The 69663-nt window shown below is 42.7% G+C and overlaps 1 long non-coding RNA gene across 7 annotated transcripts; it reads left to right on the top strand.

Annotated features, from left to right (window-relative positions):
• The first annotated feature begins 34558 nt into the window (after positions 1-34558).
• Positions 34559-59284, top strand: LOC134151262 (uncharacterized). Of its 7 annotated transcripts, none has more exons than XR_009960811.1 (6): positions 38491-38626; positions 44211-44364; positions 52306-52386; positions 53790-53931; positions 54892-54938; positions 58723-59284. It is a non-coding gene; the product is annotated as an uncharacterized LOC134151262 (long non-coding RNA). The 7 variants fall into 7 exon arrangements; XR_009960808.1 differs by lacking the exon at positions 38491-38626 and adding an exon at positions 39202-39271; XR_009960818.1 differs by lacking the exons at positions 38491-38626; positions 44211-44364 and adding an exon at positions 34559-34593.
• The last annotated feature ends 10379 nt before the right edge of the window (positions 59285-69663 follow it).

Raw genomic sequence — 69663 nt, 5'->3', positions numbered from 1 at the left:
GCTCCATACAAAACTAATTTTGCTGTGACTGGGTGTGAGCACTGTAGAACTGTGGACTCAGCAGATAATTTTATGTGAGAGCTTGCACATAAGCAAGTTACGGTGAGAAAAACTGTGTATTACTATAGCCCATTGAACATTTTTGAGCAAGGCCCTTTAAACTACTTTGCATTTATCGTGGAGCTGCCACTGGGAAACAGCTATGCTACAGGTTCACAGCCTGGCTTATCACTTGGAAATGTATTTATATAGCATACCTCCAGATCATTTCTTTGTCAGGAAACCATCCTATTCAGGAGAGCATGGAAGAGTGCACTTTGTTTAACTGTATACTGCAATCCTCTAGGAAAGTATGGGACCTGAGGATGTTTTATTAAGTAATATGTGCTTAAACTTTCCTTATTCAGAGTCCAAAGTCAATGTAACATGCTCCATATACACATATGTTGCCTCTGCTGTGTTACTAGTGAAATATATGACCCTTGGAATGGCTCCAGATTCAGATGCAGTATCTTCCAGTGAAATAATTGTGAAGGATCCAGAGACCTTTCTCTTGCTGCAGATTTCTCTTCTACTCTTTTTGCTATCCCTCTCCTCCATTTTGGCCATGTGCAAAAACTTACATTTGAATCTTTATTCTACTTCTGATATAATCAGAAAGATGATCTGTGATGGATAACAGAGCAGACTTACTCCAAATGGCAGCACCTCTCTAGGGAGTTCCAAACCGATCATGTCTGAGTCATCTCTTCATTGCTTTGCAGGAGCATAAGTGTCCCAGGAGGCAGGCACCTTTTCTAACCAGCCCCAAAACTTGGAAACTGCCTATGGGAAGCATGTCCTTTAGCCTTGTCAGCCAGGCTGGGTAAGTGCTAATGTGCCTTTTGCTTTTTTTCTTTTTTGTAGCAGAGCCTCGTTTGATGGGACTAGAAACAGGGTTGAGCTCTTTGCCAAGAGCAGAGTGCAGTGATGACCTTAGATGTCCACACTCGCAGTATGTGCAGATCCATATGAATCTGAGCAGCTGAGAGCTGCTGATCTAGATCAGCACCTCACCTCCAGCTGCAGCAGGAGCAGATGCCCAGTGGAGGAGGATACAGAGACAGCACAAAAAAAGACCTTTCCCTGGCACCGCTTTCCTCTAGGTCTTCGGTGACAGTGGAAAACACAAGTCACGAAAGTCTAAAGAGAGAGGAAATGGGAGAATAAAGACATAGTGTTCCCAAGGGCATCAGCGTTCAGACTTGAACTACATGATCTCACACACATTTTTCAGCTAACTTAATAATGTACGTTTTTCCCCGCCTTGCATCCTCAGACACGTAGTCAACATCTGGGAGCACCGTACACTGCTCTCTGTGCCTGAGAGGCATTCTGGAAGTCATTTTAGCAGGAAGTACCACATTGTTGTGTATACAATGCTCTCCTCACATAACCCTTACCCCTTCATAACACCGTTCTTTAGAAAGAAGTACTCAAGTAACCCACGCAAAATCAGGGGCAAGAGGAGATGTGAAGTAGGAGGAGGGTACTACAGTGGGTAGGGGGCAATCTTCACCTGCCTACCTTTGATGTATGTGGAGCTTTGAGGTGTCTGCTGACATTATTCCTACATATGCCTGATCTCAGTTAGCAGATAGGGTGGCACTTCCATGCTGTGCTCTGATTAAGAAATAGGTTGGGTGGAAAACTTGGGTAGGGAAAATAGTGAACACAAGAAAACTGGAGCGATAACTCTCCTGTAGCAATCGTGGCACTGTAGACATATTCTGATCAGGGACAACCTGAAAAGCTACAGTTCTGCATTTTTGGCTCCAGTGTTTTCAGGGAACTATTAATAATTTTGTGTATCATTCTGATTCTGAATAAAAACAAGAGAGATCAGAATTTCTTTCAGAAGAGATAGGATGTTTTTCTGTCACCTTGGAGTAGAGTGGTATTTGGGAGTGGGGGGAACTGTGATATGAAAAGTCCTGTTAGGGGGTTGAAAAAAGGAAGAATTGTGTACATACATGAATTTTCTTTCAGAGTAATGCTCTCAGCACTGAAGTTGACAGCAGCTTCATTCATGGAGCAAAGCTGAGGCTACACGGGGCTTGTTTCCTTAACACTTTACACCACTGCTCCAACCCAAATAGTTCCACTGATGTTGCCAGTGCTGGGAGTCACAAACTTATGTTTCCAGTGACTCACTGGTATGTTAACCAATATGCCAAATTCTGCTCAGACCAATCAAGTAAACATAGTAGTTCAAAGGCTGGTGGCCAGCGGTTTGAAACAGCTTTGGGAGAGCTGCAAATTAGTCTGCCTGGCTGACAGCAGAGCATGATTTGGGCAGCTTTGTGAGTTTGGCTTACTTCAGCTAGAATTTGTGCTGGGAGAATCTGAAAAATCTGTCTCTCTCTCTGAAATGACTTGACCCTTCCTTTTACTTGAAAAAGTCAGCTGCAGGTCTTACACATTCAATCTTTGCAAAAGAGAGTGTCAATAAAGTAGCAGAGAGGACGTGCTAAGGCCGGCCTTTCGTTATTGGTTCCTTGTCATGAGATCCATATTGACTGGCTATTTCATTGGCTATCAGTTCTTAGAAATGCTGCATTTAATCCACATTAACAAGGATTTACTTTCTGTCTTGCCCAGTGGTAGTGGAGGAAAGCGATTATTCCAGTCTATTTAGCTTTTGTGAGGCCACAAGTGGAGTACCATGTTCAGTTTTGACCTCCCAGTGCAAGAGAGCTGTTGACATTGATACCCTAGAGAGAGTATAACAGAGGGCTGTTGAGATGGTCAGGGGCTGAAGTGCTCAGTGTGCAGGGAGAAGCCGAGTTTGCTCAACTTGTAGACAAGAAGGCTAAGGTGGAGCCAGCTGTTGTCTTCATCAGGGAGCAGGGCTGTAGTAGGAGGTTATAGAGAAGGTGGAGCCAGATCCACCCTCGGAGGGCCCAAAAAAGATTGAGAGGCAATGGGCACAAGGTACAGCAAGGGAAATTCCTATAGGACCTGAGGAAAGGTCTTCCTCATGAGGAAGATCAGATACTGGAACAGGAGCTCAGAGGTGGTGTGGTTTCTCCATGCTTGGAGATACTCAGAACACAACAGGGCCCTGGGCAGCCTGGTCTAACTTTGAAGTTAGCCCTGCGCTGAGCACGGGGTTGTACTAGAGACCTCCAAGGAGAAATCCCTTCTAACCTGAATTACACTGTGATTCCCTCCTGCTGCAGGCAGTATATGCTGTATTACTTTAAGGTGCTTCTTCCTGGCGCTGCAGGCATTATTAGTGCCTTGGAGTCATTTAGGAGAAATGAGACAGTATTCTTTTACCATGCCACATTGCAACCATGAAATGCAGAGACATTGCAGTGCTTTGAACTAAAATCTTAGATGCAGTACTGCTATTCAAAAGAATAGCATTAACCAGCTTTATGGATTTTATTTTAGCACCCAAGCTCTGTGCTGAAGTAAGAGAAAGACATTTGATTTTTTTTCTATCATTTGGCAAACACAGGGATGCTAGAGCTGCAATGAGAATAGCAAAGGATCAGAATTGATCAGCAGCAGGTACAACTAGGCCATGTTTCTACAAAGCTGTAGTACATGAAAGTGGTGTCATCTGGTTTTAGTGCACTAGCATTTCTCTCTTGCTGAAGTTCCTCCAGCTACAAAGGTCTGACTCATGGATGACTTTTTTTGTTTTTTCCTTACTCTGAGGGCAGAAAAGGCATAGAAGGGTGTTATCTCACAGCATTTCATCCTTCTGGTGCATGAGAATAATTCCATCTCCTATGACTCAGGACAGTAGCCAGATGCAAAACATTGCATTTAATGCTGGTGAAGGGAGCTGAATGTGTAGCGCTTGACTCCTGAAGTCCTTTGGACACAAAATAGGTATGGCAGCAGCGGTGGCAGCAGCAGCAGCAGCAATATTCTGTCTGTGTCCAAGTTAATGCAATCCCATCATGGCATCTCACAGTGAGAAGAAAGTATTTTTTCATGTTGGTGCTGTGCATCAGTGAGGTCTCACATTTTGAACATATTTTCCGTATTTTATTACACATTGTCTCAGAGTGATGCTGGAAGCTCTGATAAAGCAGAGGAGCTTGAATGAGTCAGGGAGGCTATATGATCTGGGAACTCCAAACTGAACTCAGTCGCTGATTACTTTTCCATGCCATCTTTGCAGCGTGACATTTTTTCATATAACTTCCTGCATTGTCAGTTTTCATAGCGGTATGAGGACTTGGGGTGCCTTGTTCTGTTTTTGCAGGGAGGGTATAGAAACCTTGCTAATGTGGGGAAAGATGAAGCTGCTAGAAAGCTGTGCTTCACAAGGGACAGAGATATATCTTTGTCATTTTTTTTAGCTCAGACCTATTACCTTCTACCAGAATAATACATATGGTGAAGGCTGGAGTCCATTTATCAAAGCTTCCTGCTCTTTATGGTACTCTTTCCCACTGCCTTTCATTAAATGTTTTCAAGCTACTTTGGTTAAGTCCAGTTGCCTTCCTGAAAAGTGGGAAAACTTTTTATTATGTTACATGGTAAATCCAGTGATCTGCCTAATGTCAGGCAGTACCTCAGGGCTAGAAATGATTTAAAACCCCAGAATCTAGACTTTTAGCATTGTATTCTAACCATGGGAAAACACACCTTTTCCAAACACATCCTTCCGCTGTCCCAGCAGAGACTGTTTCAGCTTCCACTTTGCATAACTCTTTCTTTTTAAAAGAGGTACTATTGCTTTAGATCTTGTGATATTTGAGGATATTGCAGAGCTGTTTCCCCTTTAGAAATAGCTGTAGAAAACTCTGGTATGATACCAACCAAAATATTGCTGTGGAGAAAGAAAGTGCTATCCACAATGCTCTTTTTCCAATGTAATCACAAGCCTTTTGTACTACTTTTGTGATAGGTTTCTGCCTAAATGTATAATATTCAGTCACAGGTTTAGTATCAGAAACAAACAGGAAATGCAAAACTTGAGACATAGATCAGAGTGTCTGAGGAAATGAGAAGACAGCTGGACTTGCAAGCATTAGTGAAGAACAAGAGAATCTGATTTTCCTCATCTAGGAAACAGACTAGAGGCCAGGATAAATTTTTCCATCTGCAACTTCAAAATATAACAAAATATTTTAAAAACATAGTTTTCAAGTAAGCAGTAAACAGCTGTTTCATTGATTGATCATCATTCCTAGATCAGACTGCCCCAGAAAATTGGGCATAAGGGTGACGTTCACAAATATTTGCTCACACAGAGCTTTGAAAGGAGGGCACAGGGGAAAGACGGACAGAGGAAAAGAGCTAGATTGTGTCAGAAGAGACCTCCTTATCCCCTGCAGGATTTGGGTAGGCATCCTAGAATGTCTGCACAGAATATTCTGCAGTTCAGCTAAGAAACACAGGAGACTATTGCCATTTAGTACTGGCTTCTGTAGACTTCTCCCCAGAAATACGTTCAAATAGATTTTATAGGGGATATCTGACCCCTGTTCCGATAGAGCCATTCCTCAGATCTCGGTGTGAGGAATGAGGTAACTTGACTCTTGTATACATATAGTAGGAAGTCCTGAGCAGTTTATGAGCAGAAAATGATGCATTATTTGTTCAAATCCAGTGGTAGTGAAGAAGCTAGATGATTCCTGCTCCTTCACCTCCTGTGTGGTTTAATCACAGTAATATGGGCTTTTGATATACAGTGCTATAACTGGTCTTCCCATCCCCTAGCCATCGGACTGTAAAAGTTACCCTGTTCTTGTAACTCTTACCATTTGTGCTAATAAATTATTTCCTAGAGCTGCTGCAGTTTACAGAGCTGCTGCAATTACAGGGACTCTTCCTGGATCATTACAATGAAGAAATCCAATTTGACAAGTGTTTGTAGCTATAGTTTCAGATGTCAGGACAGGGTACAGTATTTTTCCAAGTACATGTCACTGCTAAAAGCTGTGTTTTTTCATAATATTCTTTCTTAGAGAGGCCTTTTCTTACTGTTGTTGCTGTTGTTACTGTTTATTTTAGCATGTATGCCTAAAATCTATTACAAATCTCTAGCCAAAGTCCCATATTAAGCTGAGTCAGAGAGGGTGCTTTGTCTGAAGGTGAAGATGCCAAAAGAAAAGAAAAAAAAAGCCTTGAGCCTTCAGGAAATGGTGGCATTGATTCAGGGGAGAGCCAGATGCTTCAGTCTGAGTCAGTGCTAAGCCTCTTCACAGAATTAGCAGACAGTATTTTACTAGGACCTTTAATAGATTAACTGAGTAGCTGAATCCCCCTTTTCATCAAAGATCTCCACATCTTTTTTAATGTGAATGGTAACTTTATATCTATTCTTTGGGCTAAATTCAAGCTTGTCTCTCTCTGCTATCTAAAAGTTGATGATTCCAACTTTACATATCTGGAGAGCTTTCTTGGAAGAGCAACGATTTCCAGATCTTTGGAGCTCTAAAGCTTATATGACTTCTTCAGAAGAAGATCTGTTTTCCAATAGGCTTGTTGTATATTTAAATACAATTAGTACTAAACCTAAGCATAAGGAGTTTTTATTATATCTATGAAAATTAGCTTCTCTCCCTTCCAACTTGTTCAAATTTGGTCTCAAAACATATGTGGCATCAGCTAGTTTTTGAAGCATTGAGAAAGTCTAGAGAAAAAGCAGTCAAAGTATCTTTTGAGGCATTCTTCACATTTTGAGATTAAATGTAAAAGAAGCACAAGTCCATTTTCTTCATTTTTCTAAGTCTCGCACAAAGCCTGTTTGCCTTTATAGCTCAGTTACCTTTTCTTGCAACTTAATCCACGAGAAACTTTTTAAAGAAGGCCATGGCAGCCAGCTGTAGCATTTTCAAAATCTGTAGACTATTGTCCTGGGGTTTAATATGGGCCACAATTTTCCAGACATCCAACTGAAGTTGTCCAACTGAAGAGAATTAAAAGGTCAGTTATCTGTGATTCTTAGCGTGGAAACAAGCCTTCATGGATGGTGGGCAAATTTCTCCTCCCAGAATTCAAGTATCCTTTGATAATTTTCATATGGCTTTCTCTAGCACGTACCATGACCTACACATCCTAATCTCTCTGTGAAATGCTGGGGGAATCTGAACTAATCTCTCTTAATAACTCTGTGTAGACCTGTGGGGTAAGGCTGAGGTCAGGGCTGGATTGATCTTTGATGTTAGAGTGGCAGGAGTTATAATTCCCTCACTGGTCATGAGACTGAGACTGAGTCCAAACCAGATTTCTCTGTGCTAGATATTGGGGGGGTGGGGGGGGAGAGAAGAAGGGGCTGAAAATGTGGCTTCATTCATGAGTATCTCGGTTGTACAACCATGCAAAGGGCTGTGTCTCTGTGCAATCTTTCATGCCAATGCAAAATCAGTGCTGGGTGGGAACACTTGTAACTCGTAGTGTTTAATACCATTAATTGCCATTAATACTTCTATGCAACCTTTTGTGCGTGGAAATAAAATCTAATAGTTCAGAATGATCCTGTTTTAACAGTCACTAAAGCTAGGTGCTACCCTCCAGCCTATGTTATGAGGGAAATGAAAAGAGATGCTTAACTGGTCCCTTTTGGCCATATACTTGGTGAATTTTGATAGCTGAAGTGACAGCAAATCCATTCAAATCCAGCTCCAGGCCCAACTGCCATTTACATTCTAGCCACTAGAATGATTTCTTTTTTCCTTAAATTTTCTGCCTTTCTGATAGTGCAGGTGGGAGCGGGGGGAGTCAGGGGGAGGGAAATCTGAAGAAGAGGCTTCTACATTCTGGCACTATAATTTATTGCAGACTGACCTTGTGAATTTTTAGCCCAGCTGAGCCATCCACTGCTCCTCATGTGACTCTAACCCTACATTATATTGTAATTAGCAACTGCCAGCTGCTGAGATGGTGAGTGGAAATGAAAACCTCCTAGCGTCTTTCTGGCAGCTTAAAATCAACCCTGTTGTTGCAGACAGACTCTTCCCTAGGTCGAAACAGCTGCCTGGCATGTCCTTCTGCCAAAGCAGCTCCCCAGCTCACTGCCTTCCCTGCCACCTTGTCCGTATGAGCCCAGAGGAGCTGCCCATGTCTTTTGCAGCAGACCCTCTCACATACATTTCTTCCTTTCACAGCATCCATAAATCTTTCTGATCCTGAAACCTAGTATCCATCGTGGTGATGCTGCTTGCAGCAATGAAAGATGACTCCTGCAGGTTGCCGTTAGCCCAAAGAGCTGTCTTCTAGCCTTACTCTAGTTATAGATTTTATATCATAAAATTGTACATCTCCTTTTCATACCATAAGACCCCAGATCTGTTAAGGTACTGAGGCCTTTACTTTCTATAGATGTCAATGATGGTTTAGTAGCTAAATCTCTTTGATTTAACCTTTAACAACTCTCAGAGAGCCTTGCAAGCTCTCTACTGTGCAAGTAGGAACCTTTTCAATCAAAATGTAAATGTGAGGAGATACTTGCACCAACAGCTTTATGCCTTTTTTTTTTTTTTTAACCCAGGATTTGTTTGTTTCTTAGCTTCCCTCTATTGTCACTCCAGGTTTGGCTTCTGCTTTGTATATTTACTAGTCAAGCTTGAAACCTTTCTACCCCTATATTGGCAACTCCCTCAGAAATGAAACTTGGCATCTGCTTATTGCCCTGCAACAAGCCCACCAAGCATTTTAGGCCACACAATAAGGAAGATTTTAATTCTGTTTGGGAATTTAGATATCTCTGTACCTTTGTACCCAGTGCTGTATCAAAGGAAGGGAGAGAAGGAAGAAAAATGTTCCCTACCAGAGCTTTGCCTCGCTCATGTCCCGTAGCTCTATGCTGTATGTTGATTTACCTCAGTCATGTGTTTGGGCCCAAATCATTCCTAAGGAGAAATCGCATGCACCAAGTGCAGTTATGCAGCACAGGCCTTTCCCAGAACTCCTCTATCACCCAGCTGGCCCAGCAACAGCAGTGGAGAAAGGAGTTACAGGAGCAACATATGCTGGCAGATTGCTTTGCCTTTGTAATGTGGCAGGGAAGAACTGTGGGGTCAACTGCTTTGGGCATGGTAAAGGGGTGTCTGGGCTGCTGGGCTGGCCATGCCACTTCTGATATTGGCATGCTGTATGCCCTGGGCAAGCATAAAATATGAGTACTTTGACCTTGAGCCTGATGGCCCTTGAGCATTCAGGCACTTCTGCAATGCCATTAAGAAGTTGAGACCAGAAATATCAATGCTTAGTCTGAAAGATGACTCAAATTCTGGTCTGTATTCAGAGTTCCAGTGTTCAGCTATCCCTGAAAGTCTGGCTGTGATTTGTACTGGATGCTATTTTGCTTTGTATACAGGCCTAGTCCTGGTTTCCGCAGATCCAACAGAAAGCCTACCAAAGCTGGCAGATGGTCTTCCACTGAGTTGAACTGGCCCCTTAATTGGAAAGCTGAGCAGACATTTGGTGAATGAAGAAGGCAGGAATTAGTTGGTCACATTGAGTTGAGACAGAAATTCATTCTCCGGTGCCCCATGGGAGAATGACATAAGAAAGCTAAGAACATTGGAAAGTTACAGCCTCTCTAGAGGTTAAGTAGAGCATGTTTGAGCCAGGGATCATGGATTCACCTTCCAGTCTGGTTAACCCTTAACCATTGTCAAAAGACTGTAAGATAGGCCCAGAAATTTTATTGGCGTGTGAATTTTCAGCCTGAGACTCAGAAGATGCAGACTCAGTCTCCAAGCTGAGGTCATTCTTTGTGTGTGAATGGAGAAAGGTGTCTTGAGGATTCTCCTGGAATTTTTCTGGAATATTTTCCTGAGTGCATCAAAAAATCATAAAGATTGGACTTATAGAGACTCACTTCCCAGTTCTGCGGTTCTTGAGTTAGATGCTTCCTCTCCAAGCAGAACTGAGGCAATATTTCAGTTGGGTTTGGGAAACAATGAGGGTATGTGAAGAACTACCTGAGCTAACTAAAGCTAATAGCAGTGGATATGCAATAACATGGACTTCAGTTTGGGCTATAAAGAACCCCCGGCCTGTTTACAAGGCAGCTGATTCATGCCACTGTCTAAAACTCAGCATCTTCACCGCTGTGGACACCTCAGGCAGGTGGGTTAAAGCTAGGTCAGGTCTGCCTCCTCATGCTATAAGTTCCTCACCTTTGCCAAGGGATTATAGACATGCTCCAAGCGTGACTGGCAACTGCTGTTGTCATGGCCCTCATTATGTGGCATTTACAAATCTTGCTTCATTATCTCGTGAGCAGGGGATGGCTGGAGGTCACTCCTGCTGCCACTCTGTTTGGCTAATGATGAGCAGTTCCTGCTCATCTGCTGTGCAAAGGTGACAGCACAGTGACAGTGCAGAGAAAGATTGCCTTCCCCAGGGAAATTTGTGGGGTTTCAATTGAAAACTTGGAATATGGAGTATGCAACAATCTTTGACACCCAGTCTCTGTGCTCATTTTATCTGTCCAAACAATTAGAGCACAGTCAGATAACAAAGATACTCCACTATTCCTGCAGTTTAAATGGGTGATGAACTGGTTCAGTGCGTGGTTTACACTGACCTGCTTACAGGTTTAACGCTGACCTTGCTTAGATATCATGTTGATGGACTTAGCCTAAAAGCAAAAGTACATTTGCTTGACCTATTCTGCCGCCTTGTATATATGCACAATTTGTTGACTCCAAGTCCTTTAGGATAGAGATACACCCTTTTTTGCAGTGGTTGCACACTGTATCAGAATTAGTTCTGATCCATGATGCACTTTCCTCCTCCCATGTTGTTGCAGGTAGTTGCAATGATCACTATTGCTAGAAACTGCATGTTTTTTTAGTTCAGCTTCTCTGTTTGTGGGGCTGGGGCAGAGCAGCTCCTCCTCATCTCTACAAAAATTACAATTGAGAGCCTCTGAAACATGACTTCATTTGTTACGTTTACGTGGTTGTGCCATGAAATTCCTGAGTCTGCTCTCAGCTTTAAAGCACACAAAATTTGCCTTCACACCAGGTAACTTATTGTGCCTTATGCCCATCCACATGACAGGCCATTTTTGTAAGAGCAGTCTAGTATTTTCTTAGCATGTCTGACACTGTGTTAGATCCAAGCAAAAACTATGTTCACCAAGAATTAGGAAAATGGCTATTACTGTCTTTAGCTTTTCTAATCATATCAAATTGTGCTGTTTTTTTCAACTACTTTCACAGAATAACATATCTTTCCTTCCTTTTCTTTGTGCTATGCTCTATGTTAGTTTTCCTGCATTTTGGAGATCACTGGCTCACAGAGCTATCTGAGGGCTCAAGTCTAACAGAGCAGCAGACTCCTTATTTCTCTTGTCACTTTTGGCGTATTTGTAGAGGATGCTCATCATCACAGAACACTGGGTCTGTCTGTGGAAGGAGAGCTTGGAGAGTGACTAACCTGTGTATTATAATTTGCTTTAAATGGATAAATGAGAAAAAACAGTTGTCAAGTAAATGGAAAGATAGACAGGGAAGGAATAAAAAAGAATCAACAGAACTCTAAATAAAAATCCTGTGGGAATACAAGGGTGTCCTAAGGTTAGACATTAGAAGAGCAGGCACGAGAGGCAGTAGTGCGATAGTTCGTGCTTGTATTCCATGGCCACCTTCATGTGAATATGATATGATTAAGAGACATTTCTGCTCATGACTTGAATGTCTGACTAAATGTTATGTCCACATAGCACAATGCAGAGTGTCACCACTGGTCATGGATCTCATGATTTAAGCAAACTAGAGATGTGTGTGGATATGTCTGGCACTACTGTGTTAAGCTGCCTGTAGCTGTACCCAATTTCTAGTGGAGCATAGGAAATGGAGGAGTTTATTTTCAGTAACCACCAAATTGTTTTCAGCACCAGCTGAAAGGAGAAAGGACAAGATGTAGCCATTCCTGCTAACCATGGACAGCAACAGCGAGCCTTCCTAATGCGGAGATGGGCAATGCTGTTTGTGGAGCAGACATGTTCATAAGATCACAGGATAATTCAGGTGGCAAGGGACCTCAGGAGGTCTTTGGTCCAATGTCCTGCTCAAAGCAGGGTCAGCTGGGGTCCGACCAGGTTGCTCAAGGCTTTATCTAGTCTTGAAAACCTCCCAGGATTGAGAATGCACAACATCTAATTTTTCCACCCACAAACAGAAAGTATAAGTTACAGTGGATGGCAATGTACTATCTTTGTGACCTGAGGAACTTGATAACAGATTTGAAGCTCCTGTTATTCTGCTACTTCTGCACTCCCCTGCTATGTAGCTATCTTTATCACTTTCCCATTCAAAGTGATACACTGAAAGCTGTGTGTTTTACAGTTTAGGAGGAGTATCCTACCTCTGTGCTCTTAGAGTACTTAGCAGAACAGATGCAGATGCATGATACACGTGCAGTGAAAGTTAAAGACTTTTTTTAGGACCATATTAGGCACATTTGCCAGCTTTCAGCTGGTTATTTCTAGGAAGCATGCAAAACCCTGTGGTTAAAAAGAATGTATGAGTATTTCATGCAAGCAGTATGTTAGACCAATTGCCTAGAGAACTATCATTGTCCCCAAGCCTGATGGCACTGCCAGTCTCCAAACACCCTGGTGACCTTGCACCCAACAAAGGAACTGTGCGAGTTGTTTGAAATCCTTTCCATATCTTCCATCCAACAATATTTTCAAAGTTTTAAATCTAAGCTTCAGTATATCAGCAGTTCAGAGAAAAGGTGCTGGATTAGCAAATCCTGGCACACTGGACTTAGTCACAGGTCAAGCTGGATCTGCCCTGGGCTATTTTGTAACCTTTAGCAAGTTACTTTGCCTCTTCATGTCCTCCTTTGCCTTTCACTCATTTTTGGCCTGTCTAGTCTGATGCTGTAAACTCAGTAGTTAAGTTGCTGTCTCTTGTTATGAACTTGATAATCAATCTCTTGCAACCCCAAGCAAAAGCTCTATTCAGCCAGCTATTAACTATTCTCCTGCTTCTGGCTCTTTGGCTTTTCACAGGAAAACTCTCAAGGCTCTGTCTAGTCCGATTGTGGAATAAGATAGGGGAAAAAAGCTTAAAACTATTCAGAGGGGGAAAAAAAATGTTTATCATCCAGCAGTTGTAACAGCTACTATGGGCTTGTCTCTCTAGGCATATGATTTTCTGACATTAAATGAATTTTACATTTACAGCAGCTTTTATTTCTTTCAGGAACTTTGCCTCTTTTTTTTTTTTTTTTTTTTTTTTTTTTCACTTAAAGTGTTGTAGTGCTCTAAAAATTGTTGTTAATACTGGCACCTGGGGGGCTCCATATTTCTTATGTCAAATTTACTCAGAGCACAAAGGCATGGACCAACGATGGAAAACTGGCTTTCATGGTTGTTGGGTCATAGTGACAAAAGGCCTTTGCTGACTCATAACCCTGCAAACCTGGATCTCAAGGTCTGCCTGAACTGCTTAGAAATGATGGAGGGCAATGAAGGAGCACATGACATTCAGTGGAGAGAATAAGCTGCGTAAGAAAGGCAGACACAGCAGGCTTCTCTCCCTTGCCCTGCTCTCGCTGCTATGGAGGATTTATGATGTTGTAACAGGCTGGGCCGTGAGTTGAATATGAATAGCACTTCTCCCGGGCTGTAGTACATTCAGCATTTTTGCTGCATTGACTTCACTGCTGTGCTCAGATAGTCCGGTAAGCCACCTGGCAAAGTCCAAAGCTGCATGCTAAGATCCCTGCAGTGCTGCAGACAAAACCACAACCAAGCTGCGGGACTAAGGAAATAGGGTATTCAGTAACTGCCCTTCATTTAGGCAGAGAGTCACTGAGGAACGGATAAAAACCTTCAGAGGGTGTAGCCAAAAATCGCTTTTTCACTGTCACCCACTGCAGAGAAAATAACTGGTGCACAGTAACTGAGTTCTCTGATTTAATCTCTGTCCTCAATGTTACAGAACTGCTGGCTATCTGCATACAGGAGAGGCAAACCCTGCTTCACATAGACATCAGACTGAGGTGATGGCATCACATAATACTTCACCAAAATAAAACTCAGTCAGAAAAAGCAGTTGCATTTCAGTATTTACATCTCTTATTGATTTACTCTATCCCTTGTTGTCTCTTGCTTACAGTCTAAATATACGACTCATTGGCATAAGGATCGTTAGGCATTCAGAGCGCTTAACACAATAGGAACCTAATCTGCCTCCATCAATCATTTATCACCAGCACATCAGCATTTATTTGTTTACACTGAATGTCTGGTCTTTCAATAGGAAGCTCTGCTGGGAACCATAATAATAATAACAACGATTGAGCACTGCTTTTCTCAGCCATGCCTGCTTTTAAGAACATAAATGGCTTTGCTTTCTGCATCTTGAATGACATTTCCCACAGATACCAGTGATTATTTTCTAAGCTGACTTTTCTCACTCATGCCTACTTGATGCTTTTTACAGTGTAATATTTTGCACATTTCTAGCACCTTCCATTTAGGAATCTTGAGGTATTTAAACTTGTGAGGTATAGAAATGTAGTTATACATATTATATATATTTTACAGATGTGGGAAGCTGAGGAGAAGTATAGTAAAGTAACTTGTCATCAAGATGAGGCACTGAGTTTATAGCAAAACTGGCAATAAACCCCCCAGTCACTGGGTATCTCTTCTCCTAATTTTGGCCACTCTCTTCCCCTCCACCTGATCTCCCTCCTATCTTCTTTTCCTTCTACCATTTTACTCACTGTCAGATCCTCCCTTTCAGCAGGTCTCATCCCTATCAATGTTTTCTATTTTCTGGACTTTTCCTCATCTCCTCTCTCGCATGCTAACATCTAGGAATTTCAAATAGCAAATTCTCAGCTAGTGCAAGCACTGTGGACATCGGCAGCACTCTGATCCCTCCAGCTCTCTTCCCATGGTGCACTACATTGGTGGCATTTAACTTACTGTTCTGGGCCTAGGTGTTTTACTTTACACATAGGTCATTCCTAAACGTTCTATAGCCTGCAGTGTGTGTAGACTTGGAGAATAGTGTCCTGTGGGCCCTTCCAGACACAGAGGTTATTGTATGTCTATCTGCAATAGTCTGGGAGGAGAAGGGTGATCCTTTCTCAGTCTGTATTCCAACAAAGATCCCTATTACAAAATTGCTTTCTGTTACTCCTTGAGCTACACCTAAGAAAGGCAGTTCCATCATGGATGAGATCTTCAGTGTTCATTCTGCAATGCGCCCCAACAAAGACAACCATCTATGTATATAACACAGGTGGATAAAGGGAAGTGTTTAGGGTTTGGTTTTTGTTTTTCTTACCCTTTCCTAAAAATAATGTAACCTCTTCACCTAATTATTTCAAAAACCTTCTGGGCAAGGTACTCTGTGAAGCAAGAATAGCCATTCAAAACTATCCTAAGTTCTGTATTTCTATTCTTGTGGGCACTCTGTATTTTAGGCAATGTGTAAATACCTTTTGTGGATAGATTTCACTGAACCACAGAATGGTTGGGATTGGAAGGGACCTTTGGAGATCATCTAGTCCAGCCCCCAAATTTGTTACCCTTTTTTAAATATATCAAAACAAGGGACAGCTTGTTTTTATACATCAAAACAAGGGACAAGGGAAAACTGTTTGCCATTAGGAGGACACCAGAGAAATTGTCTTTCCTTTTTAATATGAGGATAACTTTCTTTTTCCTTCCATTACTCTACTCTTTTCCAGTTCTTCCACTCCTTCACATTCACTCTTGGATAGAGGTGGGAATTCAGTCTCCAGACTGAATCGGAGCTTGCTCCCTTCACAAAGGCTCTCAGTAGAGCAGAGTTGAGTGTAATGACAATGTTTTGTGGTGTGGGTAGGTCTCCTCTATTCACTGGGCTGACAGAGGCAGGCTTATAGCCCCTTTCCCCTCTAGCTTGCTCAGTGCAGCATGCATGCAGCACACCACTGAGGCTGTAATTTCTTGGCTGTACAGGTTTCTCTGAAAAGACTTTGGCCCTAGTTTCTCTCCTAAGAACATCAGAAGATCTCTGATCTTCTTTCGTCTTTCTCCTGGATGTTCTCAGAGGAAAAACTCTTGATTTTTTTTTTTTTAATTATAATACCTCACTAATTATCTGAGCAAAAAAGGCAAGGCAAAACAGCCATGCAGAAGAATGACCCCATGCTAATACGTTGGCTACCAGCTGATCTGACCTTGAGGTTTGTTCCAAGTAGATCTGCCCAAGCAAAGCATCAGTGACTGGAGAAAGAACATGCATGGGAAATGTGAAAGGGATTCAGACAGTACCGTTGAGTGCAGGTTGCACTACCCACTTTGGTGATGCTCTTCTGTACAAGTAGACCAACTACCTCATCGTGCATGCCCTGGTGCTGGTGGAAATGCTAGTTTTCAGATGGGACAAAAAATGAGTTCCCACCTATGATATTTTTCCCCAAGAGCAGAGATTGCCTTACTCTAAACATGCAATTACTCATCCACGCATTTCTGTGGCACTTGTTACTAGATGCTGGTTGCATCCTGCCTTACTCAGAATTCCTCTTGCACTTTTCATTTGTAAATTGAGAATTCTCTACTTCCTGCCCTGGACATCTGCTAAGTAACTAGATGTGTTTCTGCACTGGGGGAAATTTGCCCTCTATACAGAGCACAGAGTATGTTGGGAATGGCCAGTGTCAGCTATGGTGACTTAGAGAATGATTGAACTACAGCTTGTCCCAGTTGCTTAGATGGGGTCATTCACATGTACTAAACTTTAGTCTAATGGTGGAGTATTAATCTGGAGAAAGGAACCTCTCGTAAGGTTGGAAACCTAGCTACAGCTCGTGAAATAGTATCTGAAGTTGGCCTCTTGTTCCCCCTTAAAGTTTTAAGTGGTAGTTTCAAATTTTGAAGCTAAACCGCTCTGCTGGAGGACTGCCCAGTTTTGCTTTGGCTTGCCTTTTTCTCTGGATTCCCGCCACATGAGTGATGCTAGCTAGCTACTTCAGTTGTGTTTTAGGAACATGGAAAATGTGGCTCATGTAAGCTCATCTTAATGGATTGCTGGACTCTCCAGGCTGTTGTTGTCTTTTGCATTCTGCATTTCTTGCTCAAGAAGGCAATTTGTTTTTCCTCTTGGCTAAAATCTCACTCCTGTTGCTTGTTTGCAAAGAGATCTCTTTTGCAGAGGTGACAGGATCTGCTGAGAGTAGGAAGGGAAAAAGGCTTGCAATGTAGATGTAGATTTTCTCTGCCTCACTGGAGGTTTGTGGCAGGCCTTCTTCTCATTGCTCTCTGATGTCCTCTCTTGCTGTATTTTTAACTGATGCCTGTTAATACTTAATCACTACTCAGCAGTGCCGGAGCAGTTTCAGGGCTTGCTGAGGTCCGTGGCCTGTGACCATGCAACCCACAGCAGCCTTGTCTTTGTGACATCGAAGTGAGAAGAGAATTGTCTGACTTGAGCAGTTCTTATGGGAGCTTTCCAGCAGACAGCCCACACAGCTCCTATCCCTTTGTAGATACAGAGATGCTCATGAGAGAACAAGCGTGCAAGCAGTTATTTATCTAATAAGCCACCATGAACATTTACCATCAAAAGTAGGTACTGTCAATCATCATGAATGTGATTCAGATACAAAAATGGGCTATTTTGATATGAAAAGTTTCCCTCCATATCCCAAGCATGGGCTCCTCATCCCTGAAGGCTTGCTTGGATAAGGAAGGTTATACTAAGGTATATAAGTGTGGCTTCACTGTTTCGCTTTTACCAGTTTTTCCTTAGATGTTATTTCCTGTCAAAGGTACAGAGATATTTTCTTGACATCAAACTTGCTTGGGGAAAGAGGCTTGGCTTAACAGTGACAGAGATAGCATGTGAGCAATGCTTTTTTTTTTTTTTTTTTTTTTTTTTCTTTTCCCTAGTCGTTGCATACCTCTGTCTTGTTTCTTGTCTGTAGGAAAATGCTGACTTTCCATGCAGACATTAAGATAGGAATACATGGCAGAATGGTGAGGTGCTCTGCTACTGTCCCATGCAGTGGCCTGAGTCATTTTTAAGAATTACACTCTTCATAAAGTCCTACATCTAATCCTTTTCTTTATTCAGCCTATTTTCCACCAGAGGGAAGGGAGGGTGAACAGCTTAATTTGCATAGCTCTTGGAAGCAAAGATATTCAAAAATATTAGGGCCTTGACATGGTGATTCTGTATGCATGCGGATGTCTTGTCAGTCTCTGGCCATCTCTCAGAGACAGCACTTCTATAGATGGAAAGGTAAGTCCTACGTACACAGAATTTTTGAAGTGCTTTCGGTTTCTGATGAGATGAATGCCTTCAAAATTATATATATATATATATATATATATATATATATATATAATGTGTGTGTCTGTGATTGTATTTGTGTATATGTGTGTATATGTACATTTATGTAAAACCCTTGCACCACAGAAATCAAGAATAAAGCTCCCTGTGACATCTTTGGGGCCAAAGGATTACAAAGCTTGACTTTCTAGAAACAGCAAATGGCTGAAGCCTGGATAGGCCAGGTTTTTGTAAGGTGCTAATAGGCTTCTATTCAGAAAGATCTTTCTCTTACCATAGCTAAAATAGTATGAAAATAGACTTCATAATATGAAGATACATTTCATTACAGAAACAGTCATCTTGTGGTTACTACACTGAGAGATGCTACTGCTGTATGGGAGGAGGCCATAACACTCTTCTCTGGGCAGCGTGGGTCTCAGAATGGAAAAATCCTGAAAGGATTCCAGAAAAGATCCTCTGAAAGGCTTTTGGAGAAACTCGACTCCACAGCTTAGATTCAGCTACCCTGTCCTTTTTTCAAGGTTCAAATGCCAAGCCTGAGCTGGGATCAAAATTGCAGCAAATAGTCATTCTCTCTTGACAGAAAACTTGAAATTGAAGGTTGGAGCTTTTGTGGTCTCTGAGTTGTTCCCAGCACAGTGTTTTGTGGTATCAGCCTGTCTCACCAGCAGCATTAGGCCAGCTGAGAATCAGAGACCTCCTGTCAGGGGCAAACCAGTTTTGCGTCTTCCTACCCTCAGCCCACCCCTGAGATAAATATGGCCTGGGAGAATTGCTCAAATGCTGGGGACACTGCAGGCCCAAGGCCTGTAATCCTGGGGAGAGGCAGCCTCCATGAGGTCGTGTGTGCAGTGGGGTAGTGCGGGAGACTCGCACTTGAGGGTGAAGATAGAGAAAGGAAGACAGGCCATGAGTACGATGTGGACAGCTCTGGATGTGCACATAAATGAGTCCTCTGTGGGTCAGAAGATGAAAGCAGAGTTATGGAGGTGTGTAGCAGGCAACACAAGCAGCCAGCCTGGCTGAAGGTTGGGAGGAGAGGGCAGAGGACACCAAAGGCCTGAAATGCACCATCCTAGGGGTGGATGGGTTCTCCCTGTGACATACAGCCACAGCGACCACATCCATGTATAACCCAAGCTTTTCCTCTTCTTGCACTAGGGAGAAATGGGTCATAAAAGAAGCAAATATGTGAGCTAGCTTTGCAGCTGTTTTGTAGCCCTTATTTGGTTGGGGGCCTCTGAATATAGTTCCTGAGTGGAGTATGGCTGGCAGGTGTTCAAGGCACATGGTACAGTGCTGCACAACTTTTGCCAGTGTGAGTGAAGGGGAAAACATTTCCTCCATGCCGGGCAGGGTAGCACCTGTAGAAGTGAGAGCAAGCTTATGAATAAGAAAGTAGTCAAGCTAAAGCTGTCAGGATATGAGGAGTTAAATTAGTGGCTAGTGACAACAAGATCACGATGAGTCAGATAGACAAAGGACAGTAATGGGGTAGTTTCTTCTACAGACTTCTCTGCAGCTGCTGTGCTGATCAAGAGAGACCTTCAGCATTCATTCCCGGGAACAGGGACTTGGAGGCCTGACTCTCCTCTCATTTATAGCAGCGTAGATCAGGAACAAACCCACTGAAGTCAGCGCAGTTGTTCTGACAAAATGAAATGGAGGATAAAGGCACTTAAATACATCCCACAGGAAAGAGATAGCCCTGAAGACTTAAAAATATTTTGAAATGACTGGCAGCAGAGGCAGTGGGAATGCAGTTTCTTCCCACAGTGCTTCTCAGTCAACCTTGACCTTTATGGAGATTTAAGTGAAAAGGACTAGCTTATTCCCTTAGTCCATTTTGATCCTTGGCCACTCTGTGTGGGAGTGGTGGTGTAAAGTGTCCTGGCATCCTGGCACCTCGCAAGGCACCCTGATGTTGGGCAGACATGGGCCAAAGGGCACATGTAGGGTGTGAATAACCTTGAATGAGCAATTGGGGCAGTGCCCATGGATGTCCTGTCCTTGCTAGCCCTAAAGATAGGCAAGGACATGCAGGGATTTGTACTGTTTAATCTCGTTGATATTTTCTGCTCTTTGTCTTACTTCTGTCTGTACTTAGGGGTCAGCCTTAGTACTGGCTGTTTCCACTTTCTAGTTAGTCAGTTTTCTGCTTTCTTTTTCCACTATTGCATTTGGCAGACTTGGACTGGAGAATTCAGTCTCATGCAGAGCTGCGAGTCCACAGAGCAGGGTGTCTGGGCACATACACACAGCTGGTTCTGCTCCCAAGTGGAACATGTTATGGTCACTCCAGGAACCTGGTTTTGGATGCTTGTAGGCTCTTTATGGTACAAATGGCAAAGATGATCTCTTCTCCTCCTTGCTTAATTCCTTGGGAGCCAAAACCCTGGTGGGAACTCACCAGCACTGTGGTATTGTGCCTCTCCACCCCAACCCCACCAATTAGCCTTCATCAGCCTAGTTCTCTGCTGACTTTGGACTCCTTTCAACAGCTTCAGGGACACTTAAGTATAATGTGCCCCCTTTAGCCCACTGCTTACAGAAAGAGTTGGTGATGAGACTTGGAAGAAAGGCAGAGGTTAGAAGTTCCTTCTCTGTTTCCATTTCTGATTTCTACTTTCCCCTCTCACCAGATTAGGACATGTCTGTATTTCAAATATGTTTTCCTAGTATTAATGGAGAATGTCCATTAGTATTTCCTGGTTGATTGTATTTATTTTAGAGAATAATCTTATAATTTTGCATATCAGTGTGGCCTTCTGTTCCCCCTAGTGGTGACTGGGCTATGTAAGGCACAGCTACACAGGTTGTTTGCTATAGGTCTGAGCCTATTTTCAAGAGTGAATTTACTTTTGACCTTCATGTTGACATGCAGGTGTACACTAAGAGAGCTAGAAGACATTTAATCCAAGCTCTGGAGTTTGGTATAGCCTGGACACTCCTAGCAGTAATCCAAACTTCATACAACCTTATTAGGTCAAGCACCAGTCTACTAGCAGGTGTCCCAGAAGGCCGGTGGTTTCTCACCACTGCAGGACACAGGATCTCTCCTACCTAGACTCGGATCTTCTGAAGAGCAATGTGGATACTGCATAACTTGTGCCACAAGCAGGATACAGCCAAACTGAAGCCACAGTGTATGGATGGGAAGTCTGAAGGTCATTGGAGTAGGCGTGCTTGAGCCAAGATCTTCACCTCACGGTGTAGATACGCTCATGTTAGAGGCTGAGGAGCCTACTGTTGCCTTGGTTACTGGAGCTGGCTCTACTAGCTTAAACAGGAGAGCCTAATGCTCTACAGTCCAGAGGATTAAGAACAACTCCCTGCAGCATAGTGCAGGAAGGGCTGATTTCATGGATGACATGAGGTAGATATTTTGTGTTATGTTTAGCCAGCATAGAAGTACTGGATTGAATATGTCAGCTGCTTATCATTTGCCTACTGTGCAAAGAGAGCATTATCTTTCTTATATTCCATAGACCCATCATCTTTGAAAGGGTCAGGAACTTCACTGGGCGCTACGAGTTATCTCTCAGCAATACCATCTACAGATTGTAGTTTCTTCGTGGAAATGAAACCTCTGTAGGAAAATCTGTTATCTTGTTGTACTAGTCTCTGACAAACGCACAAGAGTATGTACTAGCACCATCTAGCCAATATCCCCATCATTGCATCGCCAGCTGCCTTTTTTCCCCCCTTTTTTTCCATCCTCCAGCTCAATGCAAGTAGCAGTCCAGTATTTTAAGCTACAATTCTCCTTTGTCCCCTGGCAATGTTTTACATCCTTCCCTTCCTCGTTCAAGGGAAGCCTGCAGTACTACAGGCCAGGCTGCCAAGTGCATCCCAATACTTGGGGGTGAGGAGGATGGGACATTGTTTTGGTGAAATCCCAAACCTCAGACCCCTCCCGAAAAGGGTGAGGTATTCCTGTAGCCTCATCATACTATGCAACTGAAGTGTACTGTGGAAGTGGTTACTGGGTATGTGCGGAAGCAGCCCTGAGGCAGCTATAGATGGCCACAAGATGTAGATGGCTCTAGAAACCAGGACACGTGAAGTCACCTTGGCTGCCACCCCTCTAGCACGGCTCGCTCCAGGCACGGGACAGCTGGACCCAATTGTCTCATTTCAAGACCATGTGTCCAAAGCAGCAGGGGAGAAGCAGCCGGAGAGGCAGCTGGGGATCACCTGCAGAGACAGGGTCGAGGCTGGGCCTTGGGGACAGCCACCCCTGCGCGTGGTGGAGAGCAGCCCAGCTCCCTGCTGCCCAGGTCATGCTGGCAGCCCATGCTGGTCAGGAGCTCACCTGGCTCCTGAGCTCACCCCCCAGCCTCCTTTCACGGTGTGCGCCCTATCCGTGCGGTGACACGGGGGCAGTACAGCTGCCTGTGAGCCAGACGGACGCCCCCCGAGGGCCTGCAGCCCTTGTCCCCCCATGCGAAGGGCACCAGCTCCCAGGGAAATTTCCATTGGCTGCGGCACTCTCCCGTTGCATCTCAGCATTTCTGACACTCGGCTGCAGCTTCTCGCGTGTGCGCTCCATCATTTTCTTCAGAAGAAGGACGAGCAGCCGTTACTAGAGTGATTTGGCAACCCTCCAGCAGCATGTGCGCTACTCACACGCTTGCCTGCTGGCACCAGGCGTCTCTTTTTTCTCTGTCTGGTTGCAGCCTCTTCCTATCTTCATCATTAGCAAGCTCAGAAGGTCAGTGCTAAAAGAGAAATCTCTGAGTTTTTTTTTTTTTTTTTTTTTAACAGCCCAGAGTAAGGGAGGGCTGGTGCACAAGGGGGAGGGTGAGAGGAAGGGGAGGGTGAGCCAAACTGAGTCGATTCTTCTGGGATTGTCTCTGATACAGCCGAAAACACCACCCTGGGAAGCGGGATATTTACGTAAAGCCTACAGCCCCACACGGGTGGATCTCAAGGTCATCTGATGATCACTGCAGAAGGAATACCCAGATAGCACTGTTGTTGCCCTGTCGTCAGGAGACTGGAAAACCTGCGATTCAGCCCTGAAATCTGCATATACAAAACAGGATCCTACTGCCTCTCCCTAACCACCATCTCTCCTGCAGCCACATTAAGGAAACACTCAGCCCAGCAGCCAGGCTGCTTAAAAATGCGTGCATTTTTTTTTCCTTTCTTTGTTCTTCCCTCCCCCCTCTTTTTTTTGCCGTGAGAACATTAAGCTATTAACTCTAATCCCCTTGTGGGTAGAAGCAAGCTTGTCCACAATTAATTTCACTTTTAGGGCATCTTAGGAGTTTGCCTGAACAACAGGCAAAGGACAGAGCACTGGCCCGAAGCCAGGTCTTTGATTTGTGAGCTCTGTCCATGCCCTGAGGACATCCTGCGTGGAGGTGCCCGCAGAGGGAAGAGGCGTGCACAACTGTTATTTTCAGGACATTTGTTACATTCCTGCACAAAGATAAGCCCTAAGCTCATCGCCAGGTGAACACAATCCTTCCACCACCCTTATGTCCCATAAAGATACCGGCTGACAAAAAAATCAAACAAACCAACAAAAAAACCTGTAGTGACAAGCAAAAGGTGAGAGCAAGGTCATGGCTGCTGTGGTTTTACTCTGGCTCGCAGGACTGGCCAGATGTAAAAAGTAAGGAATCTCTGCTGCAATATTCATGGTCACGGTTGGAGTCAAGGAGTCCTCATCCTGAGGCAGCAACCCACTTCTGCAAATTTAAAGCACTGTCCCCCTCAAAAACAGTACAAGCGAACAAAATGCAGCTTCTCTTCAACCTTCCAGAATTGGCTTTCCTGAGCACGGAGCGAAATCTTGCCTAATATCGTCCATGTCTGATATACCCTTTCTCCAGTGGAGGTGCTTGCCAGAGCTTCCAAGTTTGGCACACAGGGTTAATAGGATAAAATAAGGTAATTGTCTCTTCAAAGGCTTGTTCTGCTATGAACCTAAACACTTGATTGCAGTGGCAGTGTTGTAACCAACACAGCACAATGCAAAGCAGTAGCAAAAGCCAAGTGAATCCACGCACAAAAAGAGTCAGTCTGTGCAATCACAGTAATCTGTGATGAGTATGAGAATAATCGTGTGGAAACTGCACAGCAAGGAGCAGGCAAAGCGTACAGCTCAGCTGAGCTCTCACAGGAGTATCCTGCATGAAGGGTGCATTTTTGCTGTTGTACGACCTTGGGACTAGCAAATACAAGTATCTTAAGCCACACTGGAGCATGTCCTCTGAAAAGGTGTGCTCACTCAAGTGAGGCCATAGGGCTTCTGGCATCACCTCCAGGTTCTCCGCCCCACAGCACCCGGGGAGCTCTTTCCTTTTGTGTAGTCAAAGGACTGGTCTGGGCATCTCCATGGAAATAGTAAACATACTGCCTACCTTTCAGGCTGCATTTCAGGTAGACTTAAACCTAGTATATAGTGTGTTAAAGGAGGAGTTATTCCTGATGTCAAAGTAGGGAGTAGACTGCTGACCAAGAGCATATGGCTCAAGGGAAGGTATGGAAAAGGACGGGAAGACTAGCACTTTTGAATACAGTGGCTAACAACTTGAGCCTGAGCCTGAGCCAGAGCCAAGTTGAATGGCTCATTAAACTCAGGCAATAGGTTTTTGTGGATGAAGGAGAGCTGGATAAAGAAAAATGCTTATGGAAAAGTCCAAGTTAATGCTGCAAGTGAAGGTGAACCCTGAGTGTGAATATGCAATGCTGCACCAAAGGATGTACAAGTAAGACAGGGAGATACAGGGCGAGACATCTGAACAGTGAAATCCAAAGCAGGCTATCAGGTGGTAAGAAAAGCACAGAACTTTCGTGCTCTGTGAAGGAAAACATACAGCCTTTAAAGGTTTAAAGGTGGATCCCGTGGGGAAATCAATGGTGATTTTTCTCTTGAAGAACACTATAGGGGATGTGAACTCCCAGCCTAGGAGGGTCTCTATTGCTAGGATTTGCGTGAAACTGAATCTGCTCAAGAGGATTCATACCAGGAGGGCAGCAGCTAGTACACATGACATTCTCCAGGATTAGAAAGATATTTTTCATGGGACAGGTTGCAACAGGGTGGCTGGCTATATCACATCAAGGTGAATCCTATTATCCATCCGAGAGATAGATATCCATGACAAATATGAGTGGAACAGGGGTACAAAAATATGGGGTATGAAATGTAAGAGCAGCTTAGTTACCTGGGTGGAGATGGATAAATGCACCTGGGAGAGGTGCCTGTAAATACACTGTTTATATTGTTAAAATTCAGAAGTTTTGGACAGAGATCAACTCCATCTGATGTTCAGCATTGTCTTGGACATATGGTGGAGTATTTAGAGTTGCTTTTACTTAGTGAGGCCCAGGTCAAAGAAGACAAGTCATGCACAAAGCCCCCCAAATACTGTTCTTTTGAGGCACTCTAGATTATTTCTAGATAGATGTTTTGGCTTTTTATTTGAATACTCTCTGTAGGGAAAAATGTTGCCCTGACCTGCTGGATACCTTGGTGGGTCATACACTGCTTAGGCACAAGTTGTCTCCAGGTGGCTTCACAGAGGTGTTAGGTAAACAGGGAAGACAAAGCTGTAGCTCAAGCAGTGTGGAAGCCTTTGTCTGCTTTTTTTTTTCTCTTATTAATTCATGCCTAATGGTAATTCCATATAATGGGTGCATGAGCAGAACTCTCTTCTGAATTCTTGTCTTGGGAGTGTAACACCAGCTCCGTATTCACTGTGTCCTGCTGGATTTGGAAGCAAGAATAGTCAGCACATTTCAACAGTGGGACAACCATCCTCAGTAGTGCAGAGTGCTAGAGGAGCTTTATAGATAGTGTGCAGGTTAGGGCCATGTCAGGTACATAAACTATTCATTCACTCCCTCTAACACTTTTTTGTGCCTCCGAATTTCCATGAAATCTGGAGAGGCTCCTCCTGCTGTGCATATTTTTGTGAGCCCTCCAAGCAGAATGACATCCATCTCCACCCGTTGACAAGAGGACACCCTTCTGCTTACAATGAAATGAAGCAAATAATATCATCTGCTAGTCCAGTAGGTATCTTTCAGCAGTGGAAGCTTACAGGTTTTGCCTGGTATTTTCCTTCTTCCTAAAGCGCATGTTAATGATTCTGACCTTTCTAGTAATTTGATTCCAAAAACAGTGTTGCAGCAGCTGAGCCCCAAGCTGTCATTCTGAAGAGAAAATTATTACCACTCTGAAATCAAAGGAAAGGGTTGTTGTACAAGCTGGTGTGGAGATCTCCTCCTGTACGGAGATCTTCCTTTCTCCTTCTGTCAGTCCCCTCAGCTTGGTGCCAGCTGTCAAGAAGTTCCAGTCTGGTTAGACAATATAAAGACAATTTTTCTGCCACCTCTTTGCATCAATATAGTATAAGAAGCTCTAGGAGACCCAAACTGGTTGAATATTTTGGAGTGATACCAAAGGAATCCTGTACACATGTACCTAGGATGGAGGGGGGTGATGTGCAGGAACATGTTCTTGGTATGCAGTATTCAAATGGACCTCTAGGCTAGTTGCACAAAGACCAGAAAGTGCTTCTTATTTGCAGTAAGCAAAAGATGGCTCTTACAAAGGGCCTCTCCTTCCTTAACTGGGTTTTCTTGGCTCCTCACACAGTGTGAATAACCCATAATATTTCAATAACTCAGTGGATTTGTGAGAGAAACTCCTGGCAACATTTCCAAAGTTCTAGTCTAATACCTGAACCCTGACAGGACTCTTTCCCTAACATCTACGGCATTTTCCGTATTTCTGTAAAGAGGACTCAGATCATGAGTACGTCTGTAATGTGGAACTAGGGAAACAGAGTAAAATCAGAACCTCTGTTTTGTTTAAACTTGAAAATCTTTTCATTCACATTTGCTTTTGCAACTTCTTTTTGTGGCTTAAATTTGCAGATAGTTTGTTTTATTGGCAGGAATAATTAAGGTTAAAGCTTTTTTTTTTAACTTCTTGCTTTTGCATTGCAGAAGTCAAATAACAGTGTATAGAAAAAACGTCCAATTAACTGCTTGACAAGACTAACACAAGTATCTGCTTTCAGCCTGGCTCTTTCATACCCTCTTTTCCCTCTCTCCTTCCCCCTGTTCCCTAAATGCTTATTAAGAAAAGCAATCAGAAGCACAGGGATGTAAAGGAAGAGAAAGAAGTAATCCCACCCCTACAACCCTCAAATCTGTGGTCACGTTTCTCCTGTCAACACTGAACAGAAAGCTGCTTTCCTTGGAAAACTGACAACGCAAATCGTTTGGGAGGGTCACTGCTCGATGCAGAGAAATGCCTGCTCTACATGCAATTGCTGGTTGCTGCCTTTTGGAAAGCATCTTTTTTGCTGTGCAGGACCAAGGTTGTTCTCTCAGGTCAGGAAGAGCATTTGTAGTCATATTCAGAGGCCCCAGAGCCCTTTAATGGGGCAGGTGCACTAGAGAACTGTGGCAAGAGGACCATTCAGATATTTTTATTATTATTATTATTATATTCAGGGAAGGAATTTTACCTGAATAACTGAAAAATAGGGGTAAACCACTTCGCACTAAGCTCACATGTGTGAATGCAAATGGGATTTGCACGGTGGGCAATACTCTTGCATGGCTGCCCCACCTGACTTCCCTGGGCTGTAATTCCCTTTTTTGAAGAGGTTGTATCAGCCCCTACAGCTGTCTGTAATAGCCGTAACAGCTCTGACTGTACTGTTCATATATTCGGACAACCATGGTCTTCCACAACCAAAGCTGCCTCCCTTAAGGCTGCAGACTTAAAAGCAGACCCATGTGCAGGCTGCTGTCCCGGTAATTGCCCAACAGGCTGAGAAGCCGGGGCCAGAAGGGCAGTCAGGCATGGCAAAGCCACTATTGCTGTCTCTGCTTCACAGCTGAAGAAACCGAGACAGACAGAGGTAAGTGAATTGCTCAAAGTGATATGACTAAACCCTGGCAATGCCCAGTCTTGACGCTAAGCGTGGCTTAGGCCAGGCTCTATGTAATGTGCAACGACCGGGGCTGCCACCTCCCCGCGCTCTTGCCACAGTGTGATTCACTACAGGCACCTGGCACAGCTGACACCATGGTGGCACCAGTGTGTTGGCCTTTGATCTGACAACACTCCTGGCGGTATCTTCCCTTTTCTTCTCCAGAGGGAGTCTGCGGGGAGAAGTTAGCCGATTCTTTACACGATAGGTGTGCTCTCTCGTAGGAAAATAATCTCCTCTGGTTTTTGATGCTGTTGAGTTCAGTCTTCACTATCGGGGCACGTGATGTGGTTGGTTGACTGAATAATTTATAGGTACCACCTGGCAGGAGGAGAGGCACTGACATTTGAAGAGTCTGTAATGGTGAAACAAAGGCTTTGTTGTTCACTGGTGCTCGGAGAATAGGCTGCCCTGAGAGCAAGCGCATTTGTATTTCCCCTCTTCCCCTTGCCATCTTCCCCCCTCCAAAATGCTCCAGTCTGCGCTTTTCCCTCCTTCCTTCCTTTGCTCCCTGGAACAGGCTGCCTGGGTTCCCCATATGAGTATGATGCTCAGCTGCTCCGTGCCCAAAGGAGCACAGTGGTTTCAGGAGACCAAGGGCAAAAGTTGAAACTGGAACCTTCTTTGTAGCCAGGACTTTCCCTAACCTCTCCAAACTGGGAGTCTGGGGTAGACAGACCTACTTCATTCCCAGATCTGGGAGTAACCCTTTTATACCCAGTTTCTTCTTTCCATTTACCCAGTCTAAACATCCGCTAGACACTGGTCTCTGACTACAGAGCCTTCTTGCCCACAAGGCCTAACAGGGACTTGGACCTTTCTCCTAGTCCTACAGCTAGGCCTGGTCCAGGCTGGAGCAGACAGGTCAGGTGGGCAGTCCAGTCTGTGTGAGGAGTGAGAGCAATTGGCCTTCCACAAAGGCAGATTCATGACACCTGATGTGGTGCATACCCACCCTCAGCCATATTTAATCCAGCAGTTTTGCTTCTCTTTCAGGGAAAGAGATGGGATGAAAGAGAACCATATAGATTAGTCTGTGTTGAGACTAGGACTTTTATGGCTCTTAGGCAGACTAACTCCTAGTTGATTTTTATTTCTGGTAATTAAGGCTTTGCCTAGTTGTCCATCATCATAGAAACCAAGTAGTTTCCTGAAAACTAATTTTTTCTGCAGATAGGACATTTCACCCTAGTATCTTGGGCAATCCTATGACACTTCTCATATCTGTCTACTATGCATGGCTCTAGCCTACATAAAATAGGAGACCTTGTTACTGCCATTTGAACAGCCATCATTTTTCTGAACAACCATCTTTGCAGTAATTAGCTATTAGGCTAAGGTATATGAATGCTCCAGGTGATATGTTTCACTTCTTAAAAAGATAAAGAGAAGAACTCATATAGACACAGTGAAAACTGTCAAATACTGAAAAACAGGGAGGCTTTTAACATTCTACTTTCAAACTGGTAACTTGGCATAGAGTGTTAATGGTGCCTTGCTTGCATCTCCAGAAAAAGTAATTAGAAGGAAAAGGGAGTTGCACATTTTGGGGACTAGACTTATTAGAAAGGAAGAATAGCTCCATCCTGTAATAACACAACTCAGTCAAGTGTGCACTGAGTGACACTCAGTGAAGGAGCGCTTGCTCCACTGCACAACGTCTCCCCCATTGCTGATGGCAGCTTCAGTCGAGTATTCATCCCCTGTCTTTCCTCCGCAACTCCCCTGAACCGTCCATCTCTTAGTCTCACATTACTCTCCCTTCCAGTTTACAGACTGACTGTGGAAGTGCATCTCATTCTTGATTGTGCCCCTGTTTCTATGCCTCCGAGGCTTTTGCATGCTCATGCACCAAGCACTTTTATGTATTTTCATCTCCTTTACTTCTTCCTTCCCCTCTCTCCCACCTGCCCTTTCCAGAATTATAATAGTTTTTGTCACTTCTTCGATAAACAGTTCCTAGCCACAATTGTATTTGCTTATGTGGAAGTGAAGCTAGACATGCTTAGGGATCTGCCCAGAAAATGTTAGTGTCAGGATTAGACTTCTAGATACTCTCAGCTCTGTAACATGGCTCTGGCTCTCTCAGGGCATGGACTCCAGCCTTTCCTAGCCTGAGCGCGCTGCTCCGAGCCATGCCCTAGGTAGTAGTTACTGTCACTGCAGGTCAGCCTGCAGGGTGGGCTGTGCCAGCTCTCCCTCATCTGCTCCAATGCAAAGGCAGCTGGAAGGAAAGCTGGTGGACTTGCATGGGAGTAGCTAGGAGTCATTTACCTCATCCCATCATCAGCCCAATTTGGGGGGCAGCAACAGACAGTTGGGTTAGCAGGAACATCTAAATCTGTTCCAGATGCTTGAAACATGTGCCTTAAAGGCATGAACTGGGCAGAGGGAAGGGTGTGACAAATCAGATAAATCTTTTATTTGTCTTTTCCATCTTCTATGATACTATCATTGTCTGATGCTACACTTTGAAAGCATGAGCAGGCCTTGTGTGACCATAGGGGTGAGCATAGCTAAGCTACCTGGAAATACACATGAGCTTTGATTTATTGTAGGGGAATGTAACAGAAGGGAATGAAACTAAACATTTCTCCCATTTATGGAGGGTTTGCTATGTGTCTGCTATATATTGTTCCCTGTTGGACAGAGCTGTTGAACGGCTGACAGCACACTGAAGGCTTTTAAAATATAATAGAAAGCCAACCTAAACTTCCCTCATCTGGTCTGGATAATCTGCCTGATCTCACCATTCCTGCTGAACAATGGAAAATTGCCTGAATATTTAAACACGTATTGTTCTGAGGGAAACAAAATGTTCAGCTAGTTTGGTTGCCTTAGCAACACACATTTCTAAAAATACAAAAGAGACAATCTACAAAATAAGTGAACATGCAGAACAGGCAAGGAGAGAAAATGCTTCTTTCTCCCTGACCCAGAGCAGCTGAGATGTGGCCATGAAGTGCCTTCATCTATAATCTCAGCAAAGGATTTGGGGGATGCTCATTGCACATATTTAACTTAAAATAGTTTAAAATCTGACTAATGTTAAGCCCATGAAAGCCTCCATAAGGCCTCTCTTTAACTAGCTCCAGACTGATTTTGTTGATTGTACATGTAGAGTGATGTAAACCCGGAAAGCACAAATGCCACTGGAAGTAAGTAGCAGGTCATTCAGCAAATGTTGCTGAGTGCTGGAGGACAAGGGGGCTAAAACTGTAAGGATTCATTTAAAATGACCTAAAGCCAAGTTGAAATAGGCCTTGCAAAGGAAAGCAAAAGAAACCCATATGACATGGAAAGGACCCATATATGCATGGTTGAGGAAAAGAATGAGGGGATCGTAGGTGCAACCCAAAGACAACATGAATAAAATGAGTAGTCCTTCAGTTTTCCTTAGTTATGACGATGCAAAACATAGAGAACATATACACGCATGCTGTGCGTATAGAAAAAGAAATGACTACATTTGAGACAAAACTAGAGTGTAAGCATCTTGATCAACTCAAGTCACAGGGACCAGAATATCTCAGAATATTGAGATAACTGGTACATGAAATGGCAAGTCTTGTAGGGCGGATTTTTAATTAATCCATCAAGTTAGTGGTGGCACTGTCTGACTGCAGAATGACAGATGTAGTACTTCTGTTATTGCTAAGAAAAGGAAAAGTGTAATCTAGGGAACAGCAGACCCATTACTCTGATCTCCATAGTGCACAAAGCTTTAGAGCGAGTTTGTAGGAAAGAATAATAAAAAAATACGGAGGTAAATGAACAATGAGGTACAAAGCAATATTAGTTTGCCAAAGGCAGAGTATGCCAGAATAACCTGATATCTTTCTTTGATAAGACAGCTGTTTTGGACAAGGGAAATGATATAGATCTCATCTGTCCAGACTACACTAAAATTTTTGACATAGCACCACATGGAAAATTAATAGTTAAAATAGAAGTTATGAAAAAGTTAGAAGGTGGAGAAAAAACTTTCTGATGGGAAGGCAAAAGTGGGTTGTAAGTAGGTAGTACGGAAAGGGAAATTATCAGGTTAGAAGAATGGAATTCAGTAACTGGCTTTAATAGGCCATTACCTTTAATATGCAAAAATGTATTAGCATCCGTAACAACAACACTGTGATGGCTCAGCAGTTGGAAATGCCAGAGGAGGACAAAAGCTTGTACTTAGTAATATATTATATTGTCATCACAGGATGACTGTGAGCCCCAAAGTGTTACAATTGTGAAAAGACAAATAATACCTTACAGTGTTTCCAGAGAGAGAGAGAGAGAAGAATGATTAGCATTGTGGAGGGCTCAGGGGAGATCTCATATGAAAAATGGTGTGCAATTCCTATCCCTTAGTTACTAAAAGTATGTGCTAAGATGGGAGCAGGTAAAGAAAAGTGCTAGCAAATGATTCCAGGAATGGGGAGCCTCCTAGCCTATATGGAGAGACTGAGAGATCATGGCTTTCTCAGACAGCAAAATGAAGGATGAGACCTCATCCTCTCTAAATATAGCAGGATGTAAAGATCAAAGGAAGAGAAAAATATTGAAGCCAAAGGACTAGGCTGTCCCCAAAACAAATGGGTATAAGCCAACCATAAAAAAAATCAGGCTGGAAATGAGAAGAAAGCTTCTAGCCATTAGAGCAGTTAGATTTGGGAGAAGTCTCTGATGAGAGAAGCGAGGAAAGGAGCCCGTTCCATACGAGGATGAACTCAAATGAAAGGCATTCAGTGCCGTGGCTGCTTATGACAGCCTTCAATCACCTGGAGTTTGTAGGACTACATTTCCTTAATGGCATCCACATCCAAGAGGTTAGCACTTTGCCTAGACTTAATCTACACTTTCAGCCACAGCAGTCCAACTCAGTGTGCAAAACAAGCTTTGGGAAATGATTCACTGGAAAACACTTGGTAGGGAGAGGAAAGGCAGCAAGGAAACAAAAATCCTATTTCAGCACAGAATGACAGCACGTTTGCAGATTGGGTCTGGAGCCCAAGACTTGTGATGCTGATGCCACCTGATCAACCAAAAGAGCTTCTTAAAGAAATAGTAACTGCACATGACAGACAGACAGAGCCAACCGAACTCTCTCCCAGTTTGCGTCTCTGTCTCTTTTCCTCTATGAACCGTAAAACTGTTGAGGCTGTTCAGATGAAAGCTTTCTTCATTATGGATGTTTTTCAGCCTGCTTTTTATCACTTATAAAGTATTTGCCATTCTGTGTTTAAGGTCCCCTTGAAACTTTGTGGCAATCTCCCTCATTGAAACTTAAGCCCTTTTCACCGGAGAAGAACAGGTGCTGGAGCTGATGAGGTGACTTGCCCAAAGCCGCTTCAGCAGTCTGTGGTAGAAGAGAATATTCATCTCCTGAGTCCCCAGTGCTGCATAGCCACTAAGCCACTGTCTCTGATCCCCTTTCCTCCTTGTTTTGTTTTGCCCTTCCATTTTAGTTTGCTTCTCTCAAGCTTACTCATCTCCCCTTGGCTTATCTCTCCTCCTTGCCAGCTGAGCCCTCATGGCCCAGGTGCCCTACCACAAGGCTTCTGCCCTCTGTTTCTGTTATGGGCTGTCCCTTTGCTCCATCCGCAGTTCTCACAGCTCTCATGGTTGTAGTCTGCTGCAGCAACAGCATAAGGCTATTTAGGAGGGACCTAAAAGAAATGAGTTATTGTGACTCTGGCTGCGGTAAAATGGAAGTATAACGGGAGGCAGGGCTTTATGAGAGCCCACAGCAGATTTCTTGGCTTGTACGGTGGATAGATGCTCATATGGCGGGCTAGCCAGATCTTGCTCATCAAAGTTAAAACTCATGCAATTGGCTCCCACCTTTTGCTTCCCCAGCAGGCAGCTCTTGACCTGAGTTTTCTCTGCAGAATTGCGCCTCTCTCCCCTCTGAGACCCCAGGGCCAGGCACAGTGGGTCAGTGCAAGCAGCAGCTAGGGCAAGTGGCGGTGCCACAAGGTGGGACTTTGTGTGGGACACAAACCTGTTGTGCTGCCATGTGAGCCAAGATGCAAGCCATGCACTCCACCAGTATAATGCATGGAAGAGAAAAAGAGCTGGGAGAGGAGAAAGCAAAGGCAGCAGATACTGCAGTTGCTATGCAAGGCTGTTGAAGTGATCTGAAACAACTATCTTGGGGACATCTATAATGCAGGGATACTCACATGTGTGTATCTTGCACGAGGCAGAGTGAGCTGCAGCTCATCTCTACGTGTGTCTGTTCGGCAAATTAGCTAGTTATGTATCTTTTACACTATACTGTAATTATTCTGTCTGCAGAAACAAGAGTTATATGCAAAGTCCTGAGAAGGTCTGTCCATACCACTCTGACTTTTCAGGTGAGTGGGCTTGTGAGAGGCTTGTATTTTGAGGAGGGACATTTTCTCTGATGTATCATGACATTTTTTCTGTGTTTAAGTTGTGATGGGAATGGAGACCATTCTTATCAGATCTGTTTCTTCCAAAGCAGGGAGGCTCAAAAGCAACTGTGATACAGTGAATAGAATAATATCTGAATATATAGCTCATTACAGAAATTCTTGCCTTTCACAATCTCCCTATCTCTGTTCCGTTTATATTGATGTAACTTCTCCAGTGCAACTGCAGCAGTTCCTTACAAGGAAAATGACATGGTTATGTATAAATGTGGTCACTGCTGTAAGTGTCTGAGAAATTATTAATCATAGCAGACCAGATATTTAGATGCGTGGAGTAAATAGTTGTCTCAGACAAAATTGTGCAGAAGAAGGTGACTTGAGCTAACATTTTACCCAGCTAACCCACATCCAGCAGAGAGATTAAAATGGATCCCAGGAGAATGTAATAATAAACAGTTTAAGGTTTGCGCTAACTGTGCCAGAGATAGATGTCCCTTGGAGACTGCTATATTGGCCAGAGATTGTATGTGCTCTCCATTGTCTGTTCCTAAATAGCAAGAGAAGCAAGAGGCACAAAGATGAGAGTTTCCTGCCGGTGCTTATGATTTGTCTCCAAAGGCCAGAGGTGGTTGGTAAGATATTAAAAGGTTTCCTACAAAATGCTGCAAAAATACACACAGAAATAAAGCACAGATGCACATTCCTGCTTGCAATCAACAACAAAAGGGAGAGAGAGAAAGTAAGCGATATTGTATTTATATAAAGGGTGGGAGGAAAAACAAAAGAATATATAAAATTTTAGCCTAATTTTTAGCTGATAATAGAAGAAAAATGGTAGGCTATGGCTTTTTTTTTTTTTTCTTCATAAGACTGGATAGCCCGGAAACACCCCTTACTCTGCCTCAGAACAACCCTTTTGATCAGCTTTCTGCCTTCTTTGTACTGCAGTGTTGCCAACAAAGCTGGGGCCATGGATCTGTCACGCTGACGCCCCTTCTTCTCCCACCCCTCTCCCAGCTAAGCAACTTACACATTATGTTGAAGATTTGAGCTCTTCAGTCTCACTGTCCCCACTACCAGGCCTCAGTTTAAACCCCCAAGAGAGTTTTCACATTTTTTGTTGGCAAAATAGTTGAAGGGAAGCCCTTTTCACCTATTAGCTGGTTTTCTGCTTTGTTCAGGAGGATTTTGATTCTTCCTCTGCTTAGCTCCAATTCATGATGACCTAAATGAACGATGTGGACTTGTCTTCTTTTCTCCAAGGCATCATATCCTGATCACAGCACAGCCTGCCAGCCCTGTGGCCCAGTGGTCCAAAGCAGAGATACCATGACCTGTTCCCCTCTGCCCTGTGTAGGTACTCCTGCCTGGCCTCTTTCCTCAGGCTGCCAGGTTGACACATTGCCTTCTCTGTAAGTGATTTCCTGCTGCTGGTTTCCTGATACCTCTTCTCCAAATTGTGATTAATGTAGCTGTGGGAGTTCACTGGCTCTGTGGACCGTCATCACAGGCCTTCATGAGTATGTGGTGATGTGGCAATGCATCACTTTGCAGTATGGGAACACAACGTAAGAAAGAGGAAGGAACCAAGCAGTGGACTAAACCGCAGCAGAGGTTTTGCCTACTTCTGGCCATGGTGGCAGGCAGCCACAACAGTTCTATGTGTCTGTAGTTATGTTTGGCTTCTCTGTTGTGCTCTCCTATGCTGCTTTCCACCTGGTGGGAGGACTGGAGAACCCAAGACTTCTCTCTCTCTGTTGCAAAACCTCCCCAGCTCATCTGTCACCAGCTCTTTGCTTGCAGCTTTGACTCAGCCATGGCAATTACTGATCTGTTTCTGAAACTGAGGGCAGATATGAGTAAGACAGGAATATTTCCTTTACTCCTCTTCCCACTGTAGGAGAGAAAAATGGTCAGGGTGTTGTTGGCCAACTGGGTAAGGCCAGGCGCTGAGTGATGCTGCTAGCTGAAGAAAGGCCATCTTGCCCCATGGCTGTTTTTACTCTCCTCACAGTCATAAAATGTCCTGGACCCAGGCACATTGCCCAGACAGATCCAGTTCCTCCCATTGCTTCTGCTACACATTCCCCTGCTGGTACCTGGCAGGAACATTAAGCCCAACTTCCATTACAGCAGAAATGTGGATCCTGAAACATGGTCTTGAAGGCTGGCTCCTGTTCTCAGGTGGCAAAAAGTTTCAATAAATTTAAGTAACAGTTCAAAGGACCATGGGGAGGTGCAGGGGAAACTTTGCTAGTTTAGCTTTTATGTATGAAGTCAGAAAAACTCTCCCAAGGTTTCATAGATTTTGGAGATGGGGTGAATGGTATAACTAAAAATTTGCACTTTTTAGCTAGGAGAAGTTTTCCTAGTAAACCAGTAATAGATGGCATTGGAGTACATGACAGACTTACAGATGTGCTGCAATGTTTAGGTTTAAGGTGAAAAACTGAAAGGAGTGGATGAAACACTCCTAAGATCTTCCCATTGCTGGGGCTGTAAGGGGCTGAGTGTCATTTTATGCTTAAACTAAAAACTGCTTTCTACTGGATATCTTCTTTAGTTTTAATTGACAACTGCCCAAATCAAAAGATGATAAATGATTAGTATAATGCCAGACTTCAAATCATCACTGAGTGTGAGGTAATGCACCTTGCTCCTATGCATTAGTTTAGACAAAACTCCACAATAACCATGTTCACACAGTTTCTGCATAGCTCAGAATGAACACAGCAAGCTCCTGTATTCTGGCAAGGACAGCAGATATTCACAGAAAAAGCCAGACTTCACTGAAGTCGGCTGAAATCATGCTCTGTCTTGAATTGTGACAGAGCCTGGGTTTTGCCCCTGATTTCACTTTCGTCAGAACAACTTCTTTTTCATCTTCCACACTGCTCCTTGTCCAGTGTACATCCCAAACCATCTGTCCAACCGGTGCCTTCTTGACTTTTAAATCCCTGAATCATCTTCCATAAAGGATCAGTCATTACTGATAAATAATAACTACTTACTGCTTTTTCATTATGCAGTTATTCTAGATATCTGTAAGGCTTTCGATAGTCTGTCTGGCTATGCTTTACCTGCCTGAACTGCATCACTATGTTTTTTTTAAATTCCTCTCCCGTATTGATACCCCAATGACTTTCTTATCCCTCCATTCCCCTGCAGTAAGACTCCATGTTCCTAAAGGGAACCCATCTTTGGAAACTAAAAACAGCAGTAGTCTTTGACCCGTAGCTGCCCTTGAAGGATGAACGTCCGCTGTTAATGCCCCTACTGGTGTCCCTGCCACTGCATCTTGCCCAATCCCTTTACATGCTTTCTGGAAAATCCAGTGGGATCACAGCACAGCAGCGGGCACAAGAAAAGCTGTCCTAAAGGTTGCCTTTAAAGCTGTGAACTGATGATGTTGTCAGCACATAGTGTTCATTCCCAAGTCATGAAGTTTATTCTGGGACCACTTCAGAGCTTCAAAGGTCCGTCCCCTTGCCAGGAAAATATCTGTGCTGTTGAGTTCTCCTTCAGATTCTCTCCACATGCCATCAAGGAAATGTCCAGAAACCTAATCTGTGGGCAATTGGGCTGAGAATTCTCCTTGTCTTCACCAGCAATGTGGGGCATGCAATCTGAGGGGGCTGTAGGAATCAGGCGGCCTTTTTAATGCACATCAACTATGTCATGTGCCTCTGGCAGGCAGGCAAGTTCTCATGTGCGCCTGTTTCTTCAGATTATGCTCTTGCTGGTACTCTGCCTGCATGTGAAGATGGACAGCCTGTAGATAGGACTGTTGCTTGGTAAGCAAATAGGAACAACATGCTTTTCCTTTGGGGTAAGAGTGAGAGATGAAGGATGGTCTTGTGACTGAGGCACTGAACTGTGACTCAGAAAAACAAGAGACTATAAAGATTTCAGTTCTCATCTGTTGCCCAATTCTTGAGTGACTTCGAGAAGTCATAATGACCCTGTTGAAGTTCCTGTCTCTGAACTCAGAAAGGTAATACTTTCTTTTTCCTGCTTTTCTCTTGTCTTTGGTGGAGATGAGGAGAATTTCTAGTCAGACCCCTCTCAGATTAGGTTTCTGAGCTGTCTTCAGCTTTCTGTGTCACAGACTGTCCTCCACTGTGTCTTTGTGTGTAACCTAGCATGGATGGATGCTAGAGCATGGATGAGCCTCTAGGTGCTATGACAGTGTCTGTAAGTAAGAAGGAGACTGGGGCCTGGGGCATGCGTGGGCAACGCACTGCTTCTGACAGCCTCATGCTGGCCCTGCTCTGTTGGTGCATTTTGACTTGGCAAAGGCTGCTGCAGTCTCTTGAGCATGAGCCCCTTGGTCTGAGCTGCAGATAACTACCACAGCCTCAAATGGATAAGCACCATATGCTAAACATTCACTGTCAGATGCTGCATTGCAAATGAAGGCAGATAGTTAACCTACTTCGGGTACCTCATTCAGGACATCAAGATGTGCTCTCCATTCTGCTGACACAGACTTGAGGAGATAAGCTAAATCAAGCTACATATCCCTCGTGACAAAGGGCTTATGTGCCACAATTTGAAAGGCCACAGGCATGCCAAATGCCTGCAAGTATTTGGAAAAGAGACAACTGCAGCAAAGGAGAGACTGTTTTGGAAATGATATGTAAGATACTCGTTTTTTTTTTTTTTTTTTTTGGGGGGGGGGGGAATCTAAAAAATGGGAGTTACATCCACAAGAAAGAGAGCATGTAAGAACTGTTCAGAATGACTTAATGTAGCCAGAAAGATGGGAGGGTAAAGCCTCGTATAAATGGGCACCAAGCAAACTAGCTTAAGGAAGTGATCCTATGGGATCCTGCTTCAGAATCCCAACTTGGATTAACTCCTGTACACCCTGAATAGTGAAGAGATGGTGAGGAAGAGACAGGACAAGAACCAGAACTGTGGGATGGGACAAAGAGGGCATTGAAAGGGAAAAAATGAGAAAGGATGGCAGAACTAGGTCTGTGAAAAAAAAACATGTAAAAAGAAATAGAGAGGAGGAGCTTTAGGAGAATGGGGTGAAGGGATGAAAGGTGGGAGGGAGGGACTGGGTGGAAAAGAAAAAGTGAAAGAAGACTGAGAGGTGGGGAAAGGAGAGGAGGCTTTCAGTAGGTGTGTAGTGATGCATTTAGAGAGTCAGGTACACTTTGGAGCAGGCTTGTTTTTTCATACATGTCCATGTGTTGCCTTGGATATGGTAGCTGTGACCCTCATGAGAGGCCTTAGGCATTGATGTCTTATAATTTCTTCCTACTTTTTGATCTGGACAGGGAGAGGGATATTACTAAGGCCCCAGACCTCTTCATTAGGACCCCTGAGTATCAGAACAAGTGAAAACTAAAATGTTTGAAAACACCCTTAAAAGAGTGACATTTTTTCAGTGCCTGGAATTCCTTAAAGTCCTGTCTCTGATTTGAATAATCCCTATAAAGCTATGTGATTTCAGGTATATCTTGCCTGACAGTAACAATAGATTTAGGGAATGAGACAGTTTCACAGAGATATCCTGGGCCCTCAAGGGCAGGATCTTCTTTCATCACGAAATAGCTTTACAGGCTCTTCCAGTTATTTTTACAGGCCAGTTTGAGACTTAGTTCTGGTTTATATCTAGTACAGAGTTATCTTTGCTTCAGCTTTTCTCCCGGGCCAGCCAGTCACTGACTGCGCAAGAGCTAGATGTGGCAGTTATTGCCAGCCTTCATTATTTTATTGGGAGTCTCTCAGCATTCAGAAGTTTTGTGTCGGAGTCGGGGGATTACGCAAGGGTCAGCTTGCCTCTATTTAATTAGAGTACGTGTCCCTGGTGGTTGCTGAGAAGAGCTTGAAAACATGAAAATTAGAGGCTTAAAAACTAGAAGGAAAGAAGTTCCTGATTAAAAAAATAAGTATCGTTTTTATATGAATGTCATGATCACTAGATGCCTCATTTGTGATTCTTTTATCCAAATGAATTTGTAAGAGATTCTGAAAAGGGAAAATGAGACAGGGGAAAATTCTGGATGCTCTCCAGTGTATTTGTGTGATAACTGTCAGGTTAATTTCCTTCAGTATATTTTATTGCTAAAATTGTTCACTTTTTGAAATGGAGTGGTCAAAAGAAGTGTAAAACTTCCCCAAAGTCACTTGCTACTGGAAGTGAAGCTGAGGGCTTCTTAACATTAGGAAATCTGCATAGGTAAAAATATTATGGAGTTGCCAGAGTGGACCCCACTGCAGGTCTATTTGCAGGTCTATTCTGGCTCCATCATTTAACTCAGCATTAAAACATTGCCATGTACTGCGGCAGTGTGCCAGCAGTTGTCGTGCCCAGCCTGGGGAATCTCTGACTGCTGCAGGCTACCCCAGTAACGCAACACAAGCCTGCTGCACACACCCAAGCCTTTTGCTTGACCTTCCCAACAAGTAACAGTGCTGAACCCCAGTCAAGTACTCCTTAATTTAATCTTTGGCTGTAGTAGCAAAAGTGAAAATTACTTTCTTGGGTAAATTAACAACTTATATTTACTGCTGCTTTTACCACAACATAATTTGTTGATAACCCTTGAAAGCCTTCTCTCTCTAAGCACCCCATGGGCTAGCACAGACAGATTAAGGAGATACAATTGCAGAGCAGTGAACAGTCTTGCACATAGCTTGAGTTCCAGCTCTATTTACCTTGCTTAACATATCCAGTCTGCAAATCTAGACAGCATCCAGGAGCTCTCATGGCCGTATGATATCCTGGAAGTAATGAAATTGTCCTCAATACTTCAGTTTCATGTCTCACCCTGCTGACGCACCATCAGCACCCAGTGATGGGAACCTGTGGCTCTTCCCCTAGCTGCAATCCACGAGCAGTGCGAGTGCAGGTCTAGTGTCGGGGCTACATCTCCTGGGCTGTGAGCACTGGAGGAGCAGAGATGTGCTGTGGGCCATTGGGCCATGAGGCCAGCAAGGCATTTAGCTGGCCAGACTGGAGGGACTGGGCTTGGGAACTTCTCACAGATCCAGCTCCTTGCCTGGTTGCTTCCAGCCAACAGCTCCCATGTCTCCCCTGCGTTCACGAGCCCAGGCTGCGCATCTAGTAGCTCCCTGCCAGATGGTTTATTTTTCCGTGTTCCCCTGCAGATAGATTCCTGTCTGTGGGGTGACCAGCATATCCTGCTTGAGGGACCCACACTGGATAGAGGCAAATGCAGTGTGTTTGCAGGATTTTAAGTGTCTTGGTCACTGGGTTATTTAAGGTGGGACAGAGAAAACTGTTCTGGAAGAATGTGTGTTCAAGCTTATAAGCTTGTTGCGTTTCAAGTGTTGTAAAGGACATTTACTTCTCCTTGCCCTCCAGTAAGAAAGTGAGGGCTTGAACTAAAAAGGTGTTTGATCAGCAATGCCTTCCACTTTTTGTCGTTCCCAGTAAAAACATACCAACCTTTGAACCCAAGGCTGATGAAGCCTGGTGCTTTCTCCTTCCTTGTAACATGAAGCGTGTGGTAGTGCAGGCAACAAAAAGTACTGCCCAGACAGTGGGTGGGGAGAATAACCTGTCCTGTACATTTGCTTTCCCTGTGGCCTCTCCTGTTCCACAATGTGCAGTTAAGACAGCAGTCTCCCTGGTTTCAGTGTTTTGCAAAGGTCCATTGTAGATGCTCAGGCACCATGTCGAGTAATCATATATGCTAGGAATCCTTAGCCAGAGGCTCGTGTGTAGCCTGCAAAGCTAGAAATTAAACCCCTCTGGGCATCAGAAACAGATGTCTTGTCCTTGCTCAGTTAGAAGAGTAGACCCCATTAGCCAGGAAGAATTGAAATGTTGAAATTTGAGTAGCTGTCTTCAAAGACATGGACATATAAAACCCTCATATATATGTATGCCATGTGCAAATATGTGCTCATGCATCCCAGCACTCTTCTGGGCCCTACAACACAGAATGACAAATTCACTTGCGTGTAGACATACACATAAACGTAACTAACGTGAAGTGTCATGCACACAAACAAGTATGTGTATCATACTCAAATATATGCAGGTGTACAAAGAAGTTTCATAGGAACTGTCTGCTTCAGCCCAAGGGGTGAAATAATCTTCCAAAGAAACTTCATTCCCCCAGCCTCCTATTGTCCTATGAGCTCTTTTCATAATTCAACATATTGAATTTAGCCTATGTCTCTTAGTTGAAATAGGAGTTAACTGATGACCCCTTAGGCAGTGCATCCCACTGTGCTGGAGCCCATCGAAACTCACTTTGCCTGCCAAGCACGACCTCAAGTTTGGGGGTTCTCCTGTTGCACGCTAACCTCTGGGTTGGCTGATGCAGCATATGGTCCCCACCATGGAAGTACTCATGCAGGCCATAGTCAGCACCAACTGGTTGTCTGGTAGCTTCCTTCCACACCTGGCAGGTGGCAGGAGGAACTGCAGTAAGAGCAGCATCTCTTTCATTTTGCATTGTCTCCAGCCTTAGTAAAGGGATCACCAGCAGGGAAACAAATGGTTAAAAAAAAACAAAAACCAAAAAAAACCTCTATACCAGTGAAACAAAGCTGACTTAGGGCTCTGAGATGCTGAGCATCTGAGCACAGATCTGAATGGTCACCTTGGTATATATATGACTCAAGACCTACAGCCATCCACACTTGGTGCTTATTTGGGCCCATCTTGGTGTTTTTCCTGGCTTCTCTTGGCACATTGGGGGGCTGCCACCACAGAGAGTGCAGCGATGGCCTGAACTGAGGGGAAGAATACAGCCATGAAGCCATGCAAGCCTGAAGAGAGGGCGACAGCAACGGCAATGGATGCGAACACAGAAGCCTCAGTAAAGAGAGAGAAGGCATAAAGAAATTGGCAGTCCTAAGGTATCACAGAATGGTTGAGGTTGGAAGGGACCTCTGGGGACCATCTACTCCAACCCCCTTGCTCAAGCAGAGTCCTAAAGCACATTGCCCAGGACCCTGTCCAGATGGCTTTTGAATGTCTCCAAGGATGGAGACTCCACAACCTCTTTGGCAACCTGAAAGACCTAAGTTCATCAGATCCAGCATTTATGAAGTCCTACAGGTTGTGGGAAAGGTGGATACTTTCCCTCATGTCATTGTCCCTACATAGACGATATATTATGACAAGACTCTCTTCAGCAGTGGATTTGCAAGAACAATACAGCTGCACTGTAACCAACAAATCATACTTTGTTTCAAAGCGTTTCCGAGCATGGTTTGCGCAGACCTGGAGCCTTTAAATTCTACCTGCCCTGCAAAAGTTTGACTTTAATAATCAAAAGAAAGTGATTCACTCTGTGGGACAGGAAACGCTTTTCAGGACTGAAAGAATGTCGCGATTCCAGGGCTGCACAAAACAAACTTCACCCACCGCTGAGCTGTAGCTGCTGCAGATGCTGAGTACTGCAGAACACCATAACGTACTAAATCAGTTCAGAAAATTGTGAACTCTACATCAAGCAGATGCTGCTGGGAGAATTTAGGCAGGGAAGACACACCAGGAATTTTGATTGGGGCACCTCATTTACAATAGCAAACCTTCCAGAAAAAGGCCTCTTTAAAGATTCTGTTTATTGTTGTTTTTACAGTGCAGCAGAGAGCATCTCCAGAAGTGTAAGACTGCATGATGCCATGTAAAAGTACTGATTCAGCCCTTGAACAGGGTTTTCTTTAAGGTCTCCTGCCCAAGTGCAACTCATCTTAACAAGAGAGAACAAACCAGAGCACAGAAAAGTAGTGCGAGTAAGTATTATTTCAAGTCAGAGAGAGAATAACTGAATACAACATGCTGAGCTCTTTATTTCTAAAAACTCTGTTATTTACTTAGAGAAGCCAGTCACTAGGCAGCAAGCACCTCATGAACTAGAGGTGCTAGATGAGAATCTGTAGAACGGGAAGCATGGCATAAAAATGGTTTACAACTAATTAAACTGAAAAAAAAAATCTGTTTTTTATTTAAGGTTCTCTCATTACTAACAGGAAAAAATAGGATGCTGTGATAACTTAAAGCTGCTTGTGTGACTAAAGTAATTAAAGCGGCCCATATGGATTTTCAGACCACCCACCCACCCACCTCAACCTTTAGTCAAGTCAAAACAAAGCATTAAATTTTGAAGAGTCACGGATATGAAAAATATACAGGCATCTAAAAAGCTTGTTATTAGACAGATAATTTTTTGAAGAGCATTTCTATTAATTTGGCAGCATAAATAAAACACTAGAGATTTTTATTATGGTATGCAATGTGAGTGGAGGCTCTTTGGCAGACATTCCCCTTCAGGGCTCGTCTTTCAGGTGTAGGAGATGCACGTGGCAGGATATGGTGGCATCTTCTGGGTTGCCAGTTTTTCACACATTCATCTCAGTGAACCAGATTCTCTTCTCTGTGGCACAATAAATCAGGAATAATTCAATAGAAATCAATAATATAGGGCCAGCATGAGGTCATCAGTGAATGTGAGGTCACAGCCAGCTTCTCCTTATAGAATAGCAAGGGACAACTTGCTCCCAGAAGTATGAGTAGTTTCTAGAGATGAGTCAAAGAAAATCAGTAGCTTTGGACTGCAGGTCCTCCTGAGCATTACAGATGGCCAATTGTGAAATTTTTCCGTTCAAGTGATCTAAGAACCTAATCCTCATTAATATGGAAAATTAGGCTCCTAAGTAATTTGTGCCATGCCTACAGTAAAGAGCTCTGCAGCTATTAGTTTTCTTGGTTTGCAAGCGGTACCACCCAAGATGGTAAATATCTCCCCAAATGTGGCTTGTCAGCTGAAGTCAAAATGCCCAAGGGGTAGTCAGCCAGCAATACCCTGACACAGTGCCTTGTAGGATATCTTTGCAGAGCATTTTTTGGAGGCTGTTGCAACACTCAGGAAACTACAGGAGCCTTGTAACAAATTCCTATGGTTCTATCCTCCATTATATGTTTTCTTCATAATGTTTCGCTTCTTTGTAAAAATCCACTGTTCCTTGTGTCCCCCATCAGGACAATAGGCTTCTCAGTTTGGACATACAAATGGATCGTGCAGCCTGTGGAGAGCATAGATTGGTTTCAGGAAAATGCCGCTGCCCTGTGGTGCTTCTCTGGAGGAGGAAGGAGAGGAGAAGGGCTTTGTGGGACTTATTCCATTACAGCAGGCAGCACCTGTGTTTTTTTGCTGCTGGAGCTGTTGAGGTCCCTGCACACCTCTGTCCTCATACTTCTTGGGAAGGTGATCCCTCTGCCTTTTGTCCTTAGGGGTTCCTCTTTTCAGAGCCAGCAGCTTTTGCAGATAGGCTGAACTCTGAGATACATCATTCTGCTTCCTCTCCCCCTGCCCCCCAGTCTAGGTCTGCCAAAACTAGGTGGGGAGATCATGCATTTCAAGGACACACTGGTAGGAGAGACTGATTTTTTAAAACAGGATAACAGAGCTTTTGTTAGATTTATACGAGTAGTCAAGGAGAAAAGTTATTTTTTGATTCCTAAATCTTTTCTGTAACCCTTTGGGGAGATGCACAGAGGTGTTTCGTGAAATAGCTCAGCTTCGTGTTATCCTTGTGGTCCTGAGTTTCAGTCTGTAGCCGTAAAGCAGAGAAGATTGAGAAGGTGAGTCCCAGCACAGAGGTAAAGGAACGTGTCAGTGACTGCGGCACTGACTCTTATGGGTTGAGGTGACCATGGTGCATCTCCCCATAGCTAGCAATGAGCTGGAGGAAGCAAATACTCCTGAGCTCATCTCAAGCCACTTACTGTCTGCTGGCCTTCAACATTTGTCCCAGCCAAGTTTCCCCCCAATGGCTGTGGAAAGGAGACCTCAGAGGATGGAGGAAGCAGAAGCGTCGTTGCTTGGGCCAGGGTTAAAGGACCAGAGCATGTTGGAACAATCCAGATACTTTTGAGCATTTGGGACTAGATTTACTGACTACCTGTTCCAAAATAATTGATAGCACTGCAAATTATGGTCATTCTCTCTGCTGAGAAAAGATTAACATGCTCCACAGGCAGACGGCTCTTTGAAACTTGGTGCAATGAGTACCTACTGCTCACCACAGAGAAAACACAAGTCTGTAAGAGGGTCATGGCAGGGCACAGTTTGGGATCTTTTGTGCTGAGGGATGTTAATTGGAACGGAGCTTTTTTGTTCTGTCATTTAACTTGCTCATGAGATATACTCAGAGATGGATATTAAGAAACAGATAATGACTCAGGAACGTCAGGCAGGCAGGCAAGGCAGAGCAAGCTCTTCAGAGCGAGAAAGCAGAGAGAGAGTAACTACAGCAAGTACATTTTCAAGGTCAGCTTTATGAGAGGAAAATGAAAGGCTGTAGACTTTGAAGGCTGGTGGCTTCTAAGCTGTACTCTTGACAGTTTTATGAAGTAGGACTGCAGGAAAAAATCCTGCATATTGTGGCGATATTTCAGGATGATGAGTTTTGGGAAACTCTCCAATACTGTGACAAACCAAATCCTGAGAGTTGCGATAGATGGATCTCAAAGTGCTCAAAACTGTGGGGCTTGTCTGTATGTAGAAGTTGCAGGAGCTTTTTAAGTATTCTGATGGAGCTGAAGAAAGCTCTGTAATCTCTCCTTTATAATGAACAAACTTTGTATTTTTATAAAGGTGCATTATTGCAATGTAACAGCTTTTGTAGCTAAAAAGGACACAGTCACAACTGAAATAGTTACATCAGTAGAAAAAAGGGGGTCAGAATTGCCTAAGCAGAATATGTGGATCATACCAGACAGCTCCAAAAGGCTGCTTTATAATCATTAGGAGATGGCTTGTAAGTTTTATATCCTTGAGCAGGACTAGATCTGGGACTCTCTGGACCTCATCCTGGCTTCAGCTGCTAGCTACAAGAGCCTAGAGGAAACTGGCCTGAAAGAGGAGACATTTCCTGATTTTTGTAGTCCCTCAGCCACCATGTCTGTCATTGGCACGTAGATACCTAGCAGCTATGCTAATTCATGTGGAAGTGGATTTCATTAGGTTGAAAGTTACCCAAATGAAATTATTGATGTTTTTGCTGGGGCTTCTTGGCTTATCATGCAAATCTGAGCAGATTGTGGCTTCTCTCAAACCTTCTGAACAAACTCAATTATTATGAGGAAGGATAGGGTTACTCTCTAGAGGTACATACCTTTCAGCAGGTATATGTGTTAGCTAGGTGTATGCGACCCTAGGCTTGTGTTGCACTTCAGTTATGCTTCAACAAATTCCTAGCTAGCCTGAAATGACTTCCAGTTGCTTCATTCCAAATATAACTCAGAGGACATTATTTGAGGCAGCAGCCACAGCGAGGGGCTTCACGTGCCATCATCTAGGATGCTTGGGAGAACATTACAGTGTCCTGGCAGTTAGTGAATGACACTAAACTGGGCTCCAGCTTACCTATCCGAGAAAAAAAAGTGTCCCCCAAGATGTAAAACCCAGCAGAAGAGTGACCTGTTGAGTGACTGAATCCTGGTTTATGAGTAGATGTGATAGAGGTATCTGAATAGATAATTCAGCTGGCACAGTTGCTACTATGCTGAAAAGAGAGCTTTAACTGACTGATTTCTAGTTTCCTTGTCTGGTTAACAGATGAACAAAGAGTTTCAGTATTGTTTCTCCAAGGTGTTTCTTTATCTGCAACTAGATAAACTCACTAAATAGTCACTATATTTTATCATCCCTAAGCCCGTATTACTTTATCAAAGTTACAGTTAATTTTCGGTAATGCTACTAAGCTCACCCCAAATCTCTCCTCTGCCTATGTAACTTAAAAGAATGCTATGTATTAGTCCGAGTGCAGAAACCAGTAATTGTACATTATTTTACCTTTTCTATTCAATAGCAAAGGTCTGTGTGGCTCAGTAGCCTATTTGCAAGCAAAGGAATGTAGCCATGGGTTTGCTGTGTTTGCCTGTAACATCTGTGCCTCAGTTTCCTTCTGTTGTGAGAAATAGGCCATACCTACTGCTGTCAAGTGCTTATAGCTTTCTGAATGACAGGCAGCTGCTATAATTAAGGCCAAAAGCAGCTCTATTGCTTGCACTAGCAAAATGAAAGACCACAAAATAAGAAGCTCATCATCTGAAATATTTATGTGTTTCTTCCAATAAAAGCACCCATCCTACATGCAAACCTATAATGAAACAAAATAGACTTCAATAGCTTAGAATGGCTATATAAGGGTTCCTAATTGATTCAGATGAATTTCAGTCTATTTCTTTCTTTAGTTCTCTTTATATCCTCCTTCTTTAAAGAGCAGATCTGCCCTGCTGGAGCATCGAATACAGAACCTCATTGTTTGCAATGCATAAAACCAAGATCCATTGCAGAAAGTGAGTTCTGGTATCAAAGGTCTTGTTTTAAAAATTTCTTCCCAGTGGTCCCTTCTTTTTCAAGCTTATTCTTACGTTTGAAGAATTTAGGGGAGCAGAACAGTGGAAGTACGCAAGTGTAAATCCTAATATGTTACTTGGTGTCAAGATTGAGGCTTAATAACACAAATTAGGGAAAAGGGGGGAAGGAAAATACTGCAACTTAAGCACTAGCCCAATATGCAAAAACTGACTTTCAGTTCTTGTCTGTCATGGGATCTCAGTCTCTGCATTTCCCATCCATAAAACACGTTTTTGAGCAGTAACCTACCTCTCTGGGAGGTATTATAGCAGAGGATGCATCAGTATCTAGAAGATGCCTAGATATTATACAGCTGTGTAAGCCAGTAACGTAAGCAGGCAGATCAGTATAGGCAATAAACCATTGTTTCTGTTGACCAGAAGACATTTCCTTATAGATATAAACCAAATGCTGCCTAAATTCTCATGGTTTAACTTATATTTTAAAAAGAAGCTGGAAGTTTAACTGTGATGTTCCTAATGTGCAAATCCCTTATGAATATTTCTGGTATTGGCATATGAGATGAAACTTGATGTACTGCTGAAATATCCCCACCACTTGTCAGTGGACTTCTAGTTAGTTTCTCTCTCCTCTTTTCTTCCCTCTGTCTTTTCCTGTTTAGATGGACCACTGGAGAAGGCAAGATTATATATCTTGGGGTACATTTTGTGGCTCCATAAATAATTATGAGTCTTAAAAATTATGAGTCTTAGAAATCACTTAATAGTGTGATATTCCCCTTCCATTGATTCCCAACATTTTAGCAATTTCTGTAGCCTCAGTTCTTTCAGGTTTGGAAACCAGTAGTTCCTTGATGTCTAGAGGAATTCAGATTAATTTTATGTCAACTATTATACAAAACCAGTGTATTTTTCAGTGATTCACTGGTTCCTCCCCTAGGCGGAAGGTGACTCAGGTGGGACTTCTGTGCCTTGCACACTGCATACGGCATCAGGACACAGTGACGAGGGAGTAGGAGAGCATCACTGAGGCGCTCAAGGGGACAGGAGACTCCTCTCACAGCCTCTGCCACCCTCTTCGCTGACAGAAAACCGAAATACTGGAGTTTCTCATGTTTCTCACTTTTTAGGACTTTTATGAAATTGTGACCACCAGCCTCTCATCTCCCCTGAAACTGAGCTAGCAAGGAATGCTTTCTTCACTAACAGAAGAGAGAGGACAATAAATAGGCAAAGAAATGTATCTGTAAAATCTACTTGCAACCTGTGATACAGTAACTTCAGCTATTTTGTTCCTGTTTAGCATTTGCTGTCTGTTTCCGCCTGTCACCCAGTTCTGTAGTTGGAAGGCTAACTACTGAAGTCCTTCAATGATTTTTGATTATTATTTCCTCTGTTTTATACCTAATATATATTTTCATAAGTGGATTCTCGTTATAGTGAAAGTAAATTTTTTGCCTTGTTCCTAGAGACTGAATGTTTTGAAAATAAAGCCACAAAATATCTATAGTATCACTTGCAGTCTATCTGAGTATACGTAAAGTCTAAAAATACATATTTTAATTAGCAGCCTCTTGGGGGCAAGTTGAGAGCTCCATTTTTAGTTACAAGATTTTGCAGGAAGTAGAGCTCCAGCACAGTTGTAGTGTAGTAATGTGGCACAGATTTCAGCAGCATAGTTGCTAGCCCAGCACAGGAGTAGAGAAAGTTTATGATTATACTGTTCAACATACCACTGTAATTGCACTATAACTACAATGTAGCTAAAGCGTCTTTAAAGTCACAATGTTCTATATTAAAAATACCACTGATAAATAAATAAGTAAAACATGGGGAGAGTAAGAATTACCAGAGCCCACTGTTATGGGAATGCAATTGCCTACTGACTACCTAAATACAGATACAGCTGATGGAAGGTATTGGTTGATGGGAAACTATTTATATGGAACTTGGTTTGTAAAGAATGCTTACGAGTTAATATCAGTGGCATAAGTTAATATTTCTACATAGTTATATTAGAGAATTCACCTTTGAGTTCTGTTTATGTATTCCCATTAGAATAAATGTGAGTGTATTCCTAAAGTGAAAGTCAAAATAACAGTACTGTGTTAAATTATTTGCCAAATTTAGTCTGTAGTTTTCTGCTGTCTGACTAGCCTATTGGGCAGAGTTAGTATTACTGTGGGAAAATGAATTGAAGGCTATCTGATTTACCAAATCTCAATCTTAAAAAATATTATGTTGTATAAATGAGAAGAGGGGAGAGGGAGCATTTTTCTTAGTAAAACAATTATTGTATTAAAATGTGGTTGTGTCTTGTATTTACTTTTGTTGTTCTGGTAATGGTAATAGTAATGGTAGTAAACTGTTTCCTTGAGCCTTCCCTCACTTACATCTCTTGCCTCCAGACCCATGAAGATGTTGTTACTGGGTGTCAGGGGAAGGAGCTCACTTGTTTCCTTGAGTACCAGACCACGCACATGCTCTTATCCTATAGAAAATGTCAGGCAGCTTGCTCTCTTTTCACTGAAGAGTAAGCTACCATCAGCTTTCCTTTCATTTACTGCTGTATAAAGGCATGTGAGAGGGACAATAGATAATACCAATTTATTCCTGCACTGACTTCAGAATCCTTCAGCGATCCCTGCTCCCACGCATTAAGAGATCAGAATGGGATCCATGAACTGGCGTTTTCAACAGGGCATAGAGAAGTGCAGGAGGTATCCAGTGGCTCATGAAGCTCCCTAAGACCTTTGTGAAAGTACCATGTGCTGTGCTTTTTTCTACCTTCCTAATTATTATCCCCCAGTGGTTTAATAACAGCCGAGCTATTGCTACATACTATGATTGGCACGATGCACTCTTCATGTTGTGATCAATGTTGGATATCTAGGCCACTTAGGGACACACACAGCTTTCAGCAGGAGTTTATGTTAGATGCAGGGTTTGACCTATCTCTACTAAAACCAGCAGGTATTTTTCACTTGACTCTGATTTGGAGCTGGATAGAGGCATACCTAGGCATGAAGTGTGTGCATACTTCTCAGAGGATGAATCTGCAGGACCAAGCTGAACCGTAATGTCAGAGGAAGCTTGACTGCAATCAATGCTGCACTTGAGACTGTTCTTGAGGGCTATTCTATGCCCCTGTACAACTCTGTTTATAGTGGGAGCTCTCTTTTCCTCTAAGGGAGGTGATATTTTTAGCAGCTTGTCCTTTCATATACCCTTCTGCCACCAGCTGTGGTCAAAATCGTTGTATGAATGCTGCATTTGTTACACTGTAGGATGACTGTGCATTTTTAGGGACCAAAAGCCCAATAGGTCTGAAATGATCTTTCTTTCTTAAGGGCCCATGGCTGCAGCAGATCTATACCAAGAGTATCTCTGGAGGAGACAGGAAGAGCAAGAGCTCTGAGGAGGGTAAGCATGTAAGTATTGCTTTGCTTACTGATGCTTTCCTTCCAGGTAAATGGAATAAATAATCCAATTAAGCTTAAAAAACGCAGTGTTAATTGAAAGTCCCTCTGCTTGATTCTGTGAAGGTGTAACCAGAACTCTGAGTTTAGCAGGATATTCATTTTAATAAACAACTGTGGTTTGCTTGGCCCTTTCCTATGCTTATGAGCCTGTACTCATGCACTGCTTAAAGAATTCCCCTTACTGGTCTGCTGTTAGTCTGATTCCCACTTTGCTGCCCCAGTGGTAAACACTCACCTCCACCTGTGGGTCTCTGTGCCCCCAATTCGTTTTAGCCAGCGGGAACTAACATGGCACAATATTACTGGGAAGCGACACAATCTGTGTGCAGATGCTGCTGCTGCTACCTTGAAAATTAGTGCTGCCCAGTGACAAGAGCAAAAGAAACTGTGTAAAGCTGGGATTCTCTTCCCAGGTCTGCTGCTGAAGCCTGATCAGTTGACCATAGTTGGTGGCAGCTTCAGGAAAGATACATCAGCAAAAATAGTGCAGATAGTACCTTCAAAGGAAGTGAGTTACTCAGGCAACTGAAAGAAGGTGCTTGGGTGAATTTATTGTGTGTTAGAAAGTACCCTTGAAAGTTAAAACTTCTAATTATTCATGGAATAGGTGCAGCAGTAGAAATAGCTTCTATCAATATGTTCTAACAGACCAGATGGCAATCTCTGTGTTATGGTCTCGCTCCTTAAATTCATACCTACAGGTAGTAGTAATGTGGCTTCAGATGAATAACTCTCTTCTGGGAACTGTTTCAGGATGTTAACTTGCTTTGCATAGACTTCTAATTGCTTGTGGAGATTAAAGTAGGTTTTGGCCACAATACCTTGGGCTTGTTTTTATTTATGCAAAAGGCTCCATTTTTATATGTTGAAAGAGGGATGGATGTGAGATAATGATGCTTGCAGATAAATGAACTATGTAGACTAGATAAATCTTGCAAAGAGTGAGAAGCTTCACAGGGATGTAGCCAAGGTAAAGGAATGGGCAGCAGACTGGTAGATCTGTGTAAGTACACATACATATGTGGGAGATAAAAGTAGACAGCATGTGCATCTTATGTAAGTCTATATATAACCACAGAGCCAAGGGATCTAATGCCATTGGCTATCTAATAGTGCTTTAGCTTTTGAAATAATTTCTACCTATCATGTATTGCAGGACAGATTTTTGCCATTTCTGGTATTTTGCTCAGAGCTTGACCTCTCACAAAGAAAGGACCACAAACTAGACAAATTTTATGTGAACCAATCTGCCACAAAGACTGTTAAAGATAAAGGGCTCCATAGTCCATCGCTATTCTTCAAAATTTTTCACATTATTAAATCCCTCTCATTATAATGTCTCTTTTCAACAGGAAGCTATCAAATGGATCCCAAGAACGTGGTCATTCTGATACAACTAATTCAGATTCACTTATCTTGTGATAAAAAGCCTAGTTGGAATATACCAGCTGTAGAGAAGAAGATAAATAGTTCAGATGTCTATTTGGAACCACTGTGAGTAGATCTTTTCTCTCCAGTAATGTAATTTTATCTTACTGTATCTAATTGCAGGTAATTGTTGAATCTAATGATGAGGTTGCTCTGTTTTCTGTCTTACAATGCCTCTAAAGCCTGAAGCCACAAATAAAATCAAAATTATTTTAAATAGTCCTGGATATTTCCACTATTACACAGAATATTTTTCTTGGGCTTTCGTGGATTTCCCTAATTGAAAACTATATTGTCTTTTTTATGGAAAAAGAGCTCTAAAACCTCCTGTAAAATGAGAAGGTTCATGAATTGGTTCAGTAGTCAGCCATTGACATGTGAGACTGAGCTAAGTTTTCTTTTAACCACCTCATACCCAGAAGCTATTTCTGGCACTCGTGACATGTAGAATTACAGCAAGGTACTTCTATTCCAGTGACATTTGGGTTCCTGCCTTCTTTCATGTTCCAATTTCCCTGTGATTCGTATGAGAATTTATCTTTGGGGTTGCAGAAGGGGATAGCTTGTAGCACAAAGATTACTAATGAGGACTCTCCTGAACCACAGACCTCCCAAGCTCGGGCAAGAGCTGCCTCCCCACCCAACTATAGGTCGTAAAGGTGTCTATTCCACTTGCAGCTATCCCAGCCTTTGGAATTCTTCCGCAAGTTTGATCCCTGCACTAGAGGGCAGTCAGAGGCAGCTGCGCCAGCTGGTACCTCATACCACCTCCCAGAAAAAGTGGAAAAATATGGTAGTCCTCAGCAGAACAAAGCAGACTCCCAAGTCTCAGGACTGGTTTTATAGTCCTCCAGGTCCATACTGGTAGCCATTCATATTGATCAGCTGGGAAGACACTGCCATTTCTCAATAGGAGTGGGAGACCAAAATGCTGTGGTTGTTTGCTCCCTGTCCCCAGTGTGCAACTTTATGACTCTTCCCTGGCTATTCTTAATCCCAGCTTTGCCTGTATTTTGTACTTTCTAGGTCCACCAGTATTTTGTGTGTAGATGAACCAAAGAGGAAATAACTGGGTAAGAATTATTTGCTGAAAAATAATTGCTGGATAACATACTCTCCAGTGGGACTGGACTTGCACCACTGTCATTGACATCAATAGATATTTGAGTTCCTGTGTTTGTCTGGAAAATGAAGTGTGGTATGTTTAATTACATAGTCCCTTATACCACTCTATGAGCTATGGAAGCACTTCAGTCTTCTGTTACTTTGTGTTACTCATAGCTCCAACTGGCTTGCTCCCCATCACCCTTATGATGGCTCTCTCCATTCCTTCAGAAGGTTCTGCATCATTTCAAATCTCATTTAAATTTTATGTAGGCCACTGTCAATATCCATTCTATCTGCTGCTTTCTTCTCTTGGTGCAGGAACATCCCCAGCTTCATGCTGCAGTTTGCTATAGGCTACTGGGCTGTGTTCCGTGGCTGATGGCATGCAAGGGCTAGATACTTGGTAGATCCTTTTGGATAGAGTATGGGTAGCAGCAACAGCAATGGGCTGAATTCTCTGAGAGGCTACTTCACACCTATTTTGAGAGTTTAAATGGAATTTAAAGGTGAATATTGGCCTTTGTTGGCTTTCTGCAGAAAAAACATTGTGGGGAAAAGAAATTCCTCCTGCAGTGGGGAGACATAGGGAGTGGAATTAGATAGTCCTTGTAGGTCTCCAAAAAAAATCTGATTATTGTGTGGTTATTGACAACTCTCTTACCAAGTAAGTCATGTGTTTCTGTGCAGTTTACCTGAATAAAGTTGCAGCTGTTTGTTCATGTGTGCTCTCTGCACCTGTGCACTGCTGCTGAGAAATGTGGAGAGAGTGTGTGTGTGTGTATAGCAATCTGAGTACTCATGTCTGTTGAGAAAATATATTTGAACTGGATATACCTAGGAACTCAGACTCCCCTGGACAAAAATAGCTCTTCTAATGGTGATCAGAAGAGAGGCACTGACACTTTTTTTTTTTTTTTTCACATGAGATTCGAAAGGAATGCCATTGAGGAAGCGTGTGTGAAACAGAATAGAAAACAAAGTTTCATGACTGTAGGTCTGGGACACAGGGTGGTTGATTGTTTAGGAGAAGGGATTTTTTTTCCCCTCGTATCAGTGCATCCCATAGATGCATTGTCTTAGGCATCTCGAATTTGCCTCTTAGAAGTAGGCATTGCCTGCTGCCTCAGGCGAGATACTAGACTTTCTGATTGCTAATGTGACCTGGCCCAGCAGATCTGCACTATGTTTAAGGGAGAACCCTGGCAACCATTGCCTGGAAATTCCTACCTTAGTGTGCAGCCAGATTTACAGCATCAGAGCATGCGGAAAGCATATCCAATGAGGAACCTCACATAAATACCATGCTGATGAGTGAATGGCAGCTTTTGTAAAGAGTAGTTTTCTTTGAAGATTGGCCCCAAATAGATTTTGAGTAAGAGCTGTTCTTTTCCCATCAACTGCAGAGGGATGGACAGCTCTGCCATCAGCTGGGGTTGCAGACCTACGCTACTGAGCCGTCCTGGTGAATCTTGCTCGTCTGCTTCGGGCTTGCCACACACAGCTTGGGGCAGTATCCAGCTACCTGCCAAGCTGGGTTTTTTGCCATCTGGGCTCAACAACCTTTTTTATATATTATTTATTTATTTATTTTTGTCTTGCTGCTGCTGTTCATGGCTCTGTTGGCTCTATTGCTTTGAATGACAAACTCAGATGCAAGCATTACCAAAAGCAGAGCCCCATGTAGAGGTGATAGTGTACATCTGGAATCAGTCCAAACTGATTAAGTCTTCCTTCAGTCTCCACCTTCACATACTTAAGCAGGAACCAGGAAGTATCTTCAAGGGATTTTTCTTTTCTAATTCCTGCTTATTCTTTTCACAAAAGACTGGCGATCTGTAAACATTCTCAAAGCATAAGGTGTGTTTGAAGCATTTGTTTTCTCAGATTTCATGTCTGTTTATACTATGGTAAGGCTAAACAAATGAAGACTAATAATAGCATCTCTCTGCGTTGTTTCCTGGCTGGCACTTCCAGTCTGGTCCAACATTGTTGAACCCAGAAAAGGATTCTTGTTGTTGTCAAAGGGCTCTCGATGAACATATTCAGGGTCAGTCTTGCATTTCTTTTTATTTATTTTCCATGCCCGGACCTCCCATCGAGTTCACTGTGTGTTGACACATCTTGCCAATGGCAGCATCAGATCCCCAGAAGGGAACTTTTCATGTTGAGGCTGGAAGAGATTTATTCCTCATTTCCCTGTGCTGTGTGTAATCCTTTTTGCTACAATATAAGGACATATGGAGTACAAGGTACTACCATTCTGATTTCATAGCACTTCACATCACCTTTGTACTCCTTTCATTTCTGCAGGGGACTGCATGGGATGCAGGGCAGTAAGGAAGAGGACTGCTAGAGCCTTAGGAAGTGCTTGTTGCAGTCACTGAGTCTTACCAGCTCTTGGGACAGGACAAATCATTCCAAAGGAAATAAACCAAATCCTCCTTTAAAACTTGAAACAGACCTTTTTTTCTTTCTTTCCTTCTCTTTCACTTTCACTTTCACTTTCACTTTCACTTTCACTTTCACTTTTTCTTTCACTTCACCATCCTTCTTTCCTTCCTTCTCCTTCTCCTTCTCCTTCTCCTTCTCCTTCTCCTTCTCCTTCTCCTTCTCCTTCTGCCTCTGCCTCTGCCTCTGCCTCTCCTTTTGTGATTTTATCTCCTATGAGTGCCCAAATCTCTTCTAATGTTCTTTCAAATTTTCAGACAGCTCTGGCTTCAAATTGGAGCTTATGTACCACAACCCCATGAGACAGTCTATTTTTATTGCATTTGCAGCCTACTTCTGCTACCAAGAGAAGGATGCTTTCTGGTGCTCATAGAGTATCTAGAGTTTCAGATGCTTCCCCTGCCCCCTGTAGCACTTGTCCCCCACTGGTCTAGGACAGGTACTCTGTTGTCCATAAAGTATCTGAACATTTTACAAGAGGGAAAAAAAATCACTGAAAAGCTGCTATCAGTTTGGAGGGGGAAGTGGAGGGAAATGCCACTCTGTCTCTCTCTTTTATGGGGAAAAAAGTGGAAGGGCATATCATAAAAGGAACACTTGAAAAGCGGTTTGAGTGAAGGACCAAATGGCAGAAGTTGCTTACATATCGTGTCAGCTAAGTTCCATGTTTTCCCCCATCTAAGGTACACTACCTGTCTGAAGCATTTTTCTTCATGTAGTGTTAGTAGACAAAGTACTTAAATTATGAGTAAGAAACTGAAAGACAGAGAGAGAACAGGAGACGTTTGCCCCATGATACAAAGGTGAAGTTATTCCCAAGGAGAAAGTGCTAGCTCATGGAGATGGGCCTAGGCCACCTTTAAAGGAGGTAACTGAGTCCTCTGTAGTATAATTCCATCAGGCCTCATTAAAGGCTCTACAAGTCAAATGCTGCCTCCTTGATGCTTTTCCTTAGAGGTTTTGGTGGGCCTCAACAGATATGGCTAATTTGGAAGGCAAAAACTGTGGGCATGCTGTCCAAAGAGAGAAATCCAATAGAGTGCCTTCATACTGCAGAATACATACGGGCAAGGGCAGGAGGGAAGGGGGAGCGACAAACCCACTGTGTTGCACTGAAGTGAGAAGAGTTGCTGGAGAACCATTTCCATGGTAGCAATTCGGTAGAGTTAGTAGTATTTTTATATGACAGCTTTTTAGACTAAAATTGAAATTCCAAAAAAATCTTAATAATAATCCTTGGATGGGGGTAAAGTAAGATATGTTTCATTTTGGTCATCCTTTTTTCTTTTCTTTTTCTTTTAGGAAAACGTCTAATGAAAACCCTGTGCGTCAGTGCTACACAGCACTAGTACATAACGTGACAAAACTTCTGAGTTTTTTTTATTCTTGTTTTATAAGTTGATTCAGGCCTATAAGCAGAAGCATTCTTCATTGCATTAATAGTTTATTCTATTTTTAATCAATCACATGATGCTATTCTAATGTCATTTAACCTATAATTGTCTTTTGTGCAGAAGCCCAAATATTTGTATTGCTAGTAAGAACTCATTAAGGTGGCATTCTCAGATTTTTTTTGTTCGTTTTTTTTTCTGAATGCTGCCAAATAACCAAGCTATAATGTATTCAGAGATTTGAAAAGCTGCAGTCTGAGTACTCTCTATAACTATAAAAGAGCTATTCTAGGAACTGACTAACTATCCAGTTAGTACAATTGCTTTTTTCCAATAACAACTGTTTCAGCCTGATTCAAAGGCAATATACCTGGTGATGTGTAATATCATAGCCTAGATGGAGGTTCCTGTCTGAGGACGACTGTGGTCAGATTGCACCTTGAAGCAATTAAAATATATTAAGTACATTAAAATCCTTGAAGGTCTGGACTGTTGATATAAATGCTACTTTTCTTAAATTATAATTTTCTGTTCAAGCAAAAAAGTTAGTAAGCTAAGCTTTTTACCTCACTAATGGGGGTATTGTGGCAATACATAAGGTAAAGGCAGGTTACCCTGAATTCTAAAAAGGTTTGGCTTGGAAAAGCTGAAGGGAAGGTCATGAAGAACATGTGCCCTGTATGGGAATCTGGAATTGTGTGCATAAGCAAATATTCTGATAACATGGACGTTTGGGGTCTGAAATACATGCACAGCCTTTAGATCAAAGGATTCCTAAGTGTTTTATTAGCCTGATCTCTCTAATAATATTGTGCAAATTCCAAAGTGCCAATATTTGGTGAAACATTCACTCACCCACCTGTGATACTAGGCAATTTCAGGAATCATAGTTGCTCTCTGATAGCATATAACAGCACTAAGCTCAGATTTATGGCAAGAGGAAAGGGAGCTCTTATTTATATGAAATGGCAGGACAAAGTCTCATAGCTGATGCCCTTGCCTTAGTTTTCTGTGTATGTTCCTTGATCTTGGAGAAGAAGCGGAAGATAATGCGTGCCAGGCGAGGGGCAAGGCCTTGGTCCTGCATGGCTGTTGGGATCACCTGGGGCTCACAAGGAGGGTTGAGAAAAGGCTTGGGCTCAGCCAGAGGAGCCCTGATGTCTGAGCAGCCACTACTGCAGCTAGGAGCATGGAGGCATCCTCAGAGGCATCCCAGGTAGATGCAGTGTGACCTTCAGCTGTGTGTGGACGGGCTGAGGCAAAGGGTGACAGCAGGGGGAGAGTCCAGGTGCTCGGAGGACGACTCATCCCTCATCATTCCACCTCTGCCTGGCATGGCACAGCCAGCTTGGCAGGCAGCAGTGGGTATTTCAGCACTTTTGGCAGGTTTCTGCGAGCAGAGGGTATGCTCCCATGGCTACTGCAGAGTGGGTGCACACAGTGCCCAACTGCTGCTCAAGCTGGCAAGTGGTACCACATGGAACTGGTCCAGAAGTGTCACTGATGGGTTAACTACTTTGACTGTATCAACAAACAGGGTGGTGCAGCAAGCGAATATACGCTTATCACAGCAGGAGATTGTGGAAGACGAGGAAGGGCAGCAGGCTTGTTAGAGAATAGGCCAGTTGGATCTTAAGAAGACAGAGAACTGGTATAAAAGTAATAGAGGAGGAAAAGGAAAGGTCCATCCCATATGCCATGAAATCACCCTGGCTCTTCATTCTTAAGGCTTAAGGGCATTGTCGTGCTTTTTGACATCTGAATTGTGAGAGATTCGAATGATGTTCTCCTTTGGTCAGCAGCAATATTGAGAATCAGCCAGAATCACTTTTTTTCTGCAGGAGTTGCTGAGCAGAATCACGTTTTTTTTGTACAGAAAAAGTAGTTAAACTGTTAGATCTGGGGTGGGTTTCTTTCTAGGTGTGATTGGTTTTTGTTGGGTTGGTTGTTTTTTTGCTCCATACCAAGCTTTTTCAGATCTGTATCACTTTTTGTTAGAACATGTTACTATTTTTCTCTCTCGTCAGCGCAAACCATTGACCTAATACATCTTGTCAGATTTAATCATGCATTATTGGACACAAGAAAAATTGTGTCAGTTTAAGAAAAATAAACTGTGGGCTCACCAGCAAGAGGCTTCAAGGATCAGGTGTCAGGTTCTGAATTTGCAGATGAGTGCTGATTCAAGTTATCTAGTATGTGACAAGCTAGTTAACACGCCACAGTGTCACACTGAGACCCAAAATATATTTAAAGAAGCCTTGCCAACTAAGAGCATACATATGTTCACCCATTTGTTTACAGGGCTATCCTAAACACAAGATGAAAACTTTCCTGTAATTTAGCTAAGATTCCATAAAAAAGGAAAACCGAGTATGCTTTTCTTCCCAATTCCAGTATGTTACGTGTTAATTTAAAACTTTTCCACTGCTGCAGAGAACAAAATAGAATCAAAAAGTGAATGTGGATAGAGGTAAGTGTTGAAGGTAAAGACTCTTAGTTGTTTTGACCCTACAAAGAGAAAATACAGCACGCAAATCAACATCACTAACAAAAAAATAAATCATGTCCTTTACATTCTCCCAGCTATAACTGAGCTGTGGCATTTTAATAACATCACTAAGAATGCTATTGCAAATTATCTAATTATTGAAGGAAGAAAATCCCTGGCCTAGGCTTTCTACCAAATCTCTTTCTACCATTGCTGAAGGATTGCTCTGAAAAAAAAAAAAAAAAAAAAAAAAAGATGGCCTTATACTGACAGAGCCATTGTGGAAGTCTGTGGGAGTTTGCTTTAACTATGGTCTTCAGGAAACAGTTGGTGAAGGACTATGTCTGATGATAAGTGCTCTTGGGCAAAGGGCCAAGTCCAAAAAGGAGTGTAGGCACCTAAGCTCTTACTCATCCCAGTAGCAGCCTGGGGCTTACATATCTTTAGGAGTCTGGTTCATGTCTTCCTTTTTCTTTTAGGATATACATACCAAAGGTCAAAGGCTTTCTTAATTTCACAAAGAAATAAAAAAATGGTGTGTCTTCAAGAGCTGCAGGCCAATTGGACAGCAGTACCGAATGGAGAGTCCTGATGAAGATGGTCAAAAATCCAGAGGTAATCTTAGATTACCTGACGTGTAGATGGTCTCTGCTGAACACACAGCCCTTTGGCTGTGCTGTCTCACAGGGCAGAGGCACACATGCAGTGATGCCTTGCAGCTCTTCAATGTATCAGTGACACAAAAGAGAGACTGAAGAGATGCAATATTCTTAGGGGAAGCAGTTTCTGTTGATGGCAAATAAAGCCAACATTGTGGTCTCCCACAAATGTCTCTGGTGCTCCAGGTTTGCTAAAGAAGCACAGGGAACAGAAGGAATGAAATATCAAGCAGAGAGTTGAACCCTCCAGCTACACTGCATCCTTCCAGAAGCCCTCAGAGGCCACTAAACCAAGTGCACAATGCTTGAGTCAAGAAAATGCAAACTTTCTGAAGAAGTTTTCCCTTAGAGAGACCAAAGAATATGTCAGGTCTGAGCTTAGGTGAGGTGGTCTACTGAACTGGAGCATACAGCTTTGAATTAGGAAATCCCAGGCTGAGCTTCCATCAACACCCACCACACAGGCAGTTTCCCACGAGCTGTGTGGCCCTGCTAGGCCATGTCACTTCCTACTGGCAGCACTGACCTCCTAGAGTCACTGCAGCTTGTTGGTGAGAATGTGCACAAATACAAGCAATATTCTGGTATGGCACCTTCTCTCCTGTGCAGCTACTCCTGTACTCTGTGTGGAAGGGCTTTCAGACCAACTGCATTACACTGAAGTGCAGAAAAGCATTGCTCAGGAAATGAATCCTTCCTTGGGGCAACATGGGGGAAAGAGTCTTTTCTCCATTCCTCTTCAGGTTCCTAGGAAGTGAGTCTGGGTGGTGATGCAGCCTAAGCCTCTCTGTGCCGAATCCCTTCTTTAGTTACCACTGTGGACTACATTTTGTTTTGATACACAGTCTCAAGGGTTGTTATTATCAACCAGCCCCTCCAGCCTGTGGTCGCAGGAGCACAGTCCAGTTTGGCTTCCTTACTTGGTGTAAACCTTCGTTTCACTGGTGGGTCCTATGCAACAGCCTGGCTGTAAACCTAACCAAACAGCTTGAGCAGAAGTTTTGCCCAAGTAAGATTAGTAAATTCAAGCTATGGTCAGCACCAACTTCTGAAAGTGGATGTGCTCTAAGGAAACGCATATTTGTTTTCTTTGAAACACATATTTGTTTTCTTTGTGTGAAGGTAAAATACTCTTTATTCCATTATAACATCTCAGAATTTATATTAATACCAGAAGCTTGAAGAGGAATATCTGCTCTTTGGAGAGAGGGAGAAAACCCAGAAATGCAAAGAGCTATCATATAAGAATAGCTATAGGAAAATCTTAAAAAAAATCCAAATGCTAATGCATGCACACAGCAAATTTTATATAATTTAAAATATTTTAAGTGCAGCCCTTATGTTTGGGATGACCAATTATCCTTCAAATTTTTATGTCTTAGGGGAAAAAAAGCATTGTAATAAATGCAAGGATTGCTAAATAGTAGATGAGTCATTTAATAACAAAACAGTATAGGAAAGAATTCAAACTTTTTAGTTCAAATAAACTTTACACTCCAGTCCTGTTTCATTATTCAGTTGTGGCAACTTGGAGGGAAAGAGATAAAGAATGTGTGTATTGAGTGACCTAATCCCCAGATTTTATTTGTAAACTGAGTGAAGAGGATGGTGAGTAGGACTAGATCGTGACCTCTCCTAACCAGTGTTGCACATACTTAAACCAGCTGAAGATCTTGCCTACAGTAACTCTGTAGGCAAGTGTAACATCGTGTAAGTTAAAAGTGTAACTTTTAACTTAAAGAAGTTAAGTAAAATTTCTTCTAACCTGGAGAGTCATCACACTTTCAAAGGCAGAAAGAGGAATATGTGACAGCTTGCTTTATGACCCAGAAACTAAATCACTCTACTTTTTATTTATGTCTGCTCTGCACCAAAACCAGAAACCTAGTCCTGCCCTGCTCCAGGAGTTATATTCAGTTGAAGTGCAGTCATACAACCTATAAAGAGGTATGGAAAATACAAATGTTCTCTGGCCTTTGTTTTGTTTTAGTTTTTATCTGCCTTGATTTTTTCTAGTCTTTGGTCTTCTGTGTTTGCTAAAGCTATTCAGGAATGCAGTGTCAAACAACGCCCTGTTACCACTCTGTAGCTTTATATGAGAAGGTAGCCTCTGAAATGTGCTCGTTCTAGGTAGTGATATGTGCTTTCACCCTCAATTAAGGTTGCACAATTTTTCCATTACAAGTCTTTTTTCTTTTTTTTATTCTTTCTTTACCCCCTCCCCCCGCTCCCCACAAAGTGGCTTACAATTTTGCTAAACTCCACAGTTCAGACTGAAATTTTCCATGCTGGGTGTCTGCCTCAGGCCCATTTACTTAACTTATAACAATTAAAGTATCACCCATTTCCGAGAATAACATGATGCAAAATGTGTACATTTGCAAATGTTAGAAATCTTACATCATTTGAAAAACCTTATTATTTTTACTGCTTTGCCTTGTTTGGAGAGCAGCATAATATTGCCCTGCTTTTGGGAAGTGTTTTGTCATTTCTGTGGCATTTCATGAAACCTGAAAAATGAAAGGAAAATTTCATGAAAATCTGAAGCACTTGGACTGTGCCTGGTTAGAAGGGATGTGGAGTTTGAAAACTAAATTCTCTAAAAACATGCCAGCCTTGGAAGGCTGCATCCTTTCATGTAGAAACCAGCCCAGGCCTGCAGTGTCACGGCCCAGTGGCTGCACTTGCGTCATGCCAGCCCAACAAGGCAATGGGCACAGCTGTGAGAAAGCCCTAACAGACCATCTTCCTCTCCATACTCAGAACTTAGGACTGGATCTGTTATCTGTGTTCAGCACAGAGTTATGAAATTCACTGGCAAACTAGGTGCTCAAATATTCTTCTTAGGGTAAATCAACATAGAAGATAAGAGTTTTCTACCATGAGTAGTTTCTCTGTTAGCTCCAGTGGTGGGAAGCTGATGTTCCAGCTATATATGATAAATCTTGTGAGGACTATGCCAAAATTTTGGTGTTGCCTTTGTTCATTTTTCTTACATCTTTTAACACTTCAGAAACCTTATGGAACTTAATTCACAGAATACTATTAACGTTACAAAGTCATCCAGAACCTGGGAGATTAAGATTATCCTCACAACTTTATTCAGCCTCCTGTTACAGCATGATCTTTAATGTCACAGCTTTGTATTATTTTCTTTTGTAATGCTTATATATTTTATTCATTGCACAGTGTAGGGCAAATATAGAGAAACAGAGAAATAGTAGAGAAATGATGATGTCAAGGTGACAAACTATAGAGCTACATCCACCTCTAAGCTCTGCTCATTAAACTCTCTCCTTGGGAACTTCTGACTTTCCCCAAAGAAGCTTCAAAGTATTGCCATTTTCTTTATATCTCATACCCTCTCCGTCTGAGTAGTGGGGCTTCTGCTAATGGAAGTTTCAATTCATTGTGAATAAAGTGCGTATATGTGGCCAAAAGCCAGAGTTATGGCAAGATGTCAGATCTTTAATGATAATAATTAGGTATCAGAAAATAAGATGAAGGCTTTTTTTTTTTTTTTTTTTTTTTTTTTTTTTTTTGAGGTGCATATAGCATTTTATTTACATTTTTCTGACAAACTCTGTAGGAGCAGACCTGAGATCCTGACCCAAGCCTAGAAGCAGCTAAAGAGACAGGTCTGCTGTAATCACAAAGTTAGGAGTGGTTGCAGTTAGAGCAGTTGGTGCTGCAGATAGGGTCGGGTCCTGCTTTGGGTGGTGCAGGAAGCCCTCTGCCTTGGGACAGGGTCTAAGAGTTTTTCCTCTAAAATACAGAACTTGGAGTTCTGGGAATGATCTACGCATCTGACTGATGCTTTACCACTTCTGATTAATGCAGAACATATCCTCAAGCCATCACACCAGCCTCTCACCATTGTACATGCTTTTACTCTCTCCCTCAGACACTTACATAGAACGGTATGATATGTTCAGAGACAAATGATGGCAGGAGATAATATGTATCTAACCACTTTTAAAGTATATAGACACAAACAGCAAAACAGTTTTCCATGTTTTCTGGTCAAATTTGCTCTTGGAATAAATATTAAAAGATGGGTAACCTCAGCAACTTCAAACCTGACCTGGGTTGTGGACTACATCAGGACTTGATCATCAAATCAGGATCACCTGATCTTCAGCAATACTCAACTTATAAATAAGTTTGCAATGGGCTTGTGAAGCTGGAAGTGTTCATGTTAGAGAAAGTTTCAGTACTGAAGTGGTTTTAATACAGGATCTCTGATACACTGTAGCTTTGAGTCAACGTTGCTTAACTCTTACTGCCAATGAGTTTTAAGTGGCTTAGTTATCTTAAACTGCTCTAAAGGCTTAGACTAATTTAAGCAGTTTAATTAGCTTATAGTTGTGCCAGTCATGCTTCGTAGGGTTGAGGGGTCTGATTAAAGTGGTGTAGGGTAAGAAGTATCAAGACATACAGTTCAACTCTGATGAGTGTGCAATCTTTTGAAAATCTGGTAATTTCCATGTTTTTTTGTTTTTTTTTTGTTTTTTTTGTTTTTTTTTGATTTTTCTTTTAAAAGCAAAACTATCACAGTAAAAATAGTAGGTTTACAGCATCAAGGTTCAGGACAGATATAAATTTCCTAACAATAAGTATGTTCCCAAATGTTAAATCTGGAACTAAAAGCTGATCTGAAAATCTGAAAGAGATATTTCAGTGCTCTTTGGCATCAGTTATTTGGCATGTTCCTTGGTTTTGATTTTTCACTGTCTCTTAAGACTTTTCCTAGGAAAAGATCATTTAAACAATGCCTAGCCCTTAGTGCTTCTCTTTCACTTGTGAAAGTAGCTGTTTCTGTTGCCTGCCCCTATTTGAAGAAAAGCAATTGACAATCCCATATTTTGGATGTTTGCTACAACTACTTGTTTTTTAACCTGACATTGGAAAGGGAGATCAAAGCCTGTCCTTTCTCTGCAGCAAGGAAACACTCTGTTCCCTTGCAATGAGACTGGTCCAGGGACTGAAGCTGGAAGATGCAGCAGACTCGCTATCCATCTGCAAGCATTAGCGTAAAAGGCGGAGGTAGTTGACCATCATTAGCAGCAAAAAGCAGTTCAGGGCACATAAAAGAGAAGGGATAGCAAAGACCTGGGCTGGGCAGGGAGCACAGAGGGCTCAGAAATTGGTAACACTGAGCACAAGCCCTTTGGCCATATGAGGGAACATGTTATCTTTGCTAATGATCATCTGCAGATCCTAGCTTTTTCCAGAGCCAGTTAATTATAATTACATTCAGCAGTAGCACTGCTTTACTGAAAGGCTGTTAGCAGATCAATTTATGAAGGAGGGCTGCAGTCTTGCTTTTCTTTCCTAGTGTCCTAGGATTTTTTAAGGATTTCATGGCTGAGTGATTGGCCTTGTTTTACTATCACAACACCACAGTCCCGCAGAGAGTTTGTTTGCTCATTGCCCGTGAGCTCCTCCAAGGAGGGATCGCTCTGCCATTGATTCAGTTGGAAATGTAAGAATGGACCTCGCTAAGTGAATATTTATGTCTCAGGGGTGCTTAGCATACTTGGCACCCTGCTAGAAATACTTCACTAACGGTAGTAATAACTCTCTAGTAAAGAGCTTTACAAACACGGAAGAGGAAAAAAAGCAAGAGGAGAAAATGCTCCAGTTGTCTATTCACCTTGGGTCAGTTTCAGGAAAATCCTTCATCAGGGACAGCTTCAAGTTAAGAAATTACTTTTACGGTTGCCACAAGCATTCGGTGAAAAGAAAGGATCTATTCACTCTTGCGTTTTGGCTGAAGAGTTCATGTTTATTTGTGTTTCTGATTTTTAGGTAATGTCATAGACATACATAAGAGGGTAAGAGATAGAACTGAAAGCAAAGAATAAGAAAGTGCTAGTTGTATCTCTCTGGATTTTAAATCAGTTTTTAGAGCATATTGGGCACTGACACATTAATTCTAGGCAAATGTGTGGTGTCCTTTGGGCTCTGTCTTGCTTCTGTCACTTAAGGATGAGATTTGGAGCATTCCTCTGCACCCCTTTCACCACTCATTCCAAGCCCTTTAGCACCATCATGTAAAATCACAGCTTTGCATTATAAATATCTTCACCAACTGTCTTCTGAAGAAAGAAATTTTACTGTACCCGTGTGAGTCATGGGAAACTGAATAACGAGGATATTAAGTGGTTTATCCAAAGATCTGTAGAAAATCTGGGCAAATTAGGGAGTTCAACCTGCATCTCCCAAATTCCAGACTTTCTCTAAGGCCACTGGACTTTAGCAGAGGATACCTGCACTCTCCTGAAAAGCTTTTCCACAATCTTTCCTAAAATCTCTAGAATAAAAACACACACAGAAGAACAATCTTTGTGTAAGATAAGAATTTGGAGATTTTTTTTAATTCACTCTTTAAATTTTAAATGATAATTGCTGCCTTTAGAGAACAACATATTTCATTATCAAAAGCTCTGGGTTGCATATCCAAGTTTACCTGACATAAAGGTGTAATCAATTCTGAAAGAAAATGCTGTAGCAATCTTATAGCATCTGCAATTTTGTAAGAAATCATACAAGAGATTATAGAAAGGAAAGAGAGGAGATTATTTGTGTATTTGTAGCCTAGATCAATCTTTTCTAAGGAGCTAGTGGGTGAGAGGTATCAAAACTTAAAAATAGCTATCCAGTTCTGCTGTTTCCTGATTGTCCCAGCAAGATCCCTAATTATGGGAAGTCATGGAGAAACCAAACCAAAACTGCACAAAAGACAGAATCTGGAATTGCAGAACAAAAAAGTGCACTGGGAAACCAGAGAAAATACCTTTGCGACTAATATGAAAGAAGAATGCCTAAAGCTCAAAAAGGTTTTTCTACACCATTGTTTGAGACAACAGGAATTTAGAAAATAATTAGTCTCCATCAGAAGGTAAAGGAGTTAGACATGAAAAACATGTCAGAGCCAGAATCTTTACATGCTCTTCAATGTCACCCTGTCTGCGAGGTCAGTAACGAGGTACACAGCGCCTGGGTGACAGGTGAGACCTGGCCATCTCTCCCAGAAGAGCCTGGAGCAAGTGGGAGAAGAAATGCTGGTTGAGCAGTCTCCTGCCAGTCGGGCCACCAAGAGGTAAGGTGGAGAAAGGGAACAGCATGGGAAGCAAAAAAGAAAGGAGAGTCAGCACTGCCCCTGAGAACGGGAGAGTCCCAGAGAGGCAAGGGTTTATCCCGGTGCTAGGGTGAGGTCTTGCCAACACTGCAAAAACAGCAATCATTCTTAGGCTAAAACTGTGGGTCCTGGAATGATTCTCCAAGGCAAAGGAAGTGATTTCCAACTGGGCTCTGAAGAGACAGAAGTCAGAGAATAAGCAGACTTATTCTTAGTTTGCACAGTGAGGTTGGGGAACAGATTTGAAAGATGACTGAGGATACTTCCTTAAGGATGGAAAAGATTGCATATCTGCTGTGCCTGTTCTGATTTAACAAATGAATGGACCTTTAAACCACTTGTTAGGTTTCAGATGGATAAATACAGAAGATTCATTGGTCAGGAAGATTTGTGATCTCCATGTCCACAGCTGAGCCTAGCTGATCTTTCTTATTAAACCTCTGCTTCTCATTTGCAAAGGGCAGATGATACCTCTTTCCTCTTGAAACTGAAATAAAGTAGGGCATCTTCCACCGTGCAGCAAGCTGTAGTCTGCCCTCTCGGTTATTGGCTTTGCAG

This window comes from Rhea pennata, chromosome 1 (assembly GCF_028389875.1).
Source record: "Rhea pennata isolate bPtePen1 chromosome 1, bPtePen1.pri, whole genome shotgun sequence".
In the NCBI taxonomy this organism is placed as follows: Eukaryota; Metazoa; Chordata; class Aves; order Rheiformes; family Rheidae; genus Rhea; species Rhea pennata.
The sequence above is the reverse complement of the archived record's forward strand: the minus strand, read 5'-3'. Positions and strand labels throughout refer to the sequence as shown.